The sequence below is a fragment of the Scylla paramamosain genome, chromosome 4 (assembly GCF_035594125.1).
Source record: "Scylla paramamosain isolate STU-SP2022 chromosome 4, ASM3559412v1, whole genome shotgun sequence".
NCBI classification, from domain to species: Eukaryota; Metazoa; Arthropoda; class Malacostraca; order Decapoda; family Portunidae; genus Scylla; species Scylla paramamosain.
The window spans coordinates 11,350,604-11,422,692 of NC_087154.1; the positions used below are offsets into that span (position 1 = coordinate 11,350,604).

The 72,089-nt window shown below is 39.6% G+C and overlaps 3 protein-coding genes across 4 annotated transcripts in view; all 3 read left to right on the top strand.

Moving 5' to 3' along the window:
* The window catches only part of LOC135099740 (proteasome subunit beta type-3-like), a 12,636-nt gene extending 11,258 nt beyond the window's left edge, over positions 1-1,378 (top strand). For both annotated transcript variants that reach the window (XM_064002234.1, XM_064002233.1), the window contains exon 6: positions 1,146-1,378. In XM_064002234.1, coding sequence (XP_063858304.1) covers positions 1,146-1,194 — 49 coding nt within the window. In that variant the 3' untranslated portion in view covers positions 1,195-1,378. The remainder of the gene's footprint in view (positions 1-1,145) is intronic.
* Positions 1,379-24,618: 23,240 nt separating this feature from the next.
* LOC135099742 (phosphatidylinositol-glycan biosynthesis class F protein-like) lies at positions 24,619-56,809 on the top strand. Its single transcript, XM_064002236.1, has 5 exons — positions 24,619-24,923; positions 33,718-33,809; positions 44,886-44,990; positions 52,084-52,180; positions 53,110-56,809. The coding sequence occupies exons 1-5, from the start codon at positions 24,675-24,677 to the stop codon at positions 53,224-53,226; spliced, it is 660 nt and encodes a 219-aa protein (XP_063858306.1). The 5' UTR covers positions 24,619-24,674; the 3' UTR covers positions 53,227-56,809.
* LOC135099741 (uncharacterized) lies at positions 54,008-56,809 on the top strand. The gene has a single exon (XM_064002235.1). The coding sequence runs from the start codon at positions 54,008-54,010 to the stop codon at positions 55,202-55,204; it is 1,197 nt and encodes a 398-aa protein (XP_063858305.1). The 3' UTR covers positions 55,205-56,809.
* Positions 56,810-72,089: the final 15,280 nt, after the last annotated feature.

Here is a 72,089-nt window from a genome sequence, read left to right on the forward strand (position 1 = left end):
TGCCAGGATTGTAAGTTAGGGAGGAAGTATAGCACATAGTGATAAGAGAGTTGAGATGAGTCAGTTACTGTTTGTGGAAAGTTGGATACTACTTACAAATATTAGAAAAAAACTGATATCAAGTCTTTGTTTGTAAGGGTGTGTTAGTGCAAAAAATTGAAAGTGAATAGAGTTGAGCAAAGTAAAGAGTCCACTAAGGACAGTGCCTGACAATCTAGTGATGATTTGACTACCCTTCACACATTGGGCATGGGTGTGGATAGCTCAGCTCAAGTGATAGGTTGTCAAGTGTCAAGTGATAGCTGGTGTCAAAACTGTTGGCTTTGGTTCTGAGACATCAAGGTGTCTTATCCTAGGTAGCTGTGAAATAAGTTATTGCTAATCTGGCCACATTATAAATCCCCATTATTTGATTGTGCTGTAGTCACAGTACCTTAATTATGTTTCTCTGCTGTTTTGTGAGGCTGTTGGCTGCTGCTCTTAGAAAGCCTGTCATGGCCATTCCTTAAGGATTGGGATTGATTTTTTCAAGCATAGGCCTCAGATATAGATAGAATGGAAAATTGAATGCCAGTCATCCTCCTTTACAAGCTTTCAAGTTATCTGAAACTAAATCAGTAATTTACAAACTCTCAGTATAATTAGAAATAGGCCTTTCCAAGCAAAAGTAGACCCTTTTTCTCTCTCTCTCTCTCTCTCTCTCTCTCTCTCTCTCTCTCTCTCTCTCTCTCTCTCTCTCTCTCTCTCTCTCTCTCTCTCTCTCTCTCTCTCTCTCTCTCTCTCTCTCTCTCTCTCTCTCTCTCTCTCTCTCTCTCTCTCTCTCTCTCTCTCTGCACTTCCTGAGACAAGTTGTAACTATTCATACAATTGTTATGATTATGCTTTACACTTATAAGGAGAGAAATTTTATCCAACCACAGTCAGGAGATTGCCATTCCTTTATTCTTATATGTGTGAGTGTATGTGTGTGTTTGTGAAAGTTGAGCCACAGTATATAGCTTCATAGCAAGATCTGGAGAGAGAGAGAGAGAGACTTAACAGTTATATTTCCCATTATTGAGGCACAGGCTTCTTTTTAATAGCTAAAAAATTGTATTGGTGAAACTTCATTATTGTTATGCTAATTCCTTTTTATTAATTTTCAGAGAGCAAGATAAGGTGACTACACGAACACTCAAGTGTCGACAGGACTAGTTACTCGTAGTTGTCATGGGGAAGCACTGTTGCTTTATGCTTTTCATGCCAGTTTTGTAACTGCATGTGTTATGTAATATGTCATTTTTTTTGTTAACAGATTTCATTCAAAATTTCCCCTGACAAGTTGGAAGTACTTTTGTGCGTGATTTTCATTAAGATCAATAAAATATCTTTATTATTAGATTTTTTTTAGTCTCATGAAATGCATGAGGATGTGTGTGTGTGTGTGTGTGTGTGTGTGTGTGTGTGTGTGTGTGTGTGTGTAATAATAAAGTAATAATAATAATAATAAACAGTTTATTCTTTAGGCAGTTAACAAACTGAAAATGTACAGAGGGGGTGGGGAAATACTTTACATTTATCCTAAAGCTAAGTCTAATCTAGAAGGGAAATACTATTGATTGATGGCTCACACCATGGTGGGAATTGCGCCTTTAGGGGTGTTATCTTGGTGGCACGGACCAGGCGAGGCGCGTCAGGCAGCAGCATGTGTCTGAGATGTGGATGATGTAGCAGTCCCCTTGCAAACTTTTCCAGAGCTTCTCAGTGCCTGGTGGATAGTCTGGACAGACTCAGGGTGGTCAGGGCTTCATCATAGGTGGTGTAGGCAGGGCCAAGGATGACCCTGCATGCCCTTTTCTACACACTCTCCAGCTGTAGCTGTTAAGTGTGTGTGAGGGAGGAGGACCACGCTGGGGAGGCATACATGAGTTTGGGGAGGATGAAGGTGAGGTACACCCCCCTTAATTCGTCTGTTGGCATCCCCAGCGACCTGAGTCTGCACAGCATGTACAGCCTGTAGGTAGTGGATCTTATAGTGCTGGCAACATGCTGCTTCCAGGTCAACTGGTTGTCCACTGTGACTCCGAGAAGCTTGGCACATCGGACCACCTGGAGGGGGTGAGGGCCCACTGTGAGCTGGGGAGAGGGCACTGGTACAGAGGAGGTACAGAAATGCATCACCACAGTTTTGCTGTGGTTGATGGTCATCCTGCTCTCCTCCGTCCACGTCTGCAGTCGCTCCAGAATTGCTTGCAGTGGCGAGTAGTCCAGGTTCTTGTTGGAAACTGGGACGCCCACGGTGCAGTCGTCCACATACTTCCAGCAATGGGGGGTGTCAGTAAGGGCATCGTTGATGAGGAGGAGGAAGCAGAGTGGACCCATCTTGGTCCCCTGGGGGACCCCACATGTCAGTTGTTGGAAATTAGAGACAGAGCCCTAATAGCAAACAGCCTGACGCCTCCCTGTGAGGAAGTAGGCTAGCCACGCTACCAGGTTAGGAGGGAGACCCAGACTTATTGCCTTGCCTTAAAGTCCACAAAAGCAACAGCTAGAGAGGTGTTTCGCTTGTCCAGGTGGCTGTGGATGAATTCAAGGAAGCTGGTCAGGTAATGGGAGGTGGAGGTGGCTTTAATATTTCCAAACTGTCTCACATCCACAGTATTAGAAATTTTGGTGTAGGCCCAGTCATACACAAAATCTTCACAAATAAGGCTAGGGATGGGGGTGATAGAGACTGGCCTGAGGTCATTGAGTGACTGTGGACTGGAAGTTTTGGGGATGGGGGTGACATAAGATGTCTTCCAGTCCACGGGCCAAGAGTGTTGGGAGAGAGAGGCATTTATTATAGAGCATAGCAGTGTTGCTAGCTCTACAGCAAACTCCTTGTAAATTTTTATAGGAAGGTCAGTGGGTGTGGTGGATCTTGGCTTGAATGAGTATTCTCTTAAAAACATCCATTGCCTGGACAATGGGGGGAGGGGAGGGAGCAGGAAGATAGGCAGGAAGCAGAGGGGTGTGGAGGGGAGGAAAGGTCTGACAGATAGCGGCAAAGTGATCGTTCATCTGAGCCGCGAGATTAGCAGGAAGGTGTGAGGTGCAAGGGAGGGATGAAGTGTACTGTTGTAGGCCACACAAAGCTTTGATCTTAGCATACCACTGTCTGTTGTTGGCCAGCTTGAGGTGGTGTATCTTGTCCGGGTAATAGCTTGCCTTGGCAACCTTAATCTCCCTGATCACTCTGTTTCTTAGTTTCCTGTATAGGACCAGGCAGGAGTGGAACGCCCAGGTCCGCTGAGGCATGAGTCTTTTAATGCAGGGCGTCATCCAGCGGGCATCAGACGGGTGCATTGTGCATTGTGGAAGGCTTCTGTGGTGGTGGCGACATACGAGTAATTGTGCCATTTTGAGTGGACGTCCTCCACATCCAGCACCTCGGTCCACGGGTGTTGTGTCACCCACTGCCCAAACTCCCTCATGGCTGAGTCAGGCATGGGGCGGTGGGTCCTGGTGACAGCTGACCGGGGGATTGAGGTGGTGGGTGTAGGTGTCCACAATATGGAGAGGTGGGTGCTCCGTCCCATGGGAGGCAGTGGCTTGGGGGGCGAGTATAAGGTCGAGGATGGCTTGCTGGTGGGTGGGGAAGTCCACGACCTGGGTGAGGTGCAGCTGGTGTGTGTGTGTGTGTGTGTGTGTGTGTTTGTAATGATAGTAATAATAATATTCTGTTTATTTGTTGGCAGCCTTATCAGCTGAAAATCCATGTTACATATCAACTTACATATTACATATCTTAAGTATACATTAACCCTATGGAAGTATCTTGCATAAAGATACTATGGCTGCCACTTGGTGCCAACCAACCTGGAAGACCAGGCCTGGGATGATCACATCATCCTGTGTATTTTTATGGAAGCTTGTTTCTCCTCCCAAAGCAGTGAGTGACAGCTCCTGATTTACACCAGGAACTTAATCATTGCTAGGTGAACAAAGGCTACACTGCACAGAAGTCTGCCCAAAGACTTCTGACCTGCCTCTGGAATCAAACTCAGGACATCCTGATTGTGAATCAGGCGTGCTAACCACTGTGCCACCAGGTGTGCACAGTGAGGGAAGCAGTATCTCAGTTAACCCTTTTGCAAGAAAGCCAGACTGATATACAATAGATAGATTACATAATCAGCTTTTATCATGGACATCAAATACAGTAGGATCACTAATGATGTGAGAACTATACTATTTATTGCACATTATGGAGGGATTAATTTTTTTTTGTTGGACAATGAGTTGTAGAAGTTAAGCTTTATAAAATCAACAAATATCTGCAAGAATAACATTTGGGTATACATATGATGAAATCAAATACTGTAGTTCATTGTTTTTGATTGTAAGATGTATTTGAAATGGAAGTTAGAGATTCATTCACAGTGTACTGTGCTGGCTGCCACTAGAGCCACTCTTTTGGACCATGGGAACATATCTTAACTGTATATAGTGTGTAACACAAATTTCTGGAGATATTGCTAGAGGTAAAAGTACAGATTATTCTAGGTACTCGTATTAAATGTCCTATGCACGTATACATTTTGAGACTCTGTTAAGCCATGGTATGAACTTCAAGTCTGGCCAGGTGATAGATACAGCAGCTGGGCAGGGCAGGTAACCATAACAGAGAAACACAATGTCCACATACTCCACATTAGTGTAAATGTATTGCATTGCTGGCAATTTTTTCTCTGAATTATGTAATACAATCTAAATCTATTCAATGTCACTGTCTCAGCAGAAAACTGCAAGTGACTGACTAGCAATTAGTTGATTTGCTCCTAGCCCTGCTTCTCCCCTCTCCTTGCCTGGGCAGGCATGGTGGCAGTATTCAAGAAGTTCTTTGTTTTTTTGTTTATTTACCGTGCAGAGATTACTCAACGTGAAGTTGACAAGACAACACCGTGTATTAGAAAAATAGAAATACAGAGAAGGGGGCTCCTGATCCTCATCCTCTGTGTCTTCCAGTCTCATTTTATGGTGCACCAGGAAACAATAAGGTGAAAACATTTTTCTAAATCAGTCTTTAGAGTGTGGCAGCCCATCATCCCTTACCAAAAGAGGAGGTTGCCAATGAATAAAAATAAAATGAAAGTTTATAAAAAAGATAATTAATTCTTAAAGGTAAGACAATGCAATGGTGCAGTTAGCAGCTCAATGCTGACTAGGTGATGTATCATTATCACCAGGCAATATAGTTTGTGAACAAAACATCAGAATTGTTTAATATTCACTGATTTTTTTTCTCTTGCCTTAAGTAAATCAAGTATATATGAATTTTTTTACTATTTATTTACATATATTAGAAATGGAATATTTAACAGTGCTGAATTATTTGTAATAGGCAAAGGTTTACATGATACAGAGGTAACATCATATTAGAGGTAGATTTGGGTTGTTATTCAATAAGACAATCTCAAACCTTAATTTTTGGAGAAAAAAAATCTTGGATCTTGAGTAGAAAAGTTTATCAGTTTATCTTACTGCAATCACCATATGCTAAGCCGATCTGGATCTCTTCCCCCCCCTCTCTCTCTCTCTCTCTCTCTCTCTCTCTCTCTCTCTCTCTCTCTCTCTCTCTCTCTCTCTCTCTCTCTCTCTCTCTCTCTCTCTCTCTCTCTCTCTCTCTCTCTCATTATAGTTCATGAAAATATGAAAACTAATGATACAAAGGTATTAAGCCCTTAGAAAAATTACAGAAACAGATAATATACAATTTACATAAATATGAAAAAAGGGGGTGGGGAGGCAAGGCAAAAACTCTATGCATGCACCAATCAGCTGGCCTGCCAAAAGGGAGAGGAAATGAGAAATTACTTAGCACATGATAACCATTGTTGCTGTACATAACATGCACATGACAAGATTACCTCTTTCATTTTAAGGGGATTAATGCACTGCATGAAGGATGAGGATTTAAAAGTTTCAATGTCTTGCTCTTACATACTGAGAAACACCTTATCAGTAATGTAATATTGTAGATCTTGTCCAGTTTACAAGCCTAGGGTAAATTTCAAAGACGAAGAAGAGGGAAGAACACTAAAAACTTCCATCAGATGTTTTACATCAAGACAGAAGTCATTTCTATTTCTTCATATGTACTATCCATTTTGTTACTCTCTTTATGGATGTCATCTCATATATGGAAAAGACTACAATGCTTTCAGAAGTACCATGTTTCAGATATATCTCTCTGGTCCTGGTAAAAGTTTCTTTTTCTAACCAATAAGCTAATGTTGCAGTCTTTCCAAAAGTTTATACCAGTTACTTATAGAGTGAAAATTCCCTTGCATTATGGTTCATATTTTGTATCAATAATTATGTGGTAACTTCACCTATTATAGTAAGGTCTGTCATAGCTGTGGTGTGATCAGTGTAGGAGTTAGCCATATAGACAGTTCAGAGACAGTGCATGCTGTATGTTTGCCTAACCTGTTATAGAGTGATGAAAAGGAACAGAGAAAAAGGCAACATGAGACCCTTCTGTATATTTGTCTTTACAATGAGAAAAGATGTTGAGGAAGAGGAGCTGCCCCACTATAAAAGAGATGCCAGGTTGGTATATAGACACAACTACTGAGCTGTACACTGTAAAAATGTGCCTAGTGACAAAAGTATGAGAATTTTCATTTTACTGTTAATTTATTTTCTTTTTGCATTTACTTACAGAAGCAGACACCTGTCTGTATTGCTCCTTTACTAATGAAGTTACATTCATGGCAACATACCTAGTAACTTTAGCTATGTGACACATTTTGTTCTGATCACTTAATTTTGAATATCTTATGGCTCCCTTGTGCCATCAGATATTGGAGCTGCATGCCTGTTAACCACTGAAATATCCAACAGCCAGTGATATGTATCAATACAGACAGCAGCTTGTGCCTGGCCAGCAGGTTTCTCAGTTGTGGGAAACAAATATTCATGTCTGACAGCTTCACAGCCTCAATCAATATGCTTGTTCCTGCCTCTTGCTTTATGCTAATAATTTTAGTGACTTGTACAGTCTGCGTCAGTGTCAGACCAGGCTGCATGACATTGTCTACTCTACCAGCCAGATGGTTGTGTGTATGTCTGAGCTTGGTTTCTTATCACTTGGCTTCTCACAATGTGTTTTATTCAACTACCTGTCAGCAACCCATGCCTCAACCAGCATCAATGAGGAATTAATTATTACTCTTCAGCTGTCTCTGTAAAAAGACAATCCTTAGTCAGACCTAATTATCCATAAATGTTTATTTTTGTAGAAGAATACTTGTATATTAACAAACAACTGAATCATTTTGTTGAATGTTGTATATTAGGGAATGTGAAAAGTGAACAGTGGATAGGAAAAAGATATGGAAAGGATGAGGATTATCAGTTTATGTAAATGGGGATAAGAGCCACTCAACTCCACCATTAGCACAACAAATTTCCAACTTGGTTATAATTTTCCAGGAGTAAATTTATGTGGCAGGGCAGAGGACACCTACATTCACCTGTCAACTTGGCTTTCTCTAAATAAAGTAAAGTATTTGGAGTTAGGACAAGGTCACAAAGATGAGTTGGCATCTGCAGGCACACCAGCCACTTTTAATTAATTTAATGTATATGTGGTATTATCATATGGTGGAATTTTATGGCCAAAATGGAATTTAAACAAACAGCAGTCATTAATAATTATAAAGAGTGGAACCAAGATGTTCTGTGTTATGAACTTGAATGTTGGCAAAGGTAAATCAACTACATCTGACAAGGAATTCCACAACTTCTGGAATAATTATCATTTTAGTGACAATGAGTAATACTATCATTATTTAACTCCAGTAGATCAGTTGTCTTTGATGCAGGAAGTTCATGCAGTATTCTTCACATCTTTATAAGGTCTGCATGCAACAACCTTGCTTTGAGTATAAATGTAACATAGCCAGCATGATTGCATAATTGGCATTCTCTATCCCAGCCACAGCTTTTGTCCACCATCTAGTGACTTTTAACCCTAAAAGGACACTTTGTGTAATCATGAACCACTTCAAATGTATACTTTGTAAGGGATGAAATTCCCTCATAGCAGCATGTTAGTCCAGTGGCACATTCTTGTACCATATCCAAAACCATTGCTCACATGATACTCGTATGTGGGAAATGCACTCATGCTTGCTGGCAAATGACAGTCTTTTGATGATCACCAGAGAAAGAGGATCAGGTGTCTGATCCTCTGTTTTCAATTAATATTTTGGAAGACTCATAGGTAAACCAGTGCTCTACGAAAATTATGATATATGTTGTGTCCAATGTAATGTGTTTAGAAGTTTAGAATGTTATTTTGACTTTTGATTATATTATTGATTTTCTAAGACAGTGTATATATATATATATATATATATATATATATATATATATATATATATATATATATATATATATATATATATATATATATATATATATATATATATATACATACATACATACATACATACATATATATATATATATATATATATATATATATATATATATATATATATATATATATATATATATATATATATATATATATATATATATATATATATATATATATATATATATATATATATATATATATATATATATATGTTGTTACAAGCACAGGTAGAAGTTGGGTGATTAGGGATGTGTTGTACCCTTTTTTGTAGCATAAGGTAGTGAAATAAGTATGAAATAGAACTTACAATCATTATTAAACTGAATATCCGCTACCTGAAGTGGGCATAGCACGTGCAGCTTATCTAGGACATAGTGATCCCACTTGGGTAAGTATGTACAGTTAACATAACATATACAGTAAAATCCTTCTCATCCGGCATTCAAGTATTTGGCAGCTTCAAGTATCTGGCACATTTTTCCCTGAGCCTTAAAATCAATAAAAAATCGATGTGTACTCATAAAATCAATTAAAATTCCTGTTCGAGGCATACTTTGTTCCCCTTGCCACCAGAGCGCACTGCTTCGCGCCACCCGCGGCCCACTGCACTGTGTTTACTCAGTGACTCAGTCCCACATGTGCACTGTTTATCGCCTGACGCCTTCATCATGCCTAAAGTTGTAGAAAAGAGGAAGCGTGTTGTGCTTACACTTAAGCAGCTGATCAGATCAGCTGCTGTTTAAGATCAGCTGATCTTTGTTATGGTAAGATGCGTGAGTGTAGGGTGGTGATTGTGGACATAATTTCACTTCTATTCAAGTATCCGGCAATATTCAAGTATCCGGCATGTCGGCAGTCCCGTTGATGCCGGATAAGAGGGATTTTACTGTACAAGCTAATGAGCAATGAAGGAAACCAAAGGTGATGAAACATATACAAGTTAATAAGCAACAAAGTGAATGTAACATGTACCAAATAATGAGCAATAGGGGAAAACAAATATATACCCAAAATACAACACAAATATAAGTGGCTCAGGCGTGTATGTAATGAAGAGTGTGAGTGTTCATGTTTGTCACATCTTCTTCTGACTCACGACAATGTAACTGAATCCAGGCAGCAGGAGGGAGGATGGCTCCAACTGCAAGAAACAAGTGAGACTGACGAGGTGTGGAGGTGGAAGTCAGTCATCAGCTTAGTTAGCTTGATCAAGACATGAGTCAAGATGTGTTTCTAAAGCTTCGTCTTTATGATACCACCATGGTGTGGTTGAGGTGGTATTCAAAGCTTGTGGCTAGTTGGAGAGATTAGTAGTTGGCGAGGCAGGTATGAGGGCTGTAATAATATATATATATATATATATATATATATATATATATATATATATATATATATATATATATATATATATATATATATATATATATATATATATATATGTATATATATTGTTACTGTATGTAAAGCGTATGTACCACACGTCATTATTCCTCGGCATTTATAAGTGAAATGTTCAATAGTTTTCTATTTGCATGAAAACGTGTAATATGTGTAAGTACAGACGTACCTCGGTACTCGACCATAATCCGTTCTGAGGTGGTGGTCGAGCACCGATTTGTTCGAACACCGAAACCAACTTTCCCATAAGAAATAATGGAAAGTATTTTAATCCGTTCTTACCATTAAGAAAAATACCTAAAATATTATAAGAACGTGTATCTAAACAACAATAAAACGTAAATGTGCACAAGCAGTACATGATAAAGATAAATAAAGCATTATAAACCATTTTGTATAATTTACTTACGTTTTGATGGCATACAGGAATGGATGTGGAGAGGACGGGAGGAAGGGTTACTCCTTGGAAGGGGAATCCCCTTCCATGATGACGCTAGGTAACGCGCCTTCAGGGGTTTTCTCCCTTCTCTCTCTCTTCCGTGGAGGTGAATCTGGCTGGGCAGTAACCTTCCTCTTTTCTTTAAGAAGGAACCTGTCCATTGTCAGTTGCTTCTGCCTTTTCTGCACTATTTTTCGGAAGTGCGCCATAACAGTGTCATTGAAAATTATCACAGCACGGTTACTGACTGCTGTATCAGGATGGTATTTTTCAACAAACGCCTGCAACTCACCCCGAGAAGGGCCGAGAAGGGCCGAGGAGCGCGTTCGGGTCGACTCGGCTAGTCGAGTACCGAAAATCTGTTCGAGGTCCGATGCATTTTCTACTCGAATTTTTTGGTCGAGCACCAATTTGGTCGAGTATACAGGCGGTCGAGTACCGAGGTATGACTGTATCAGTATTTAATGCTATATTAAGCACCGAAGCCGATGCTCACTTGTTAGTAGTGTGGGGTTAACCTGCTAGTCGCCTGCGGGCATCACTCACGGCCAAGTCGCGCTCAGACAAAGACGGGCAGGATGGTGTTCAAGGTAAATACTTTAATTTTGTAGTAAAAACTGATTGTCATAGTGCCAAGTCAATTGCATGTATTGTCAATGAATATTGTAATATGTTGAAAGTGTTTAATATCCGTGTATAATATTATTTTGTAAGAAATTGAGACCGAGAACTTGTTCGCAGTTCTTACGGTCATGCCTACCTCATCAATAAACGTCAGAGAGAGAAATGCCTTTCCTCGACCCTACGATGATGGGTGTGATCAGTAAAACAGATCACCTGAGAGCCAATTGATGCCCAGCCGGTGCGGCTACAGTAAGAACTCGGCCTACAAGCAAGAAATTGGCTCCATGTGAAACCGCAGCAAGAGTGAGTCACAGGACGAGGGGACGCTGACATAAGCCTAAAGGTTGACCTCTGAGGCCCCGGGGTCAGCTCTACCCTTGACGACAACCACTCCCTTCTACCCACTGTGCCTCGCCACCATTTTGTAGAACCCATGGTCACAGGCAAGAAAGTATAATAGTATGTATGTGCACTGAATTGAGTAGCCTAAGTGAAAATTACCCACAATTAGCTAGTATTAAGAGTGGTAATTTTAAATTGCTCTTTCAGTGTCTCAGTATTGACACAATTAAGTTGTTAGATATGTCTGATACTGAGGAAATTAATGCCGTAGATGGCCTTAGGGAAGGTGAGGGTGAGCAAGTGGACAGGGATCAAACTTGTATTGAAGAAGTTAGTGTCAGGGAGCGAGTGCCAACCGATAAAGGAAGAGAATATCAAGTCAGTGTAACCAAAGGAAGAGCAGAGTCCTGTAAGCGTAAATGGAGCAGTGTTACCAGCAAAATTAAGAAAGGATTAAAAATTGTAATTAGCCCCTTTGAATTAGAGCCCATGTCAAGAGAAGTAATAGAGGCATTTCATCAGTATTATGTGGAATACACAAAGCTGGTGGAACTAGAGCCAGAAAGGTCAGAGGAGCTAAATGAAGAGCTGGAACACAAACAACGAGTTCACCATGAAATATTAGAAAGTATAGAATGTAAAAGAAAGGAGTTAAAGAATGACAGAGGATCAATTTGTTCTAGCAAACGGTCTAGGCATTCTAGAGTCTCATCTACTTCATCACGTTCATCAGCACAAAGAAAGCAAGAAGCAGCAGCAAAGGTAGCCAGACTTAGAAAGGAAATGGAATATCATGATAATTTAGAAGAGGCAGAAGTTAGGTTAGCTAAGACAAAAGCAGAGGCAGAAGTTATGTTAGCTAAGACAAAAACAGATGCAGAAGTTATGTTATCAAGAGACCAGGCAATGTTTGCAAAGAAAAAGAAAGAGAGAGATTTAGCAGTTGCTAGTGCAGAACTTAATGCTCTTGGATTACTTGAAGAAGAAGTAAAAATGCTTCCAGGTAATGATGAAAGTGTAGAGAAGCAAAGTTATCTTCAACAATACATAGAGTCACAAAATGAAATGAAAGCACAAGCAATTGCAAATTAACAAAGTGACAATGCCATGCCTCACAAATATGTTACATTCCATGACCCACAGAAACATTCTTCTTGCAATAGAGATAATGAATTGATGACAAATGAAGTAGATGGACAAATATTTAGTGAACCTCAGGTAATAAATCTCAACCCTACAGCTCAAAGTCTTGTACCAAGCCCTCGTAGACACACTCATAATGTCAACATGCCTAATAATGTGAATAATGTGAGACAGAATCATCAATCCTTTTCCCATCCTGGGGGAACCTTTGCAATCAACATACCTGATCCCAAGTGGAGCCTCCCTCCAATAGAGCCTAATACTTTTGATGGAGAACCCATGGAATTTCCAAGTTGGTTGAAAAACTTTGAAACTTATGTAGAGTCTAAAACTTCTATTGGTAAAGAGAGACTTGCCTACTTAGAGAGGTATACAACTGGTGAGGCAAAGGATGCCATTAAAATGTTAATGCACTTTAACTCTGATGCTGACTATGTGCAAGCAAAGAAAATTCTTAGTGATAGATTTGGAAACAAAAACATCATAGCTGATGCTTACACGAATAAGTTAATGAATTGGCTACCAATCTCTCCGCATAATGGTCCAGCATTAACAGCATTCTCAGATTTTTTGAAGTGCTGTTTAGCTGCAATGAAACACACTTCTTATTTGTCATTTCTGAATGACCCGAGAGAGCAGAGAAAGGTGCTAGCAAAACTCCCTGAACATGTTGTTCATGACTGGAGAAAGCAAGCGATGATATATCTTGATACTAACAGTAATAACACTTCTAGTAGCAATGAAGAGCACCACCCACCCTTTGAAATGTTATGTGAATTTGTCCAGAAAGAAGCAAAAGGAGCAAGCAATCCATTTCTTTCCTGGAATTCAGTAAGTAGGGAAGTAAATGATTGGATCAAAACTCAAACATGGGCAACCAACTGGAAACCAAGGGAATCAAACATCATGACAAAGAATAGAGGGAGTAGAACTTTCATGGCTAAATTGAGGAAAAACCAATGTGGTCATTCCAAAGTAAAGTAAATGTACAAGCCAACAAACAGTATCCCAAGGACCAGGAAAGGAAAGGACGATTCTGTCACTACTGTACAAAGGATCATGATTTAGATGATTGCAAGGAATTTGCCAAACTTGATGGTAATACTAGGTACAAATTTGCTAAAGAAAAACGGTTATGTACAGGGTGTCTAAAAATGGGTCACAAAGGAAAGGATTGTAGAAGAAGGAAAGTTTGTAAAGTATGTCAGAGATACCATCCCACAGTTCTTCACAATGATGATGTGACAAGAACTGAGAGCCAAAAGGTGCCAGCACAAGCAACTCAGCCTAAAGATGATAAACCCACAGTAGTAGCAAATAAGGTCAAAGTTACAGAATCAGTGACACATGACATGCACACCATGATAGTTCCTGTATGGTTACATCATATTAGTAATGAAGAGAATAAATTTTTAGTGTATGCCCTGCTGGATGAGCAGTCTGATGCTTCATTCATCAAGGAAAGCACTCTGAATAAATTGGGAGTTAGTGGACCATCAGTGTCACTCAATATCCACACAATAAGTGGAAAACAAATCACTGATTCTATCAAAATTCATGGACTTAAAGTAAGAGGTTATAATGAAGAAGTGGAAATATCAATCCCTTCAGCATATTCAACAGAAAACATTTCAGCTGGACGGAGTCAGATACCAAGGCCCGAGACTGCTTGTGACTGGCCCCACTTAAAGGCAATCTCTGACAAACTAATGAAATATGACCCAAACGTTGACATAGGACTCCTCATTGGTCTTGATTGTGCAGAAACCATTATGGCAGAAGAGCAAATAGCAGGTGATAGCAAGAAGCATCCCTATGCTCGTAGGACAGAGCTAGGTTGGGGGATCATTGGTAAAATCTCATCCCATTCAAGTCCATTGGAGGATACAGTGGTAGTCTACAGAACAGTGACACAAGAAGTAGAAATCAATGAAGAAGAGAGGGTTAATTTCTTAGTGGTTCCTACTAAAACCAAAGAGATGATTAATCCTTCTCAAGTGAGAGATATGTTTGAACTTGACTTCAGTGATAGAAAGTCAGCTGACACTCCATTATCATATGAAGATAAAAGATTTATGAGTAAGATGAAAGAAGGAGTACATCAGCTGAAGGATGGTCATTATGAGTTGCCCCTTTCCTTCTAAAGATGATAACATCAAGCTTCCAAACAACAAACTATTATCAGAGCAGAGCCTCAAGAAGTTAAGAGCTAAACTTGAGAAGGATAATCAACACAAAGGTGATTACAAAGTGTTCATGGATGATATGATTACAAAAGGTTATGCAGAGGTTGTACCGACAAAGGATTTAGTTAGGAATGATGGTAAGGTCTGGTACATTCCACATCATGGAGTCTATCATCCGAGAAAGCCAAAGAAGTTGAGAGTTGTCTTTGACTGTAGTGCAAACTACAGGAACCAGTCATTAAACAGTCACCTGTTACAAGGCCCAGACCTTACCAACAAACTTATTGGAGTGTTGTGTAGGTTTAGGCAAGAAAGCATTGCACTTGTATGTGATATAGAAGCAATGTACCATCAAGTGAAGGTCAACCCAGAACACAGAGACATGTTAAGATTCCTTTGGTGGGAAAATGGTGACCTTAATAATGAGATAGCTGAATACAGGATGACAGCTCACCTGTTTGGAGCTACATCATCTCCAAGTGTAGCTAACTTTGCACTTAAGAAAGCTGCAGATGACTACGGGTGTGGATCTGATGCAGCCAAGTTTGTAAGAAACAACTTTTATGTTGATGATGGTTTGAAGTCAGTAGCTACAATGGATGAAGCTGTCACCCTTATTCAGCAAAGCAAAGAATTATGTTACAAGGGAAGTTTTAACCTTCATAAGTTCTTGTCAAACAACAAAGATGTATTAGCTGCAATTTCTCCTCATGAGAGAGCAGATGGAATTAAAAGTTTGGATTTTAGTAAGAATGAAGACACACTGCCTATAGAAAGAACTTTGGGAGTTGAGTGGTGCATAGAATCTGACACATTTCAATTTAGAATAAAGCTGAAAGACAAGCCACTCACCAGGAGAGGCATTCTGTCAACAGTGAGCTCTATATATGATCCATTAGGTCTAGTGTCACCTCTCATACTGACTGGAAAGCAAATTTTACAAGAATTATGTAAGAATGCAGTTGATTGGGATGATGAAGTGCCAGATTATGTCAAACCTAAATGGTTAAAATGGAAGGATGAGCTGCACAAACTAGATCAGTTAAAGGTACCTAGATGCTACAAACCTGATGACTTTGGGGAAGTAGAAAAGGTTGAACTCCATCACTTTTCAGATGCCTGTCAAGAGGGATATGGCCAGTGCTCATATATTAGATTAATTAGCAAGACTGGCCAAATTCATTGTGCATTAGTAATGGCAAAGTCACGTGTCACACCTCTAAAAACCATAACAATTCCCAGACTAGAACTAGCAGCAGCAGTGGTGTCAGTTAGAATCCATAAACTCTTGAAGGGAGAACTTGAGTATAATAATGTGGAAGAAGTATTTTGGACAGACAGCAAAGTAGTCCTTGGTTACATTGCAAATGAAGCAAAGAGATTCCATGTATATGTTGCAAATAGAGTAGAAACAATAAGAGATCACACTTCACCAGATCAGTGGAAATTTGTAGAGACGCAGTATAACCCAGCAGATCATGCATCTAGAGGCATGACAGCAGATGAATTGTGTAATAGCAAGATCTGGTGGAATGGCCCAGAATTCCTTTGGCAACATAGCAAAATGGATAGCCATTCCCAGTACAAGGTCATAAATGAGAATGATCCAGAAGTGAAGAAAGTTGTATGCCATGCTGTAGGTACACAACAGCCCACAGATATACTAGAAAGACTTGAGTATTTTTCTGATTGGTTTAAAGCAAAGAGGGCAGTTGCTGTATGCCTCAAGCTTCTGAACAGCTTCAGAGGAAAAGGTGATGGCACTACTAAAGTAAAGGGAAACACATATAAGCCAGTAAATGTAGCAGAAGTGTCAGAAGCTGAAAATGTAATTATAAAACAACTGCAAGCAAAGGCATTCCAGAAGGAGATAGATGTACTGGAATCATCTGCTAACCATAATTCTTTAATTAAAGGAGACAATGGCAAGGGAACAAAAGTGATAGACAAGACCAGTTCCCTCTATAAGTTAGATCCCTACATTGACAAAAATGGTATCATGAGAGTAGGAGGAAGATTGAGGCTTTCTAATTTGACAGATGAATCCAAACATCCAGTCATCCTCCCCAAAACATCTCACATAACCCAGCTGATAATATGCCACCATCACAAAAGGACAAATCATCAAGGCAGGGGCATAACTTTAAATGAAATCAGGTCATGTAGATACTGGATAGTTGGAGGATCATCCCTAGTATCAAGGCACATTTCAAAGTGCATTATCTGTCGTAAAGTTAGAAGTACAACACAGGGACAGAAGATGGCAGACCTGCCTATTGACACACTAGAACCATCACCTCCTTTTACATACTCAGCAGTAGATTTCTTTGGCCCTTTCTATGTCAAAGAGGGGCGTAAAGAGCTTAAAAGATATGGAGTGCTCTTTACTTGCATGGCATGTAGAGCTGTGCACATAGAGACAGCCAACAGCATGGATACAAGTTCCTTCCTAAGTGCATACCGTCGCTTTGTAGGACGAAGAGGGCCCGTAAGACAGTTGAGATGTGACCAAGGAACTAACTTTGTAGGAGCCAAATCAGAGTATGAGAAATGCTTAAAAGAATTAAATAACAATAAAGTCAGACAAGAACTCATGAAAGATCAGTGTGACTGGATTGTTTTTAACATGAATGTACCCAATTCCAGTCACATGGGAGGTGTTTGGGAGAGGCAGATACGCACAGTGAGAAATGTACTCTCTGTGTTGCTTGATCAGCATGGTACCCAGTTAGATGACCAAGATCTGAGAACCTTCCTAGTTGAAGCAGAAAATATAGTTAATGGTCGTCCCCTAACTGTGGACCATCTTAACTCCCCAGAAAGTCTTACACCGTTGACACCCAGTAATTTGTTAACTGTGAAAACAAAGGTAGTACTGCCTCCTCCAAGCATTTTCATTAAGAAGGACCTGTACTGCATAAAAAGATGGCGCAGAGCACAATACCTGGCCAACCAGTTCTGGTCCAGGTGGAAAAAGGAGTATGTGCAATTCCTACAACTTAGAAATAAGTGGACAACACCAAAGAGGAATCTCAGTGTAAATGACATAGTTATCATCAAAGATCAGAATTTAGCAAGGAACCAGTGGAAACTGGGAAGAATAACAGAAGTATCTCCTGATCATGATGGCCTAGTAAGAAAGGTTAACGTCCTGGTGTCAGACTGTAATCTCGACAACCAGGGAAGATGCACAAAGGCAAACAGGACCATCATAGAGAGGCCAATACATAGTCTAGTATTGCTGTTAGAAGGTAATGCATAATAATAGACCGGAGCATCCCCGCCAAGGAGCCAGTGTAACAAAACATATTATGTGCTAATCCTAGTTTTAAGGTACATACTAATCTTAATTTAAGGTAAATTGTTACACAATTTAGGGGAGCCATGTTACTGTATGTAAAGCGTATGTACCTCACGTGATTATTCCTCGGCATATATAAGTGAAATGTTCAATAGTTTTCTATTTGCATGAAAACGTGTAATATGTGTGAGTATCAGTATTTAATGCTATATTAAGCACCGAAGCCGATGCTCACTTGTTAGTAGTGTGGGGTTAACCTGCTAGTCGCCTGCGGGCATCACTCACGGCCAAGTCGCGCTCAGACAAAGACGGGCAGGATGGTGACCGAGGTAAATACTTTAATTTTGTAGTAAAAACTGATTGTCATAGTGCCAAGTCAATTGCATGTATTGTTAATGAATATTGTAATATGTTGAAAGTGTTTAATATCAGTGTATAATGTTATTTTGTAAGAAATTGAGACCGAGAACTTGTTTGCAGTTCTTACGGTCATGCCTACCTCATCAATAAACGTCAGAAAGAGAACTGCCTTTCCTCGACCCTACGATGATGGGTGTGATCAGTAAAACAGATCACCTGAGAGCCAATTGATGCCCAGCTGGTGCGGCTACATATATATATATATATATATATATATATATATATATATATATATATATATATATATATATATATATATATATATATATATATATATATATTGATGCGGTGGGGAGATGACATTGGTAGCACTGTGCTGCCAGGTAGTGAAATTAGGCATTTGCAATGATGCATGAGCTGCAACCTGAGGCAGTCTAGAGATACTGGAAGTGGCATGGAAGGTGATTGTTCAGGAAAGCAGCAGTGTGCTGGCCAATCACGGAGGGACTGATCTTATATAAGGAACTGTAGTGGCCCCCCGGAGAGAGTGCCCATTTCCCACCTATGACACACTGAGATGCCAGATAGAAGGGAAGCTGAGAGAGAGCGCCCATTTTCCATCTACACAACACCTGTGACGACAGTCTGCAATATGCTCCCCTTGTGTAATGCTATGACATTAGTCACCTGCTGCTGCCACTATGTGACTCTGCGCCCAGGGGCATGCTGTGAGGTTTGTGTGCCCTAGGAGTCTGAGACAGTGAGTACCTGACATTGAGGTGTGTGTGTGACACTTGTATGGTCTGTTACGGTATGGACCACTGAAGGAGACAGCTGTGTGATGTTGTTGGTGAGCTGTGACTCTGTAGTGTGCTGTGCAGTGCCACTGTACTGTGAGGTGAAGCATCTATATTGCTACCCAGCAATAAATATAGATGCTTTACTGAGTGAGGCCCAGTGGTGTGAGCCTTACTTGTATTTGGGCGTGTTAGTGTGCCTCGTGTCCTGTGGTACTGCTCTGTGTGGACAATAAAGACAAGAGTGCCAGTGAGACAGTATTTTGCTGCCCTTCCCTGTCTAGGTAGTCTGTTGAGTCCAGACAGGTGTTGTGTGTGAGTGTCTTGCTCCCTCTATCCAAATGAACTCAACAACAACAGCAGTTGTGGATCCCTGTTGTGTGTGCTGACCACCCTGGGCTGTTGTGAGTGGTATGTCCATATATTACATTAGGTTGCATCTGATGTAATATACTGCCTACAAAATATAAATGTATAATACTTTGATTTTAATCTAAATTAATTTCAAATGCACAATTTCACTTTTCCTACTGTACATGCACTCAGACACACACACACACACACACATGTGTGTGTGTGTGTGTGTGTATGTGTGTGTGTGTGTGTGTGTGTGTGTGTGTAGCGTATATGTAGCACTCCTACAGGTGAGCACACGAACATGCTGTATGTATGCACATATGAGTACAGAGGCAGAGGTGGTGACATGGGAGGCAGGGTGTGAGGCACCCTGTGGCACTGAGGGACAAAGAGAGGATATCAAGACTGCAATGTGACAAGATGTACAAACAGTTTGCTTGTGACTGACTGACTGTGCGAGAGGGTGTAGAATGCATTCTTTTTTTTTTTTTTAATAGGTACTGGGAAATAATGGGGTACATGGACGGGTACATGACATGGCTAGTATGTATAAGAGGATATAATTGGAAAAGTTGTACATTTTACGAAAAAAGATTGTGCATCATGTAACATGTATATGACATGGTCAATGTATACAGTATAAGAATCATGTACAGTAGGAAAAGTTAAATTATGCATTAGAAATTAATTTGGATTAAAATCAAAGTATTATACATTCGCATTTTGCAGGCAGTATATTACATCAAGCGCAACTTAATGTAATATATGGATATATCAGCCTGTTCAGAAAGTTGAATATGAAAAGGCAGTTTTCAATGCATGAACTCACTTAAATGTTAGTATCATCTAATAGTCTGGTGGCATGGCCATGGAACCTTGCACTGAGAGAGGGCAATCATTTTATTGTATTTTTTGATAGAACTTGGTTTCTAATTCAATTTCTGGGTAGGTGTGAGCTTCACACCTGCTTGCCATTTTCAGAAAACAAGATGGCCGCCAAAAACGGCCATATATTACCTAGATATTACTAGACATATATTTACTTATGAATATATGTTGGCTTACTCATTGTTGGAATCACAATGCACAATTATTATCCTATCAGTCTTCCTCCATATCTCCATCATCTTTCTAGTTAAATGGGTTGTGGCACACACAACTAGCCACACCTCAAACGCAGAAGATGGTGCATGGTAGTTGATGGGTCATGCAACTTCACTTGCCCCCTTGACATGCATTCTCCAAATCACAGCCACTCGTACTAGCTTCAGGATGTTCTCAGGTGCATAAACTGTTCCCTGGCTCATGTTCCATGGAATAAGACACTTGTTGACATGGTCAGTTTCCTAGCCAAAATGTACAGGATCCATTACTGGGGGTTCTCTGCCCAGAGCCTCTCACCAAGTTGCCACTTGAGAGGTGAGCTCGTAAAACATTCTCATGGAATGCTTCTGTGGTTGGTTGTAGACTGCATAGTTTTGGGGCAGAAGAAATCTTACCAGTCTTCTGAGTCCACACATGCTGCCTACACTCTGTCATAAATGAGCATTTTTTGACACCATAACATGCTACCATGAACTCCTTTGCTTGCTCTGTCACATGTGTCACCTTAGCCACCACATCCACAAGTAGATCCAACCTGTATCCTTTAGATGCAACAGTTAAAGCAGTGGCTTTGCCAATACCATATGATGCAGCTATAGGGTCACATCCTGAGATTGCATGAACAGCAAGTAGATCTGGCACAATGGCATTGTGCTTGATATACGTGACCTTAATGTCTCTGCAACAATGCCCATAAACTGGTGACTGCATGTAGATGGTGGACTGGAGAGAAGAGGTTCCATAAAAGAACAACAGCAACACAAACACGTTGGTGTCACCTGCAAATGCAAGCACACATGCATCCAGACTGGTCTCAATAGCCACAACTTGTTGAGCAATGATGCCGTCAGCTTCTTCAAACTTTGAGGCAAGGTCCATACGCAATGATTTTTGTCCTTTGTGCACTTGTGTGGGGATGGATTCCTTGCCTGTGATAGTGAGGACATGGGAGTCTGTGACCACCTTGAGGAATGTGTCATCAGTCAGGATCTCCTGGCAGAAAAGCTTGTTGAGTTGGACCTTGTTTATGTAGTTCTTCAGAATTGCATCCCGAGATGGAAGTGGAGTCTGCAGGGTGAGCTTACAGACTCGTGCTGTCGTTCTTGATTTCCTTGTGCTGCTCTTAATAGAGTAGTCATGATATCTATCAAAGCAGTGATAAATATCAGACTCCCTCAGTCTTTTAGAGAGTCAGAACTTGAAGGTAGTAATGAAAGTTTTTACAGTGCCTTGGACTGGCAATAGAAGGGTCCAGAGCAGAGCAGATATGTCCACCACAATTGCAATTGGGTTCAAGGCATTCCTCTGAGATATCTTGACTTGAAGGTTTTTCTTTAGTGTGGTTTTACCTGTGGCAATGTGCATGGTGCCATCTGGATCAAACATTGATGGTGGGTATGCAGTCAGCTCAGTTGCAAACACACTTTGAAGGTACAAATCCCACTGCCTGACTAGTAGACCAATCACTTGATTGTAGATCGCCTCTGGGTCCATGACATCATGTCCATCAACTTTCAGGCGTTTTTTCTTCTCTTCAAATGTGATAACGCTTTTCAAGATAGTTGTGTGAAATCCCTCAGGCCATGAGGTCTCAAACTCTGTCATCATAGTCATTCCTAAGTCTACCAATTTGTCGATGTTGACTTCAGGGTTGGCCACCTTGTCACTGACAACATTCATAAGTAACCCACCTCTGTGTGATTCTGGATTGAGAGGATTGATGAATGAGGCAAGAGCCTGTCAGATAGCCTGCTGATCATCTCCATCATATCTAATACGGCTTGGAAATTCTTTGTTTCTCTTTCATCTCCTCATCATCATGGTCTTCCATCCTCTTGAGATTTCCTGTCAGGGTCATGACAGCATCCGTGTTGTAGACCCATGTGGTCATTGTTTAGGGGTTTTCTGTGTTGCCAATAATGCCCCCTGGACTATGACCTTTCCCCATCCATGTAGTCTCAATGAACATGTCCGACCACTCACCATTCCAGAGACCTGCTGTGTGATGTAGACTTTGCTGTTCTTTACAAAACTTTGTGAGGATGTCTGGCTGAACCCTTGTCATTGACCACTCATAGTAGAGTCTGCAGTGGCTGTAGTTGTACTTGTGGGCAGCGAACATGTATGACAACATCATCTCAGTGGCCTTTAGAGAGCCAGTCACTCGTGTGATACTTGACAGTATAGCATGATGATGAGGACCGGACTGGATGACAACCTCGACCCACACCTTTGTGGTGTGACTCTGTAAGGAGCGCTTCTTGAGCTCTTCTTCTAAGTATTCCATGCTGGTGATGGTTCCAGTCTCGAGGACTGGCCGAAGAATTTCTTTTACTAGAAGGTGAAGGGTTCGCATGTTCTGAGGGAACTTCTTCCCGGACAACAATTTGTTAACTGAACCAAAGGTTGTACTTAAGACTTCTTTTAGGCCACAACCTGCTGTCAGTGTTCCAATGCATGTCACAACAAATAAATAAAAAAACTACAATAAATGAATAATTCTCATCAACAAAACGTGCTTTACTAAGCATGCATCAACATTTTATCATAGAAAAATTCAGAAAATTTTATTTTTTGTGTAATTTTGCCCACCATTTTGGTGCATTTTCATTGGGATGGCTCAAAACCATTAAATCAATGTCAGAATTGGATTCCTTGCACCCGAAAACTACAAAGACTACAAAAACCTTGTATTTGTGTGCTCAGAACAGAAATTATGAAGGTTTTTTTTTTAAATCAAGCGTTTTCGGGGGCCATCATGTTTTCTGAAAATGGCAAACGGGTGTGAAGTTCACACCCACCCAGAAATTGAATTAGAAACCAAGTTCAATAGAAAATACAATAAAACGATTGTCCTCTCCTAATGCAGGGTTTAGGCTGAAAATGGGGTCCTGTGACCGGACTATTAACAGTTTTATAGAGGATGAGGGGTGTCATCTTTAGAGTAAATTGCATAATGGTGTAATAGAATTTGTTCATGAAAAGTGTGAAAAGTAGATAAAAATGACACTACGTAGATAACTAACTGCTTGTTGTTGTTTTTCTAGCAGGAAGTAATTCATGAAATCAGTGAATTAATTGGATTATTGACAGATTACGGTAAATTTTTCATCGTTGGTATCAGTGACAAATTATGTGAGGTAAAATGAATTCGCTGGCTGAGGAACGAAGATCTAGAGCTGACATGGAAAAAGATCTGGGCATAATGGTGGATGAACAATTGAATTTTGAAAATCATATAAATGAAAAGATTAACAAAACAAGTAGATTAATGGGGCTTATCAGATCTTTCATCTATTTAAACCAAGAAAATTTTAAGAAACTTTATATTGCATTAGTGAGACCTCATCTTGAATTTGGTAACATAATCTGGAGCCCGATTAGAAAAAAAAAATATACACACACACACACACACACACACACACACATATATATATATATATATATATATATATATATATATATATATATATATATATATATATATATATATATATATATATATATATATATATATATATATATATATATATATATATATATATATATATATATATATATATATAACCTCTTTGGAAAAATGTACAGAGAAGCGCGACAAAGATTATTCTGGCACTCAAGAACCTATGTTATGAAGAGAGACAAAGTGCTGCAGCTGCCTACACTAGTATAAAGGAGACTGATGGGTGATATGATAGAGGTATATAAACTAACAACTGGAAAGTATGAAACGGGGATAGTTTCAGTGCTGCAGCTCGATGAGGGTGTAGGCCTAGCTACAAGAGGACACAAATATAAGTTAATGAAAAACAGATGTCATACAAGGCTAAGGCAAAACTTCTTTGTGGAAAGAATAGTCAACATATGGAATAACCTCCCATCAATTATTGTAGAAGCTCCGAGTGTATTTGCATGTGAAAGAAGATTGGATCATTATTGGGGACATCAAGAGGTGAAATTTAATTATGAAGCTGCGCTGTCACTCGCCGCACGCCAACTACATAAAAAAATACAAGATCTGGACATATAGGCTTAACAGCCTGCGCCCAGTAAACCTAAGTAAACCTAAGTAAGTAACAAAATTATGTTTTCTTTCTTACTTTTTTTTTTTTTTTAATAATAGATATATTTCAAATCGATTGGTAAACGACGTGACTAAATATTTTAGATTCGTGGCCTATGTTTACATTGGTTGCGTAGCTGGCCGGCCATGTTCGAGCAGACTGGGCCACATGCCACTAACCTGCTGGTGCTGAAGAATATTTTGTGCCTTGTCTTTGGCGTCGGGGTGTTGTGGACCATTGTGCTGTCAGGGTACGAGCTAGCCTCCTCCTTGTACTCCCTCAGAGCCTACAGCCTGTTGGTGGTGCTGCTGGAGGGAGTATGCCGCTACTTGACACCCGCCTCTTCCTCTGAGATAAGCGCCATAGCCAAAGCCAAGACCAAAAAGCATTCCAAAGTGAGTCATGATAGCGGTTTTATTTCTTTTGAAAAACCTGTATAACAAGGGGACATGCAATCTGATTATCTAGCAGTATCCACACTCGCAATATTTGAAAAATTTCAAGTAGAAATATTTACTGCGGTTGACACCGGGTTGGCTACCCTATTTTAGTACATTATACTAGGCTGTTGGAGGAAATACTAGTAGCTATATAAGGGCAACACAGATCTGAAGGTACGCCAGTACCTTCAGATCAAGCAGGGGAAAATAGTGACGGAGTTGTGTACTATTTTCAGACAGAAAAATCAATGAGGATTAATGCTAGTTCTTTCACAAGTGAGTTATGAATAAAAAAAAAGCTATAATAAAATTAGAGTAAGCACAAATTTAAGAGAGAAGATAGTGTAGTCTAATTGAAAAATTGGTAAGGAAGTGGGCCCAGAAATTGATGCAAAGGTTTACTCACCTGGTTTGGTATCCCCCTTGTCATGGCAATTAGTCAATAGGAGGTAGGGCTTAATGCAAGGTAATGGGGAATATCACAAACTTGCTGGCATGCCAACTCCTAGGATGTTTAATAACAATTAGAATGACAATTAGATTGAATTGAGTTATGTGCCATATGCAGGACTTTGGAGAATATTGTATTTAGTCAACATAATTGTATAAAAGTGGACCCAAACCAGTATGTAAGGTCAACTTGAAGGACTTGACTGACCCTAGAGCAACCACATCATTGGGAAGGGAATTCCAAACATTAACACATCTATGGGAGAAAAACTGTCTACTAATTTTTGTTGAGCAAAAAGAATGAACAATCTTGAATCTGTGTCCATGGATTCCTCTTGGTGGCAGTAAGATAAATATGTTATTCGGTTGGAGACTGCATTTTCCAAGTTGGCTCTGAGAAATCTTTGTTTTATCGAGTACAGGTCAAGAGCTTTTAACCCGCGCGCTGCCGGCCACTTCTATCCTAAACCAACCCGTGCTGCCAGCCAATTTTGCATATTTTTGTTTATGCTTTCAAAAAATCCCAAACCATGTAAAAATAATGAAAACACGAGAAAAAGTTGTCTTAGAAAGTAAAAAAACAAAAAAAAATCACCCAAGAAGTTGTCTGATGTTGGTGCGCATATGGAATCTCTTCCTCACTATCATTGCTTTCACTCAGCTGTACATAGTCTTTGTCATGTACAGAATCATCATCAGACATGTCTGATAACATTTCATCACTACTAGAAGAAAGTAAAGCAGAGATAATCTCGTCATTACACAACCCACGGCGGCGCGCCATGACTGCTTCCTCCGGTGGTTGTACAAGCTCTCACGAGTCTGACGCGATTGCCGGGCCGCGAGCCGCCTGGGGGCCACTCAAGGAGCATACCAACAAACTAACACATTCAGTGCGTAGGGTGGAGCTTGGAGTATACTTAGTGTGTTTTTTATAAAGTTATTTAGACAAATAAGCATACTAGAATTTTTTTTAGATTGCCGCCGTGAATATACGGCGGTGGCAGTGAGCGCGGGTAAGCTAGATGCCGTAAATTTACGGCGGTGGCACTGCGCAGGTTAAACATTGCAAGTAAGGGACATCAGCCAGTCCATCAATCCTCTTGGCTCATTTTCTTTGAACAGATACTAGTAAGCACAGGTCCCCAATATAACCAGTGTTCCACACAGGAGAAGCAAATTCAAGAAGAGGGTGTAGGTGAGACAATAGAAGGGATTTCTTAAACTTCTCAGATCTACACAACATTGTTTTTAGAAAGTTGAAGGAAAGGGCAGCTGCTTTGTTAACTGTCTGTTTGATATGAATATGAAACTTAAGAGAAGTATCAACAACAACACCCAAATCTTTATGACTCACAATTGTAATAGGTTCTCCATTGATGTTATAAACACTTAGATGCCCCACATCACTCCAAATGGTGAAACCTGAGGACAATACATTTTTCAGCATTAAGCTTCAAACCCCATGAAGCAGCAATTGCACAGATTCAGTCAATGTCATTTTGGCAAGATGTTAAGTCCCTAACAAAACTTAAAGAATTTCATCAAATGTTACTTTAAAATATATTTTTAAGTCATCAGCAAATAATTTACATTTGTTTATGATTGACAAAGGAAGATTGTTTACATAAATGAGAAATAACATTGGACCCAAAACAGAACCTTGAGGAACTCTGCTAAGTACAGGTCTAGTAGTATTGTTCTGTCCTCTCACAGTAACCCACATTGTACAGTTGGTTAGAAAATCGGTTATCCAACAAAGTACTCTGCCACTGATGCCAAGAAGCCTAATTTTAGTGATAAGTATTGTATGACACAGTATCAAATGCTTTAGTAAAATTAAAAGAACAACAACTTTAGAATCATCCAACCATGAAGTCATGCTGTTGTAAGTGAGCAGTAACTGATCATCCACAGTATGTCCCTATCTAAATCCAGATTGGTCAGTTGACAGCAGATTATTAGTATTAAGATAGAGATGTTCACAGATGACATGTTTTAAGACAGAGGTAAGACTAACTGGCCTGTAATTCAAGAGAATATAATGTGACCCCTTTTTGAATATAGGGACAACAGAAGAGCTTTTCCAAGCAGCAGGAAGGGCACCTTTAATTAAAGATTGTTTAAATAGAATATAGAATGATTCAGCAAGAGACAGACAAGAATGCAGGAATAGTGGATAGATGTTATCAGGACCCATACTTGAATCCACCTTGAGATCAGAGAGATCTCAATCTGATCAATGGGATCAGAGAAAAGCTTAACAACGTCAGACAAGGATAGAGGAACGTCATTAAAGGATCCAGGAAATACTTGATGAGGTGCAGGCATTGCTGGATCAGTGTCAACATAAACAGAGAACTCATCAGCCAGAAGTTTGGGCATACTTGTACAATCAGTTGTCACTGTACCATAACTTTGGCTTAGAGGACTAATTGAAGGGGAACCCACTTTCTTTTGCCAAATATAAGAGTGAGAACTTTAGGAGACTTTCATTATATCAGTCAAAGACAACTAACAGTTAATTGAGTAGTAATAATGAATGTTTTGTATTCCTGATTAACCATATCAGATGCACCAAGGGTCTCTTCAGTTATTGCTGTTCTTCTGCCATAAGAGAAACAAAGATCTTTGTAGTGTTGCGAAGCTCTAGGTCTTGCTTGTTTCAGACCAGCTGGAGGTTGTGAAGGGAAATGAGAATCTGAGAAACTAGATAATCCAGCAGAAAGAGGTATATATCTGTTAATTAAAGGTGATAAAATTTCAAGTAACTTTACAAACATTTCATGAACTGATGTATTATGTAATTCATAAGCCCAATCAAATGCCTGGAGGTGTCATTCGACCTCCTTGTAATTACCCTTGAACCTTCTAACTCCTTCCATATTTATTGTCTCAGATGTGATTTCAGAATTATAATCAAATAAAACACCACAGTGACAATTAGGAAAAGGATGAAGCAGTTCTACGTTACCAATTCTATCGTCTTCCAGTGCAAGTACAAGATAAATAATGTTGCCTGAGGAGTAAAAAGTCAGTAGTTTAACCCAATGAATGAGACCCAAAATATTGAATGTATCAAGAAACATTTGAGGAAGAGGTGGATATTGAAAAGACATACAGTTAGTCACCGACCAATTTACCCCTGGGAGTTTAAAGTCTTCAGTAATAACCACCTCCTTATCTCTGTAGAATTCTATTAAGAATTTTGCCAATTTTACATTTTCCTGAAAGCAAGCACTTGGGAGGGCAATAAACCAACACAGGATAAACCAAATACTTAATCAAATAAAAAAAACAACAATATTTTGGCAATTGCAATCAACAGTCTTGAAAGAAAAGGAATTTTTAACATAAAAAAACTCCATGCTTAGGGACCACACTCACAGTATCAGTTCTAACTAGCTGGTACCCAGTGATAGACATAAAAAAATAAAATACTGAAGATGTTAACCATGTCTCCACTATACCGAACATCTAAAGATTTAATAACATGAAACATAACCCAATTTGTTAGATAAACATTTAACATTACAAAACCCAAATTTTAAAGACTTAAACATTGATACCTCACCGAACTGTACACCACACAACAGCTTGTGTAGTTTAACAATACCTAATCCAACTGTACACCACACAATAGCTTGTCTAGTTTGACAGATTGGCAAGGGCCTGGGCACCAACAGGCTGAGCAGGGGGCTGAGTCAGAACAGTGTGTGACTCACCACTCCCTATCTGTCCACTGGAATGCTCCTGACATTCAGCCAACTCTTTCCTTAGTTGAAAAGTTAAGTCAGTGCAGGCTAATGGATGATAGCCTTGCTCTGACACAAAAGAGTTAGGAATGCTTGAGAGAAGCCAGGATTCGGTAATTGCCATAATGTCTATATCACAGTCATGCATGAGATCATTTACTTCATTAACCTTATTGATTACACTAATTACATTGCACAGACCCATTCGAAGCATAAGGAAGTTTTTGCTAGGTGGTTACTAGCTGATTAGTCTCTTTCTTGAGTTTAAAAAATTAGGAGTGTCCCTGTGACCTGGGGTCCTTGCACATGCACTTTGGGTAGCAGTGGTTTCAGAGTGAGAGTCAGGCCCAGCCCCAGTTTGGGGAATATGATTGCTACCAGTGTGCCTGGCAGGCCCTGCCCCTGAGTCAGGGGTGGTCTCATCACCATGAGCTGAGACCTGCTAGTCTTGGGGTGTACTGTTATTAAGCACCTGTCGGTGACGAGCCAAGACCCATTGCTGGGCATAGGTTAGGTCTCCGCTGATGAAAATCCCATTAGACTGGGAGCCTTTCAGGTTCTTGGCCTCATCAAGCAGTGATTTCAAGACTTTACTGTTGGGGATTTTCAACCTGTATAGTTTTTTGTTCCTGTTAATGTATATGAGGTCAGTGAAATTTGCATGGTTTCCCAACAGATGACGGGTAACTGAGGTGAAGTGCTGCTTAAACAGAATGTTGGATGATAAGAGATGCTACTCTCTTCTGTCTTTTGTTCATCTCACGAATTTCTTCCCTGATCAGATGCCTGGTATTTTCATCAGGTATGCTGTCTGGGGCAGCAGTGGTGAGGTTTGGGTGGGGTGCAGACGGCCAGGAGTGAGTGGGTGATATGGTCAGCCTTGCTACCATAGTTGACAAAGTATGCACTGTTTTGCATAACTTCTTTATAGTTTGCAGTAGCTGTTTGAAAGCTGGATTATCAGAGCCTGATGCCGAAATAGTAGAATAACATTCTGTGCAAATATAGGCAATGGCTTCATCACCAAACTGTCTGATCCTCCTGACCAGCTCATCAGGAAGACCCAAACACATGGCAGATGGGCAGAACCATTTGGTGCAATGATCACACCCAATACAGACATCACCTACTGTTTGGTTACAAGTTGCACAGTGATCCTCAGTGCTGGGGTTAGCAGGATTAGCAGTAGTGTGCCTGTCAGGGTGGGAAGGTAAGGTAGGAGAAGGGTTATAAGAACATAAGAACATAAGAACATAAGAAATAAGGGAAGCTGCAAGAAGCGACCAGGCTTACACGTGGCAGTCCCTGTATGAAACACACCTATCTATTTCCATCTGTTATTCCCATCCATAAACTTGTCTAATCTTCTCTTAAAGCTCTCTAGTGTCCTAGCACTAACTACATGATTACTGAGTCCGTTCCACTCATCTACCACTCTATTTGAGAATCAATTTTTTCCTATCTCCTTCCTAAACCTAAATTTTTTAAGCTTGAACCCATTATTTCTTGTTCTACCCTGGTTGCTGATCCTAAGAATTTTGCTTACATCTCCCTTGATATAACCCTTATACCACTTAAAGACTTCTATCAGGTCCCCTCTTAACCTACGTCTCTCTAAAGAATGTAAATTTAACAGCTTCAACCTCGCCTCGTAAGGAATACTCCTCATCCCCTGTACCCTTTTAGTCATTCTCCTCTGTACTGATTCTAATAGACCTATATCTTTCCTGTAATGTGGGGACCAGAACTGCACAGCGTAGTCTAGATGAGGTCTGACCAGCGCCAAGTATAACTTTAATATTACTTCCGGCCTTCTACTTTTAACATTCCTAAAAATGAATCCTAGTACCCTATTTGCCTTGTTTCTGGCTTCTATGCATTGTTTCCCTAGACAGAGTTCAGAGCCAACTATAACTCCTAAATCTTTCTTGTACCCTGTACCTACCAGAGTTTGGTTGTTTAATGTGTACAATGTATTATGTAATACAATATATAATGTTATTGTTTCATGCTTGATCATGGCCACCACTGCAGCTGCGACCTCTATTTCCTCTACCTCCACTAGCCATAGTAGTATTTTACTTGTGTTAGTTCTTAGGAATAACCAACCAGATGTTGAGGAGTCAAACTGTAGTCTAGGACCAGCAAAAAAGTGATGGCAGTTGGCAGGCAGGGCAGGAAAAGAGAGGAGCTCAGACCAATACAACCACCTTGTCCGCCATAGCCACAAGAGAATTGTTAAAAAAAAAGTTGCACAGCTCTATTTCCCATTCTCTCTCTCTCTCTCTCTCTCTCTCTCTCTCTCTCTCTCTCTCTCTCTCTCTCTCTCTCTCTCTCTCTCTCTCTCTCTCTCTCTCTCTCTCTCTCTCTCTCTCTCTCTCTCTCTCTCTCTCTCTCTCTCTCTCTCTCTAGGCGAGAGATACAATCACTTTTATGTCACATACACATGCACTAGGCCCATCTAGCAACATAGAAGTGATCATATCTCTTGCTTGGAGAGAGAGAGAGAGAGAGAGAGAGAGAGAGAGAGAGAGAGAGAGAGAGAGAATCCTAACTCATCCAACATTGTAAGACTGCAAGGAAAACATGCAACTAGCAACTCAGCTGCAGGGCATGGACCCTGCCAGAGCCCAGCACCACACGAGCCACATGTCTTGAGTGCCAAATTTAGTTTGTTAACACTTAACAGTTCCATGTTATAAGACCATCTGAGATTAGAAGTGTGTAGCTGTTAATTGTACAACTTAAATGGATAAAGTAAACTTATATAGAGAGGAAAAAATAGCATTTGTCGTAAGGTTATAATACATCCCAAACCCGAGATAATGTGCTTAACTTTCAGCTTGTTTTGCCACATTTCTTGCTCTCTGTTTGATGATGGTGGCTAAAAATGTTCCTAATATTAGTTGGTTTGATAACACACAAGTAACGCATAGATTTTTTTCTGGCATACCAAGTTTTTAGTGTACAATTAAGTTAGCTGGTGATCGTGGCAGTTTTTCCAGTTTCCCAATTGGACTGAGTGTGTCCTATAGTATAAGCCAGATACTGGTAAATTTGACCGATCCACAGGCTGTTTATTGAATTATAATACTACACAGTTATTGGTATTCATAGATAATCCCCAAGAGGATGCCACTTTATGTAGATGGTAAATATCTGTTTGACAAATAGCCTTGTCTTGCACAAGAACATTTGGAGAGCTTCTCTTAACTGTGATGTATGTTTTAAGGTCATCAGGAAAAATTTTTGTACTTGACCTAATGTGAGTGAGAAAATTAATGTATAAAAGAAAAAGTAATGGACCAAGAACAGAGCCTTGTGGCACTCCACTCACTACATCACAAGGGTAACTCAGTTTATGATCAAGTACAACATTCATCACTTTGTTGGTCAAAAAATCTCTGATCCAAACCTAAAGGTTTTATGTGCAACTGGGGTTGCTTAGTTTGTCAAATAGGATACTGTAGCATACTGTGTCAAAGACCTTGGAAAAGTAAAAAGAATGAGGTTGACATTGCCTCCTTGATCCAGTGCATAGTGGGAGATATCATTATGTTAGCAATAGTTGGTCCTCAGTAGATCTCCCTGGGTGAAAGCTGAACTGATTATTACACAAGTCATTACTGGTGGTGAAATCATAAGTGATTTTGCACAAAATATATTATATCAGGAAAACAGGAGGCAATAAAATGTTATTTGTTGGAATAACAAATGTTGATAACTTCACAACACAACCTTAAGATTATAAAAATAGTTTAGTCTAACAGTGCTGTAGTAGTAATATTCCCACTCTGGGTACATTGTGGGTTTACAGAGGCTGCTTTATTGGATATTGCCATGCAAGTTTAGAGATCACACCATCCTTTGGCTTTATTAAGTAGTCACCAAGCATACCATAAAACTGAAATGTAATAATGTTCTCAGCTACATTGACAGTGTACTTAACATGATACTGTTAACATAACATACAGTTTATCCAAATTATTTGTTATGTCAACACATAATCATGTAATCAGTGTTACCTTAGACAATGAACTCTTAACATAAGAATATTTATAAACACATAGTGCATACCTTTTTTCCTCATTTAATTCTCCTCTAAACCCATCTCACAGTTTTAACATGTGGCTGACAGCAAAAATTGCCAGACTCATCAAGTGTATAAGCACATCAAATTGCAAAGTAAGGAGTTGAAAACAAAAGAACATCACAGTTCATTTCACAAAGACCTTCATACTTTATACAAACTCATATTTGATGCACATTATTATTTCTTTCATATAAGAATATAAAATACAAAAATACAAATACAGATATATTGTCAATGCAGTAACAGGTAACTAAAAAATAACACTAAGATGGAAAACATCATGTGAGTGATTGGTGAGTAAAACAATGAACACAGCACATAAAACTTTTCTGCTAAAAATGTCCTGTCTGACTATTCCTACTAATTTTACAACCATGTCATTTTATTTTATAACCATATCATGCCCTGATTTTATAACCATGCCTATGTAACATTTGACTATTATTTGCAGATATTTGAGACCTTCTTGGTGGTGCTGCTGAGTGTCTGTTCCGTGATTGGTACCCATGTGGTGGTTGTGCTGTTTGGTGCATATGTAATTGAGTAAGTTGAGTGTATTTTCTGTGCTGTACTTTTTCAAACTTTCTTGTGTCTCTCTCTCTCTCTCTCTCTCTCTCTCTCTCTCTCTCTCTCTCTCTCTCTCTCTCTCTCTCTCTCTCTCTCTCTCTCTCTCTCTCTCTCTCTCTCTCTCTCTCTCTCTCTCTCTCTCTCTCTCTCTCTCTCTCTCTCTCTCCATGTGGTGACCAAACTACCACTGCATATTTGAGTCTTGGACATATCATTGTGATAATTATTTTTCTTATCATTTTCTCATCCAGATATTCCAAGGCCATTCTTATATTTGTTAATAGGTTGAGAGTTTCATATGTTACCTTATTGATATGCTTATCCAGTGACAGTTCTGAAAATATCACTCCCCAGGCCTTTTTCCTCTGTTGTCTTGTTAATTGTGTCATTTCCCATCTTATAGTTATATCTACACCTATTACTCTTTCCAAGTTCCATCTTTTTACACTTTACAGAGTTAAATTCAATTTGCTATATGTTGCTCCACTCTCATGCCTTATCTAAGTCTCTTTGCAGTTCCTTGCAGTCTTTAATATTCTTTGCTCTTCTCAATAGTTTAATGTCATCTACAAAGAAACTCACATGGCTGGCTACATTTTCTTTTCCAACTTCCAATTTCCTTGTCAAATGCCTTCCTTAAGTCTAGGTAAATGCAATCTGCCCACCAATCTCTCTCTCATATTATATTAATTGCTCTCAGATGATAACACAGGAAGTTTGTAAAACAAAATCTTCCCTTTCTGAATCTAAATTGCCATTTTGAAAGGATCTCATTTCTTCCAAAAATTTGGTCATTTTTTAATTTTTTTTTTTATTATTTCTTTCCATACTTTTGCCATCACACTTGTCAGTGAGATTGGTCTGTAACTGAGTGGGTCTTGTGTGTCTCCTCCCTTGAATATAGACATGATGTTTGCCCTCTTCCAATTCTGTAGAACTATTTCTTCAGTAATGGAAGCACATATGATGGTATGTCATTTATCTGTAAACTGTTTACTGCATTCTCTTACGATCCATCCTGGCACTCTATCCAGTCCTGCTGCTTTCCTCACATCTAGATTCTTGATCTCCTCAACTTCCTGTACTGTTAACTGAATTTCCATTGTTATTCTATTTTCCTGTGTGTCTGGTGGTCTGATAAATTGTTTTTCCCTTGTAAAAACTTAAATCCCCTATCCATCATTTCTGCCATCTTTATCAGGTTCTGATACACAGCTCTATCCACCCTCAGTTTCTCTATGCTCCCTTTATCTTTCAGTTTGCCATTCACATGCCTATAGAAAAGTTTTTTTTTTTTTTTTTTTTTTTTTTTTTTTTTTTTTTTTTTTGCAGAAGGGACACCAGCCAGGGGCAAAAAAAAAAAAAAAAAAAAATCCACTGAGATGCCGGTCCCTTCTGAAGTGGTAGTAAAAAATTGAAGGATAAATATCTTGAAACCTCCCTCTTGAAGGAATTCAAGTCATAGGAAGGTGGAAATACAGAATCAGGCAGGCAGTTCCAGAGTTTACCAGAGAAAGGGATGAATGATTGAGAGTACTGGTTAACTCTTGCATTAGAGAGGTGGACAGAATAGGGGTGAGAGAAAAAAGAAAGTCTTGTGCAGCAAGGCTAGAGGTAGGAAGAGGAATGAAGTTAGCAAGATCAGAAGAGCAGTTAGCATAAAAATAGCAGTAGAAGATAGCTAGAGATGCAACATTGTGGCGATGAGAGAGAGGCTGAAGACAGTCAGTTAGAGGAGAGGAGTTGATGAGATGAAAAGCTTTTGATTCCGCCCTGTCTAAAAGAGTGCTATAAGCAAAACCTTCAGACATGTGAAGCATACTCCATACATGGATGGATAAGGTCCTTGTACAGAGTCAGCAGCTGGGGGAGGATGAGAAAAATTGGTGGAGACATCTCGTAATGCCAAACTTCATAGAAGCTGTTTTAGCTTGAGATGAGATGTGAAGTTTCCAGTTCAGATTATAAGAAAAGGACAGACTGAGGATGTTCAGTGTAGAAGAGAGGGACAGTTGAGTGTCATTGAAGAAGAGGGGATAGTTGTCTGGAAGGTTGTGTCGAGTTGATAGATGGAGGAATTGAGTTTTTGAGGCATTGAACAATACCAAGTTTGCTCTGCCCCAATCAGAAATTTTAGAAAGATCAAAAGTCAAGCATTCTGTGGCTTCCCTGCATGAGCTGTTTACTTCCTGAAGGGTTGGATGTCTATGAAAAGACGTGGAAAAGTGGAGGGTGGTATCATCAGCATATGAGTGTATAGAACAAGATATTTGGTTTAGATCATTGATGAATAATAGGAAGAGAGTTGGTGACAGGGCAGAACCCTGAGGAACACCACTGTTAATAGATTTAGGAGAAGAACAGTGACTGTCTACCACAGCAGCAATAGAATGGTCAGAAAGGAAACTTGAGATGAAGTTACAAAGAGAAGGATAGAAGGCGTAGGAGGATAGTTTGGAAAATCAAAGCTTTGTGCTGGACTTTATCAAAAGTTTTGATATGTCTAAGGCAGTGGTACTCAACTGGCGGACTGCGGTCCAAATCCGGACCACGGATAGCTGTTGTACGGACCCCAGTACACACACACACACACACACACACACACACACACACACACACACACACACACACACACACACACACACACACACACACACACACACACACACACACACACACACACACACACACACACACACACACACACACACACACACACAGACACACACACACACACACAGACACACACACACACACACAGACACACACACACACACACAGACACACACACACACACACAGACACACACACACACACACAGACACACACACACACACACAGACACACACACACACACACAGACACACACACACACACACACACACACACACACACACACAGACACACACACACACACACACAGACACACACACACACACACAGACACACACACACACACAGACACACACACACACACACACACACACAGACACACACACACACACACAGACACACACACACACACACAGACACACACACACACACACAGACACACACACACACACACAGACACACACACACACACACAGACACACACACACAGACACACACACACACACACACACACACACACACACACAGACACACACACACACACAGACACACACACACACACACAGACACACACACACACACACACAGACACACACACACACACACAGACACACACACACACACAGACACACACACACACACACACAGACACACACACACACACACACACACACACACACACACACAGACACACACACACACACACAGACACACACACACACACACACAGACACACACACACACACACAGACACACACACACACACACAGACACACACACACACACACAGACACACACACACACACACAGACACACACACACACACACACAGACACACACACACACACAGACACACACACACACACACAGACACACACACACACACACAGACACACACACACACACACAGACACACACACACACACACAGACACACACACACACACACAGACACACACACACACACACAGACACACACACACACACACAGACACACACACACACACACAGACACACACACACACACACAGACACACACACACACACACACAGACACACACACACACACAGACACACACACACACACACAGACACACACACACACACACAGACACACACACACACACACACAGACACACACACACACACAGACACACACACACACACACACACACACACACACACACACAGACACACACACACACACACACAGACACACACACACACACACAGACACACACACACACACACAGACACACACACACACACACAGACACACACACACACACAGACACACACACACACACACACAGACACACACACACACACACAGACACACACACACACACACACAGACACACACACACACACAGACACACACACACACACACAGACACACACACACACACACAGACACACACACACACACACAGACACACACACACACACACAGACACACACACACACACACAGACACACACACACACACACAGACACACACACACACACAGACACACACACACACACACACAGACACACACACACACACACACAGACACACACACACACACACAGACACACACACACACACAGACACACACACACACACACAGACACACACACACACACACAGACACACACACACACACACAGACACACACACACACACACAGACACACACACACACACACAGACACACACACACACACAGACACACACACACACACACAGACACACACACACACACACAGACACACACACACACACACAGACACACACACACACACACAGACACACACACACACACACAGACACACACACACACACACAGACACACACACACACACACAGACACACACACACACACAGACACACACACACACACACACAGACACACACACACACACACAGACACACACACACACACACAGACACACAGACACACACACACACACACAGACACACACACAGACACACAGACACACACACAGACACACAGACACACACACAGACACACACACAGACACACAGACACACACACAGACACACAGACACACACACAGACACACAGACACACACACAGACACACACACAGACACACAGACACACACACAGACACACAGACACACACACAGACACACAGACACACACACAGACACACACACAGACACACAGACACACACACACAGACACACACACAGACACACACACAGACACACAGACACACACACAGACACACACACAGACACACAGACACACACACAGACACACAGACACACACACAGACACACAGACACACACACAGACACACAGACACACACACAGACACACAGACACACACACAGACACACAGACACACACACAGACACACAGACACACACACAGACACACAGACACACACACAGACACACAGACACACACACAGACACACAGACACACACACAGACACACAGACACACACACAGACACACAGACACACACACAGACACACAGACACACACACAGACACACAGACACACACACAGACACACACACAGACACACAGACACACACACAGACACACACACAGACACACAGACACACACACAGACACACAGACACACACACAGACACACAGACACACACACAGACACACAGACACACACACAGACACACAGACACACACACAGACACACAGACACACACACAGACACACAGACACACACACAGACACACAGACACACACACAGACACACAGACACACACACAGACACACAGACACACACACAGACACACAGACACACACACAGACACACAGACACACACACACACACACAGACACACACACACACACACACACACACACACACACACACACACACACACACACACACACACACACACACACACACACACACACACACACTGTCTTGGTTTTGGGAAACACATCCACGACGAAAATAGGACACTTGCTTTGCAACTATTAAGCATTGCAACTTAATGAAGTAGTTCACGACATTTTCAAAAACTTCAGTTATACCTGAAACATCGATATTCGCCCCATTTTCTGTGACTCAACAGATAATAGAAAATCGTACTACAGGTCCAATACCTGTTTGTTTACAACAGATGACGCTGGCTGTAAGCAGCAACCTGTGCAGTGTGCACTTCATTCAAACTACGGTGAGTTTGAACATAGTATTGAATGTACATTTGCAGAACGGTGTTATGTATGTAAGCTCATCAGTATTCAAAGTAATTTGATAAAATTAACTGCTAAACTGGTATGATATCATCATGGGGGTTTGCGTGCTACGGTGGTGATGATTGTGGCATGAGAAAAGACGTGGAAACACCGTTGTTGTTAACATCTCCTATTTGTTTCCATTTTCAGGAGGATTTGCTTGGTAAAGAGAAGTTCAAGCAGCCCAAGCAAACGGTAGTTACGTGTGTTTGTGAGAGGAAAATGGCTTGCTCCAAGAAAAGAAAAGTTGACAGTGAAAATCGTTCCTTTAAAGATGAATAGACAGATAACTATGTATTCATTCTCCCTGCAAAAGTTCAAAACCAGTCTGCTTGATATGCAGTGAATCCATTGCTGTTGTGAAAAGTGGCAATGTGAAACGCCACTGTGAAACAAAACACAGTAACTTTGAAAAGAATTATCCCCAGAACACTGAGACACGCACAAGAAAAGTAAATCAGCTCAAATTATAGTACAAGAGCTTTACTAATGTTCTCATTAATTCCATGACTCTCCAAGAAAGAGCAGTTGAATGTTCACTGAAAGTAGCGTGGATTTTAGGAAGACACAAAAAACTATTTTCTGATGCAGAGACAGTCAAAGAATGTATGTTGGAGGTTACTGAAACACTGTTTGAGGGTAAACAAAAGGATGACATTAACCCTTTCCTTCCGGCGCTTAAATTATTTTTTCGTTTTGTATGACGGCTAAAAATGGTAAACCTAGAAATTGTCAGAAAATTGTTTGAATAGTAATAATTATTTTCTCTTTGTTATTCTGAATACAATTATATACTTTGTAGCTCGATGTGACCTCTCAAAGTTGAGTTTATGCCTTATAAAGGATTCCTCCTCCTGCTGTGTGATCCGTCATCCAGAAACAGCCCGGAGAGCGATGACGCCGCACGCAAACACTCTCTCTCTCTCTCTCTCTCTCTCTCTCTCTCTCTCTCTCTCTCTCTCTCTCTCTCTCTCTCTCTCTCTCTCTCTCTCTCTCTCTCTCTGACAAGTTACCTTCTACCATTTTATTATAAAATCGAAGATAATGAAAAAAATTACCATGAAAGAATGATAGGTATCATCTCTCTGTTCTGATAAAACAGGTGGATCCTGTAAATTATTTTTCGAGTCCTCACTAATGTCTTCGCTTTCTTCATCTTCTTCTAAATATTCACTGTCACTGTCTTCAAACTCAGAAGCACTGCTAAATACATATGTTGTGTCCTGCTCCATGGTGAGTTATGATCTGAGATCCTTGGCTCTTATCAGGATGTCTCTTCACACTTATCATGGTGCTTTCCACCCGGCGAGTGCTTTCCACCCGGCGGGTCGCTGGGGTTGCCAAGTGTCGCCCGGAGAAAGGGAAAATAGCTTAGTTACCACTAAATTTCCATAGCTAGTGACAACATTACATGTGGAAACATGCCAGACACTTCCACTCACACCATCTGACTCGAGAAACCGCGCTTGGACCTCAAAATTGAGGCGCGAAAATTCTTGATTACCAGTATGATCGCCGTCGCTACGGACGCATTTTTGCAATCGTATATATACGATTGCCGGAAGGAAAGGGTTAAAGATAAAATTAAGCAAATCCCACTGTCAGATTCCACAGCAATGAGAAGGACTGCAATATTAGCTGAAGATTTGACGTCATAACTTGATAATGCAATGCAAAATGCATCATGCATTTCTCTGGCTGTAGATGAGTCAACAGATGCAACTGACAGTGCCCAGCTTCTTGTCTTTGTCAGATTTTATGATGTTGCACAGAAGGGATACTGTGAGGATCTGCTTGGTGTGGCAAGCCTGGAAGCCCGAACATGTGGAGAAGATATCTATGAGGCTATGAAAATGATGCTAACAGAACGGGGGCTTGATCTGAAGTCCGTAGTTTCAATCACTACAGATGGCGCTCCATCAATGATTGGAAGAGAAAGGGGACTAGTTGGACGGTTAAAAGAGGATCATCCTGACTTAATATCATACCACTGCATAATTCACCAGCCCATCCTCTGTGCTAGTTTTGGAGGGGACTATGCTGTGATCATGGAAAAAATTATGAAGTTAGCCAACTTCTTGAGAGCATCATCATCACTACAGCATCGGCTACTGCGTAACTTTTTAAGTGAGGTTAGTACCAGCTATGATGATCTACTCCTGCACAACAATGTACAGTGGCTTAGCAAGGGCAAGGTTTTGGAAAGATTTTGGAGTATCAGAAAAGAAGTACAAGAATTCCTTAGAAGCCAACAAAGTGCCGCCAAAGCAAATAAGTTTTTAGACTTTTTGGAAGATGAAAAGGAGATGGAAAAGACAGCATTCTTAACAGACATCACTTTTCATCTCAATGCTCTCAATGTCAAACTACAAGGAAAAAACAATACAGTGTGTGATCTTATTTCATCTGTTCATGCTTTCCAGAAGAAGCTGGAACTTTTCAAAAATGACTTGCAGGGAGAACTTCATCACTTTCCCAGACTTTTGGAGCATACCAAGGGAAAGAAAGGTCATAATTATACTGAATTGGCAACTTCAAAGATCGTTTTGGTGATTTTTCACTAGGAAGTCTGCTGTTGCTTTTTATTCAGAACCCCTTCATGGTTTCAAATGTAACCTTGTTTTCACACAAAGCAAAACAGGCATTCAAATGGGTAAATGCTGCATCAGTTCAAATGGAACTAATTGATCTGCATGAAAATATGATCCTAAAAGAGGAGAGTGCTCAGTATGATCCTGTCACATTCTGGACACAGAAGGTATCACACAATTATTTTCCTAGTCTGCATAAAGTTGCAGTGCATGTTCTGACAATGTTTGGATCTACTTACAGTTGTGAATCTGCTTTTTCTACAATGAATTTAGTGAAAACCAAATACCGCTCTAGAACTGACCAATGAACACCTTCACTAATGTCTGAGATTGTCTGTCACATCCTTTGTTCCAAAGTTCAAGGACATTGCAAAGAACAAGAAATGTAACTTTTCACATTAATGAGCATTTGCAAAATTCAATCATTTTGTGACAAATGTACCTGAGTAATGTTTACAAACTTTACGTTTTCAGTTAGTGCAGTACTGGCATTATAATGAGTTTAAAAGATATTTTCTTTGGATTTCTCTTTGGCAATTAGAAAGGATTTCTTTGCAAATAGTAATAGTACTATTATTATTATTGTAGAATTGATTTTTTTCTGAAGTTGGAATTATGAATAACTTTGAAGTTTAAAGTTGTGTACTTGTAATTTGAAATAAAATGTTTTGCATTCTTATGTGTATCAGATTTATATCCCTATTTTATAAATCATCATTCGGACCTTTGACGTATAGAAAACTGTGTTCTTGGACCTTCACTAAAAGAAGTTGAGCATCCCTGGTCTAAGGCAACAGCAAAAGTTTCATCAAAATCTCTAAAAGAGGATGACCAAGACTCAGTAAGGAAAGCCAGAAGATCACCAGTAGAGCAGCCTTGACAGAACCCATGCTGGCGATCAGATAGAAGGTTGTGAAGTGATAGATGTTTAAGAGTCTTCCTGTTGAGGGATAGACTCAAATACTTTAGATAGGTAGAAAATTAAAGCAATAGGACAGTAGTTTGAGGGATTAGAACAGTCACCCTTTTTAGGAACAGGCTGAATGTAGGCAAACTTCCAGCAAGAAGGAAAGGTAGATCTTGACAGACAGAGTTGAAAGAGTTTGACTAGGCAAGGTGCAAGCACGGAAGTGCAGTTTCAGAGAACAATAGGAGGGACCCCATCAGGTCCATAAGCCTTCCGAAGGTTTAGGCCAATGAGGGCATGGAAAACATCATTGCAGAGTTTTAATAGGTAGCATGAAATAGTCATAGGGTGGAGGGGAGGGAGGAACAAGCCCTGAATCATGTAAGGTAGAGTTTTTAGCAAAGGTTTGAGCAAAGAGTTAAGCTTTAGAGATGGATGTGATAGCAGTGGTGCCATCTGGTTGAAATAAAGGAGGGAAAGAAGAAGAAGCAAAGTTATTGGAGATATTTTTGGCTAGATGCCAGAAGTCACAAGGAGAGTTAGATCTTGAAAGGTTTTGACACTTTTTGTTAATGAGGGAGTTTTTGGCTAGTTGGAGAACAGACTTGACATGGTTCCGGGCAGAAATATAAAGTGCATGAGATTCTGGTGATGGAAGGCTTAAGTTCCTTTTGTGGGTCACCTCTCTATCATGTATAGCATGAGAAGAGGGTGTGTTAAACCAAGGTTTGGAAGGTTTAAGGTCGAGTGTCCATGCCAGACACTATCACCTCTGTTATGTGCTTGGCTCACAGAGACAGGTCTCTGTCATGGAAGCAGTAGTCATTCCAAGGAAAATCAGCAAAATACCTCCTCAGGTTCCCCCAACTGGCAGAGGCAAAATGCCAGAGGCATCTCCGCTTAGGGGGATCCTGAGGAGGGATTGGAATGATGGGTTGAGATACAGATATGAAATTGTGATTGGAGGAGCCCAATGGAGAAGAGAGAGTAATAGCATAATCAGAAGGATTAGAGATTAGGAAAAAGTCAAGACAGTCAGGAATACAAGTAGAGTGTTGCACCAATTGCTCTAGGTCATGGAGGATAGCAAAGTTGAAGACTAGTTCACCAGCATGGTCAGTGAAGGGAGAGGAAAGCCAAAGCTGGTGGTGAACATTGAAGTCTCCAAGAATGGTGATCTCCACAAAAGGGAAGAGAGTTGGAATGTGCTCCACTTTGGAAGTTAAGTAGTCAAAGTATTTTGTGGGCCATGTTGCTCAATACAATAAGATCACCACTAATGCAGGGGTTTGGTTCCACTACTGGTTTGCATTAGACACAATTCACGTTAGAGTTTTAATGAAAGCAATGGTTTCGACCTGGCTGAGACAGGCTCCTCAAAAATTAAAATATTTCCAGACTACCAGAGAAAACAGTTTAATTTACGATAATTGAAAGAATGATCCAGGCCCTTTGGGCTGAGATAGCGGTGACATCTGGCAACTCTGAAAACTCCCCATAAGTTAGGTTAGGAAAAATATCTGCAAATATGTGAAACTGTGAATGCTGAACTGCAAATAGGCAGTTGGAACACTGTATATAATATATCATGATAAAGTAAGGCTGTCATATACATATTTTAGTGAATAACTTACATAGAAGTACTCTGTTAGGAAGTGTTATTGATCCATGCAGTGACTATCTATTTGTGTGTTTATTTATTCAGTTATTTATTTTCAGGAATATTGAGGCAACCTTTACTCTCAGTCTACTAGTGGCAAGTTTAGCATTCATCAGACCTCTCATCACACTTGGACGCTCTGCTGTAATAAATCTTTTGGAAAGGTATGTGGCAAAAAAATTTCTAGTTTAATTATTATTGACAATGAGCATGTTAATTAATTTTCAACACTGAGAATGATATTAGAGAAAATGTTATTTGTAACTCATGGCATCTTGTTTATGGCTCTAGGAGTGATACTCAATCTCATGTAAGCTCTGAAGGGGTGGGGAGAGAAGCAGACTAATGTGTTTGAGCTCTTCAGAAAAATATTGAGAGTCAGTATGGAAGCTAGTTTATTTATTTGGCAGAAAGCCTAAGGGTTAAAGAATTAAGTTAGGAGGGACAGGTGAACACATAAGAGTTAAGAGATGGGTGAAAACATGGGTATGTAAGAATGTAGAAGTATACTTTGAAAGATGAAACAACTCCCATGTTTGAATCTTGGACAGGGAGGGGACAAGGTGAGTTTGTGCTTTAGGCCATGTTCATCTAACAGTGAATAGGTATAAAATGTAAAACAAAGAACAGTGACCTTGCCTTTCCAGCAGGAGTGGAAGAATAGTATTTTTACTCTCATAGGTATATTTTGAGTGTGAATGTGTATGTAGTCATTGTCTACATTTAGGTTATTGAGGTCACTCATTAAAAAACCACACCAAGCTGTTGTTGACACACATAGCTAATGAAAGGGGTTGGTGGCAGCAGTGGAGGCAGCAGCAGAAACTAGCATCACTGTGGGTAGCAGTGATGGCCCACTTCCTCTCCCTGTGCTAGTGTTACCCTGTCCAGTGTCATGGACTCCTCAGAAACTTGTTGTGGCCAGTCTTGTGTTAGGGTTTTGATTCCCCTACATCACAGTAAGACTGAGGCAAACTGACTGCCTGTGTGACTAACATAACAGCTGGGTACAGGTGACAATTGATTAGTGTCAGAGAGTAAATTATAACTGAGTATGTTCACATATATTTGTAATCTGCATGATAGAGGTGCACTAGTGACTAACTTAAGAAAATAAAGGCAAAAATAAAGTGTTGTTCCATTCATTTACTAACATTTTATTGCTTTTTGTCTCCAAAATTGCAAAAAAATCTCCCTTATTTTCTTCCAATACCTTTAGATTTCTGTTATTCCCTCTGTTTGTATACCAGGATTGAAACTACTTGGGTTTAAAAAACCCAACCCATTGGGATTTTTTGGGGGAGATTTTATTTTTTGGGGGTAAGGTTTTATTGGGTTATTTTGGGTTTTATTATAATTTTTATTCATCATAATTATATATAAATCAGCTTAACTAAGCAATTAAAAGTGATCTATAGTGAAACAAAAGGTTTGAAGCGTATTTTTATGTAGGAGGGACACTGGCTAAGAGCAACAATTTTTTTTTTTTTTTTATGTAGGCCAATGGCAACAAAAATCCAATAAAAAAAAAATGTCCACTGAAATGCCAGTCCCATAAAAGGGTCCAAAGCAGTAGTCAAAAAATTGAAGAATAAGTGTCTTGAAACCTCCCTCTTGAAGGAATTCAAGTCATAGGAAGGTGGAAATACAGAAGCAGGCAGGGAGTTCCAGAGTTTACCAGAGAAAGGGATGAATGATTGAGAATACTGGTTATCTCTTGCATTAGAGAGATGGACAGAATAGGGGTGAGAGAAAGAAGAAAGTCTTGTGCAGCTAGGCCGTGGGAGGAGGGGAGGCATGCAGTTAGCAAGATCAGAAGAGCAGTTAGCATGAAAATAGCGGTAGAAGACAGGTAGAGATGCAACATTGCGGCGATGAGAGAGAGATGCTGAAGACACTCAGTTAGAGAAGAGTTGATGAAACGAAAAGCTTTTGATTCCACCCTGTCTAGAAGAGCAGTATGAGTGGAACCCCCCCAGACATGTGAAGCACACTCCATACATGGACAGATAAGGCCCTTGTACAAAGTTAGCAGCTGGGTGGGTGAGAAAAACTGGCAGAGACGTCTCAGAACACCTAACTTCATAGAAGCTGTTTTAGCTAGAGATGAGATGTGAAGTTTCCAGTTCAGATTATAAGTAAAGGACAGACCGAGGATGTTCAGTGTAGAAGAGAGGGACAGTTGAGTGTCATTGAAGAAGAGGGGATAGTTGTCTGGAAGGTTGTGTTAAGTTGATAGATGGAGGAATTGAGTTTTTGAGGCAATGAACAATACCAAGTTTGCTCTGCTCAATCAGAAATTTTAGAAAGATCAGAAGTCAAGCGTTCTGCGACTTCCCTGCGTGAAATGTTTACTTCCTGAAGGGTTGGACATATATGAAAAGACGTGGAAAAGTGTAGGGTGGTATCATCAGCGTAGGAGTGGATAGGACAAGAAGTTTGGTTTAGAAGATCATTAATGAATAATAAGAAGAGAGTGGGTGACAGGATAGAACCTTGAGGAACACCACTGTTAATAGGTTTAGGAGAAGAACAGTGACCGTCTACCACAGCAGCAATAGAATGGTCAGAAAGGAAACTTGAGATGAAGTTACAGAGAGAAGGATAGAAGCCGTAGGAGGGTAGTTTGGAAATCAAAGCTTTGTGCCAGACTCTATGTGCCAGAAGATCACCAGTAGAGTGGCCTTGATGGAACCCATACTGGTGATCAGATAGAAGGTTGTGAAGTGATAGATGTTTAAGAATCTTCTGGTTGAGGATAGATTCAAAAACTTTAGATATGCAGGAAATTATAGCAATAGGACGGTAGTTTGAGGGATTAGAACAGTCACCCTTTTTAGGAACAGGCTGAATGTAGGCAAACTTCCAGCAAGAAGGAAAGGTAGATGTTGACAGACAGAGCTGAAAGATTTTGACTAGGCAAGGTGCAAGCATGGTGGCACAGTTTTGGAGAACAATAGGAGGGACCCCATCAGGTCCATAAGCCTTCTGAGGGTTTAGGCCAGTGAGGGCATGGAAAACATCATTGCAAAGAATTTTAATAGGTGGCATGAAGTAGTCAGAGGGTGGAGGAGAGGGAGGAACAAGCCCAGAATCATCCAAGGTAGAGTTTTTAGCAAAGGTTTGAGGGAAGAGTTCAGCTTTAGAAATAGATGTGATAGCAGTGGTGCCATCTGGTTGAAATAAAGGTGGGAAAGAAGAAGAAGCAAAGCTATTGGAGATATTTTTGGCTTGATGCCAGAATTTATGAGGAGAGTTAGATCTTGAAAGGTTTTGACACTTTCTGTTAATGAAGGAGTTTTTGGCTAGTTGGAGAACAGACTTAGCATGGTTCCGAGCAGAAATATAAAGTGCATGAGATTCTGGTGATGGAAGGCTTAAGTACTTTTTGTGGGCCACCTCTCTATCATGTATAGCACGAGAACAAGCTGTGTTAAACCAAGGTTTGGAAGGTTTAGGTCGAGAAAAAGTGAGACATGCCAGACACTATCAGCACACAAAGACGGGTCTCTGACATGAAAACAGTAGTCATTCCAAGGAAAATCAGTAAAATACCTCCTCAGGTTCCCCCAACTAGCAGAGGCAAAATGCAAGAGGCACCTTCGCTTAGGGGGATCCTGAGGAGGGACTGGAGCGATAGGACAAGATACAGAGATGAGATTGTGATCGGAGGAGTTCAATGGAGAAGAAAGGGTGACACCATAAGCAGAAGGATTAGAGGTCAGGGAAAGGTGAAGAATGTTGGGCGTATCTCCAAGACGGTCAGGAATACGAGTAGGGTGTTGCTCCAATTGCTCTAGGTCGTGGAGGATAGCAAAGTTGAAGGCTAGTTCACCAGGATGGTCAGTGAAGGGAGAGGAAAGCCAAAGCTGGTGGTGAACATTGAAGTCTCCAAGAATGGAGATCTCTGCAAAAGGGAAGAGGGTCAGGATATACTCAAAGAATTTCTTATAGTCAGAGGAGTTAGGTGAGAGGTATACAGCACAGATAAATTTTGTTTGAGAGTGACTCTGTAGTCATAGCCAGATGGTGGAAAACTCTGAAGATTCAAGAGCATGGGCACGAGAGTAGGTTAAGTCATTGTGCACATAAACGCAACATCCAGCTTTGGATTGAAAATGAGGATAGAGAAAGTAGGAGGGAACAGAAAAGGGGCTACTGTCAGTTGCCTCAGACACCTGAGTTTCAGTGAGGAAAAGAAGATGAGCTTTTGAAGAGGAGAGGTGGTGTTCTACAGATTGAAAATTAGATCTTAGACTGCGAATGTTGCAGAAGTTAATGAAGAAAAAGTTGAGGGGGGTGTCAAGACACTTAGGGTCGTCGACAGAAAGGCAGTCAGACCTGGGGACATTTATGGTCCCCTCCCCAGTTGGGGACTCCAAGGCTGGTGCAGGAGTCGCCATGATAATTTTGAAATTTTTGAGTGAAGGGTGTGTGTGTTATTAGGTGCTTGTAGTTTTGTGTGGAGGAAGAGAGTTGTCTTTAGAGGGCAGGTTGTGACTGCCCCCTCGTGTTGTGAGACACAAAGGGAAATGTTCAGTGAGGTCACAGCTGGGTTTAATGGTAAGTTCACAGCACCCCCTGAACAGTGCTTTAGACCTCATTGGGAGTAATTATCATTTCGGCAGGTGTCTACTGCCTCATCCTCATATAATTAAAAAAAAAAAAAAAGAGGCTCACTGAGTGCCAGTCCCCAAACAGAGTCAAAAGTGGTCGTCAAAAATTAAAGGATAAGTGTCTTGAAACCTCCTTCTTGAAAGAGTTCAAGAAGAAGTAGGAAATCCAGAAGCAGGAAGGGAGTTCCAGAGTTTACCAGAGAAAGATGAATGATTGAGAATACTGGTTAACTCTTTCATTAGAAAGGTGGACAGAATAGGGGTGAAAGACAGAAGAAAGGCTAGTACAGCAAGGCTATGTGAGGAGGGGAGGCATGCAGTTAGCATGAAAATAGCAGTAGGAGATAGCAAGAGATGCAACACTGAAGCAATGAGAGAGAGGCTGAACAATCAGTTAGAGGAGGGGAGTTGATAAAAAGAAAAGCTTTTGATTTCACCCTGTCTAAAAGAGTGGTATGAGTGGAATCCCCTCATACATGTGAAGCATACTCCATACATGGACAGATAAGGTCCCTGCATAGAGTTAGTAGCTGGGGGGGTGAGAAAAACTGGTGGAGACGACTCAGAACTCCTAACTTCTTAGAAGCCGTTTTCACTAGAGATGAGATGTGAAGTTTCCAGTTTAGATTATAAGTAAAGGACAGACTGAGGATGTTTAATATAGAATAGGGGAACAGTTGAGTGTCTTTGAAGAAGAGGGGATAGTTGTCTGGAAGATTATGTTGAGTTGACAGATAGAGGAATTGAATTTTTGAGGCACTGAACAATACCAAGTTTACTCTGCCCCAATCAGAAATTTTAGAGATCAGAAGTCAAGCATTCTGTGGCTTCCCAGTGAGAACTACTTACTTCCTGAAGGATTGGATGTCTACGAAAAGATGTGCAAAAGTGCAGGGTGGTATCATCAGCTTAGGAGTGGATAGGACAAGAAGTTTGGTTTAGATCGTTGATGAATAATAGGAAGAGAATTGGTGACAGGACAGAACCCTGAGGAACATCACTGTTAATGGATCTAGAAGAAGTAGATGGATCTACTGCAGAAGCAATAGAATGGTCAGAAAGGAAACAAGATGAAGTTACAGAGAGGAGGATAGAAGCTGTAGGAGGGTTGTTCAGAAATTAGAGCTTGTGTCAGACTTTATTAAAAGCTTTGATATATCTAAGTCAACAGCAAAAGTTTCACCAAAATTCCTAAAAGAGGATGACCAAGACTCAGTAAGGAAAGCCAGATTACCAGTACAGTGGCCTTGACAGAACCAGTACTAGCAATCTGATAGAAGGTTGTGAAGTGATAGATGTTTAAGGATCTTCCCGTTGAGGATAGATTCAAAACTCTAGAGAGGCAGGAAATTAAGGCAATAGGACGATAGTTTGAGGGATTATAATGGTCACCCTTTTTAGAAAGAGGCTGAATTTAGACACACTTCCAGCAAGAAGGAAAGGTAGATGTTGATGGACAGAGTTGAAATAGTTTGATTTGGCAAGGTACAATCATGGAGACACAGTTTCAGAAAACAATAGGTCCATAAGTCTTCTGGGGGTTAAGGCCAGCAAAGGCATGGAAAACATCACTGCAAAGGATCTTAATGGGTAGCATGAAGTAGTTAGAGGGTGAAGGAGTGGGGAGCAAGCCATGAATCATTCAAACATAGGTTTGAGCCAAGAGTTCAGCTTGAGAAATAGCTGAGGTGGCAGTGGTGCCATCAGATTGAAATAAAGGAGGGAAAGCTGAAGAAAAGCCATTGGAGATGTTTTTTGCTAGGTGCCAAATTCATGAGGGGATTTAGTTCTTGAAAGATTTTGACACTTTCTATTAGTGAAGAACAGACACTTATTTAGGTCATGCTGGTACAGGTTGGTCCAGTTGCACAAAGCATGTTTAACTTGTACTGTGCAAGACATGAATGTGTCAGGCATGACTACTTTTACATTTTTTATGTATATGTACATATATAGACCTTATTTATCAATATGATACAGAACTAAATTTTTATATGTAAAATAAAAAAACAAAAACAAAACCCACTTGTACAGTACATTTTTTTTATAAAAAAAATATATGTATTTATATTCGTTTATTTATTTATTTTATTTTATTTCATTTTATTTTATTTTATTTTATTTTATTTTATTTTATTTTACTGATTTATTTATCTTTTTTTTTTTTTAGTATTTTTTATTTTTTTTAATGCCAACCCTGGTGTGTACATTGCCATTGAAACACACGTATCTCAAGTCACATGACCCAAGGTGCGATGTTACACAACTAAGAAAATTAAGTGACTTTGAACACACAAATATTGCCCTCACTGTGGCACTATTGCAATCATGCAACTATTATCACCTTGTGAATTGTCCCTTAGATTGAGCATTACTTGAGTAAGGCTGCTGATGATCAGTGTGACCGGTGAAGTGCCATAACTTGCTGTCTGTTCATGCTCTTATCAAAATTGAACATTACATGTGAGATGATTCTGTTAATGTGGTTATGAGGCATAAGCTACATCTCAGAGAGGAGTGAATCATCCATATTCACACCATATACACCAACAACTTGACCAATAGTGCTGTATCAGATTTACAGTAAATCTAGATATCCAATATTGAATTAGGAAGAATGACCATTTTCCCCTTGTTTCAGGCAAAACATTGAGAGTGAAGTGAAAAGCTTTGCTGTGCTGGTAGCAACCTGGGCAGGAGCTTTTCCCATTCCCCTTGATTGGGACCGCCCTTGGCAGGTAAAAATAGAGCTTTGTCTTAAGTAGTGATAGAATATATCAGTATCCATAATTTTGAGATTGATAAATGTTCTTGCATTTCTGCAATCCACCTACTAATTACTCTCCTCTTTGATATGCTTTCATATAATATAATAATTCATTCTGATCCTTTCACTCCACTTCACTAAACTATCTCAGTCTAGGAGAGTGAAAGTGCAATCATGCATCATGTAAAATATAATTTATATTAGTATATTTTGGAAGATAGAAAATATAAGCGAGGACATCAGGAAAATGAGAGTATTGGAACAAATGATGACGGAATGTTGACTGAGAAAGATGTCTTAAGTAAGAGATGGATTAGGCATTTTTGAAGGATTACTGAATGTGGGGGAGGGTAAGGGGTCTGACAATATCGTAATAGTAGGAATGGAGCTAAGAACACAAGAACATAACATTAGGGAAGTTGCAAGGAGCCAGCAGCTTCTGTATGAATCATACCTACTTTTATCCATCTATGATACCTATCCATTAATTTATCTACTTCTTTCAAAGCTCCACAATAACTTAGCACTAACAACCTCTGATCTCTGATCTTCCTGATCTCTGATTTTGTTCATCTGAAAATGTTCAGTCTTCTAATCCACCTCTCATCTAGATTTAGTTCTGCATCATACACAATCCTTTTGGCTTGATTTCTCTTTACCTTTACATTTTTATAAGGCACTTTATCCTTCCTCTCCAGCCACATATCTTCTTTTCAACTACAACCATACAGCCATACTTAGCTCTTCACTCCGTGACTCACCTCCCTTCTTCACCCCATCATAAATATAAACAGGATAATTTTTGGGTTAATCTGACTTATGAGTGTATTCACACAGTATTATTTGCCAACTTGAGTAAAGATGCAGTTTGAGTAACTTTCATTGTATCTCTATTTTCAGGTGTGGCCTCTTACTTGTAGTATTGGAGCAATTCTTGGTGAGCTTGGAGCCTCAGTGTATTTCCTGAGTGTGCTTTGGAGCAAGGGAGGAACACAGTGGAAGAATAAGGCGAGGTAAAGTGGAAAACATTTTTCCAAACACTTCACTGGAGATCTCACTGGAAGAATAATAGTTCCTTTTAGACTCCTAAAGTGGAGGACCTTAAATGAACAGTGTGAGCAAAGAGTGCCAGGAACTGAAAGATCTGTATGACAGGTGTTTCAACCAGTGGTATGGTGAGAAGTTTCTCAGTGGGCAGACGGATGACACCAGTTGTGAACCAGTCTATAAGCAATATCAGCAGTGTGTAAAGGATGCTCTTAAAAAGTTGAAGATTGAAATCCCTAAAATAGAAGATCCTTCAGCAGATGATAAGCCAAAGGAGTGAAGAATATCAGTGATAGATATTTGAGGCATATGAAGTGGCATTGAGATTTCTTTATAGTGTCTTTTTATGGTCTGCCTTTTCATCCCTTAAAATCTTCATAACGAGAAAAGCCCTTGCAGGCATTTACAGTTTTGGGAATCCCTTATAGGTGTTAATATATTTACAATGTTTAAGAAGATCCGCAGTTCCATAAGCCACTACTACCGGCAGTATGAACTCAACACAGCTATATATATGCTGGAGCCAAGAGAGAAAATGGCTATGAATATATTCTTCTTCTCCATTGTTGGCCTCATTACATATTCTTCATTCTTCTACTTGCCTCATTACACTTCTACAATGCTGGCTTTCTTTGGTCTCATTGATATGGGCAACTGAGTAGGAATATACCTCTAGATGCATGACCATGTTATTCTAATTAGCAATTTTTTTGTGAATGTAATTCTTAATTCTCTCATATGTTGATCCATCATGGCTTCAGAGCAAAAGCAAGTAAGGATATTGACAAAGAGTGAACAGAGACAAACTATCAAGGGAATTCACAAGCCTAAGAAGAACATTATTAAGAATTATCTTGAAAGCCCATTTGCTCTTGAATGGCCAGAACTCACCACTGGTGATGAGGAAGCAATCACTGCTTTGATACAGAAGAGCTGTGCAGGGCTGAGGAAATTGGAATGCAAACCTCCATGGAAACAGGTAGCTAAATATAAGGGAGCCGAAAGAAAATCATTTCTAAAGGAATGTCATATGAAGTTTCTAGAGAATTTAGATCCTGATGGTAAAAAACAGAATGACAAGAGGAAGGAAGCACTGTCTCATTTGATATTTGGCTACAATGCAGTGATGAGGGCCCTGGAAAAAGATGGTGTTGCTGGAATCTTGGTGAAAAAAAATGTTGATCCTGTTTTTGTTACAAAGTCTTTCCTGCCTGGGTGTGCCAGGAAATGCATTCCACTGGTCCCTTTGAATGATCTGGATATGATACTGAAAGATAAGGAAACACTGAGTCTTTCCCATGCATGCATGGCTCTTGGATTGAAAACATCTGTCAAGGAAGAGTCAAATTTATTTTTCCCATTGTATATCAAGATGTGTGAAGCTCTTAATGTGGAAGAGGAAGATATGAATGAAGATGTTTGTGAAAATGAGCTAGAAAGTTCTGCTGCTAATAATCTAGAAAATAAGAATTCAAAATGTTCTTATAAACTATCAGAAACTAAAATAAGATCTTACCACCTAAAACGAAATGGTAAGGGCACACGAGCATTTACTCCACATGCACAAGAGCTTGAAGTTAGGGACTCAGATTTGAATATGGATTTTGCAGGGTTCAAGTCCTTCGATGCTCAGAACAACAGATTCAGACAAGATGATGCAGAATCAAGAAAAACAGTTGAGACCAAATTAAAGAATTTCAATAGAGCAGCTGCAGTTAGTGAAAACTTTGACTTTAGCAGTGTGATTCTTATTGATGCTTCTGGAGATGAGAACCACTCAATTGAAAGTGACAAGGTGAAGGATAAAGCCTCTGATGTAGAGAAACTTCTAAACAAAGCTTCTCACAAAACAAAGCAAAAAGCCAAAAAAATAGGCAATGTTCCTTATGTTTCTGCCAAAACCAAACGACTGAAAGGAAACCCTAATAGGAAAAGTAAGCGTAAATAATTCTGAGTTATGCCACACAAATGATGCTGTGGTGTGCAAGGCTATTTTGATGGGCTGCACTTTGGATCAGAAAGATGGGTGCAACATATATTTAGATTTATTTGATTCTTTTTTCACTCGAATATTTTGTTAGCTTATGTTGTAGTTATATGATTCTTACACTACTGTTTGAGTGCACAAGACAAATTATAATTAAATTAAATAAGTATCATGTTGATGTGCAGTTGCTAATGACATTCCAGTTTCTATCTTTGAGTATTTCACCATAGTATGTACAGTGGAACCTAAGTTACCGATCGCTTCCCTTTTCAAACTAGTTTTTGAATAAAATTTTGAATTCATAACTGCTTTGATTGCCATACCATAGTTTGGTTTTCAAACAAAGTTACTTGATTTAAAATAATAAAAGACATTGCAAAAAATGCCATTTGTTACTAATTTATAGTTTATAAATATTTCCTTCATTTTTATGTATTTGGAGGAGAGAGACAGTGGGTAAAACAGTAATTCAATCTTTGAAATAAGGAAAATGTGACCCCGTTGAAGGGCCTTGATATAAGCAGTTTTCGGCACTCAGGAGTAATCCCAAGCCACCTGTGGCTCTCTTGATGACCCACAATGCCATCACTATTGCACACTGTATTTTCCCAGCAGCTTTTCTCAGCAGCAAGATGTCTAGGCATTATGATCACCTTCAGTTTGGCAGTAAGTGTTTTGCTCTTCTCTGTGTCACTCTGTAAGGTGACAAAGAGAATACCTACACGATCTAAACAATATCTTCTGATGAGTTCTGTGTCACTAAGCTCATTCCTTTTTGCTGATAAGTAATTTCTGAGCTGGAGGTTTTGTGGAGCAGCCGTCTTGGCTGTGGGAGCACCTGTCATAAGGAGACTGGTGTCCGGGAATGGATTAAACCATTTTACATTGATTCCTATGGGGAAAATAGTTTTGGTTTCCAAACGTTTTGGATTTCGAACAGCATTCAGGAACAAATTAAGTTCGAGAACTGAGGTTCCACTGTACTTGTATTACCATCACAATGGTGTTTAATATGAGTCTCATGCATATTTATCCTTTATGCAATATGGAGCTGTTATCATAATGTAATTGAAATTGCTAATATGTTTATTAAGAGATTCTAAATTGTCTTCATTCTGAAAAAAAAATCCAAAACTTCAAAACCATAGAGCTGTGTATTTCAGTTTTTATGACTGCATGATCACACTCTGAGCAAATCAGAGCTTAGCTAAAGAAAATGTAATGAATGAACAAAATATTTGTAAGCACTTCATTTGACACTTAACACTCTTCAGTTGCATTTTAAGTAATAAAAGAAAGTGTATGTAGATTAACATAAGCATGATTTTGTAAAAATTAAATTGTAGCCAATGGCATGAGACTTTAGAATGACTGATCATGTTGCATTATGTATAAGACATCAGACAATGAATGTGACATTATGCATTGTTTAAGAATTGTTCCCTTCCAGTGAATAATTGGGACGTATTGCATGAAATTTGGTTTTATGGATTTATTATTTTTTTGTGTAATGTTATGAACTATTTGTTGACATTTACAATCACTTACCAGTAAAAAATGCACTCAGGTAAGAATTTTTCTTATCCTAAGCAAACTTGAAAGGGGGAGTGAGGGGATATCTGTATTGTGAGAACTTTTAATCAGTAAGTGCTGTATCAGTCCTGATTCAGCCTGTTCTCACACACAGTAATGCAAGATGGGAAAATCCTCTCAACATGGGTGGCTGTGCAGGTGTGAGAACTGGTCACTGGTTAGTGTTTGGGAAAAGTTTTGCTTGAAGAACTGGTGTTCAAATAATAATGTTTGATAGATTATATGAAATAAAAATTTATTAGTGCAAAAAACTATTTTATAAATAAAAAATTTCAAGGCAAAGCATTTATTTCATACATTTTTTTCAGTTTAGCCTATGACTAGTGCACCCTTTGCAACATCGCTGCAGTAGAAGTAGATTCCTTGAATTTTACAAATATAAAGCAATGTGTGTTACCTATATGAGTATGAAGTGTGAAGATAAAAACTGTGGGGCAATATCTGTTGTTGTTTTCTTTTTTTTTCATAAGACTTCTTATATCTCCATTTAATTTTCTTACTAGTTATTTCATCATTCCCAGATTGTTGTTGTGTAACTGATAGTCTATCCTTTACCTTTTTGGCACATGTGTTCAGCTTATGCCAATTTTTTATTGTAGTACACATGTATGTAGCTTCAGTCTGCTCCTAATTCTATAATACTGCCTTCTTACTATCGTGTTATGCCAAAATCATTCTTTGAGGACTTTGCAATACTTCCCTGAAACCACAAAGGTTTCCCATCCTTACATTAAAAGTGATAGAATGCAATGATTACGTATGTCATTTTTTTAGTTATAGCAGTAGATTACTTCTTGTAACAAGTTTCACTTCTTCCTTTTATCTCTTATTTTGTGTAATAGTTACTTGATTTTCTTTTATTTAAAAAAAGAATGATATTAGATCATGAATGTGTAAAATAAAGATAACTAACAAAGAATGATCACAATATTATGAGGAGTTTTTTTGGCCTAGGTGAAATTGTTTATACCATTTGTGGAATTAATTCGGTGGATGAAAATAGTAGTTTGTGATAGTAACTCACTGTGTTATCAGATTCTACATAAGGCATAAAAGAAAGGTGATAAACAGTTTGTCATCCTAAGATGTTAACAAGACAACAGCGACTCAGTAAAATCAGCATTAAGGACAAGCACATTAACAGTTTTGCATAAAGCTGGTGATGTCTTTTGTCAAAAGCTTGAGATAAAAAGGTGTGTAGCATCCTTCCTTTTTGCCTAATCTAAAATCTGATAGCAATGTGGTATCTCTTTTTGGTGTTTGTTCTCTTTTAGTTGGCATGTATTCTCTTACATACAGATGCCACTAGTTTTTTGACTGCACTACCAGGATAGGGGGAAATGAACAGAAACTCAAGTTCTCCAGTTCTTATGCTATGAATATGTACAAAAGTTATGCACACTGCTCAAGCCACAGAGGCTGGGGAGAGCAGTGATGAGACATGGCTTGAAACACAGTATAGGTAAAATCTGTGCCGTGTCCTGAAGCAGGACTGCATGATAGTGCAAGTGTAACTGTGGGCAGTGAAAAGTTTGGGTGGTGAGTGAAACATTAGATATATGGAGGAAGATCTTGAGTGGAGAATGCGGCTGGAGAGGTGAGCTTGTGTTTTGGTTTGAAAACTGGTGGAGATGACAGATTACCTGACATGGCTGTTTCTTATATGTCCCAGGATTGAAGACAGAAGCAAGGAGATGCTGACTGTGTTGACAGCTGTTGTTGCAAACCAATGAACACAACAATCATCAACCTTGATAAAAACAAATTGATTTTTAAACAATAGTGAATAAGTAAAAATGAATGAAGGAATACAGTCTGAAGGAAAGTTGTCATGAGAATTTAGATGGAAAAGGACCAGAGGGAGAGAGAGAGAGAGAGAGAGACCACACTTGAAGAACATGTGGTGACTACTTCATTGTCATCTTGTTCAGAACTTCCTCTATCCCATACTCTTATTTCCATTTACAGTATCATAATAATTAAGTGAAGAAAGCAGCAAAGAATAAAAAGCAGTTTATCACTTCAGCTTGTATTACTTTGATTATTCTTAACCAAGTTTTAATTTGATGTAAAAAATTTACCATCTGCTTTTAATTCTTTTATTCGATGAACAATTTTTTTTTTTTTTTTTTATGTAGGATGGACACTGGCCTAGGGCAACAAAAATCCAATAAAAAAAAATGCCCACTGAAATGCCAGTCCCATAAAAGGGTCAAAGCAGTAGTCAAAAATTGATGGATAAGTGTCTTGCAACCTCCCTCTTGAAGGAATTCAAGTCATAGGAAGGTGGAAATACAGAAGCAGGCAGGGAGTTCCAGAGTTTACCAGAGAAAGGAATGAATGATTGAGAATACTGGTTAACTCTTGCATTAGAGAGGTGGACAGAATAGGGGTGAGAGAAAGAAGAAAGTCTTGTGCAGCGAGGCCGCGGGAGGAGGGGAGGCATGCAGTTAGCAAGATCAGAAGAGCAGTTAGCATGAAAATAGTGGTAGAAAACAGCTAGAGATGCAACATTGCGGTGGTGAGAGAGAGGCTGAAGACAGTCAGTTAGAGGAAAGGAGTTGATTAGATGAAAAGCTTTTGATTCCACCCTGTCTAGAAGAGCAGTATGAGTGGAACCCCCCCAGACATGTAAAGCATACTCCATACATGGACGGATAAGGCCCTTGTACAGAGTTAGCAGCTGGGGAGGTGAGAAAAATTGGTGGAGACGTCTCAGAACGCCTAACTTCATAGAAGCTGTTTTAGCTAGAGATGAGATGTGGTTTCCATTTCAGATTACAAGTAAAGGACAGACTGAGGATGTTCACTGTAGAAGAGGAGGACAGTTGAGTGTCATTGAAGAAGAGGGGATAGTTGTCTGGAAGTTTGTGTCAGGTTGATAGATGGAGGAATTGAGTTTTTGAGGCATTGAACAATACCAAGTTTGCTCTGCCCCAATCAGAAATTTTAGAAAGATCAGAAGTCAAGCGTTCTGTGGCTTCCCTGTGTGAAACGTTTACCTCCTGAAGGGTTGGATGTCTATGAAAAGACATGGAAAAGTGTAGGGTGGTATCATCAGCGTATGAGTGGATAGAACAAGATATTTGGTTTAGATCACTGATGAATAATAGGAAGAGAGTTGGTGACAGGACAGAACCCTGAGGAATACCACTGTTAATAGATTTAGGAGAAGAACAGTGACTGTCTACCACAGCAGCAATAGAATGGTCAGAAAGGAAACTTGAGATGAAGTTACAGAGAGAAAGATAGAAGGCGTAGGAGGATAGTTTGGAAAATCAAAGCTTTTGTGCCGGACTTTACCAAAAGGTTCACACTCCAAGTTTTACTTCTCTTTCCTTATCTTTGTTTTGTACACTACTTGTTTCCAGCTTTGGCTTTCCTCTCCCTTCACTGACCATCCTGGTGAACTAGCCTACAACTTTGCTATCCTCCATGACCTAGAGCAATTGGTGCAACACCCTACTCGTATTCCTGACCGTCTTGGAGATACGCCCAACATTCTTGACCTTTTCCTGACCTCTAATCCTTCTGCTTATGTTGTCACCCTTTCTTCTCCGATGGGCTCCTCCGATCACAATCTCATATCTTTATCTTGTCCTATTGCTCCAATCCCTCCTCAGGATTCCCCTAAGTGAAGGTGCCTCTGGCGTTTTGCCGCTGCTAGTTGGGGGGGGACCTGAGGAGGTATTTTGCTGATTTTCCTTGGAATGACTACTGCTTCCGTGTCAGAGACCCGTCTTTGTGTGCTGAGCGCATAACAGAGGTGATAGTGTCTGGCATGGAGGCGTACATTCCTCACTCTTTTTCTCGTCCTAATCCTTCTAAACCTCGGTTTAACACAGCTTGTTCTCGTGCTATACATGATAGAGAGGTGGCCCACAAAAGGTACTTAAGCCTTCCATCACTAGAATCTCATGCACTTTATATTTCTGCTTGGAACCATGCCAAGTCTGTTCTCCAACTAGCCAAAAACTCCTTCATTAACAGAAAATGTCAAAACCTTTCAAGATGTAGCTCCCCTCATGATTTCTGGCATCTAGCCAAAAATATCTCCAATAACTTTGCTTCTTCTTTTTTCCCTCCTCTATTTCAACCAGATGGCACCACTGCTATCACATCTATTTCTAAAGCTGAACTCTTCACTCAAACCTTTGCTAAAAACTCTACCTTGGATGATTCTGGGCTTGTTCCTCCCTCTCCTCCACCCTCTGACTACTTCATGCCACGTATTAAAATTCTTCGCAATGATGTTTTCCATGCCCTCGCTGGCCTAAACCCTTGGAAGGCTTATGGACCTGATGGGGCCCCTCCTATTGTTCTCCAAAACTGTGCCTCCATGCTTGCACCTTGCCTAGTTAAACTCTTTCAGCTCTGTCTGTCAACATCTACCTTTCCTTCTTGCTGGAAGTTTGCCTACATTCAACCTGTTCCTAAAAAGGGTGACCGTTCTAATCCCTCAAACTACCGTCCTATTGCTTTAATTTCCTGCCTATCTAAAGTTTTTGAATCTATCCTCAACAGGAAGATTCTTAAACATCTATCACTTCACAAACTTCTATCTGATTGCCAGTATGGGTTCCGTCAAGGCCGCTCTACTGGTGATCTTCTGGCTTTCCTTACTGAGTCTTGTTCATCCTCTTTTAGAGATTTTGGTGAAACTTTTGCTGTTGCCTTGGACATATCAAAAGCTTTTGATAGAGTCTGGCACAAAGCTTTGATTTCCAAACTACCCTCCTACAGTTTCTATCCTTCTCTCTGTAACTTCATCTCAAGTTTCCTTTCTGACCGTTCTATTGCTGCTGTGGTAGACGGTCACTGTTCTTCTCCTAAATATATTAACAGTGGTGTTCCTCAGGGTTCTGTCCTGTAGCCCACTCTCTTCCTATTATTCATTAATGATCTTCTAAACCAAACTTCTTGTCCTATCCACTCCTACGCTGATGATACCACTCTGCACTTTTCCACGTCTTTTCATAGACGTCCAACCCTTCAGGAGGTAAACATATCACGCAGGGAAGCCACAGAACGCTTGACTTCTGATCTTTCTAAAATTTCTGATTAGGGCAGAGCAAACTTGGTGTTGTTGAATGCCTCAAAAACTCAATTCCTCCATCTATCAACTCGACACAACCTTCCAGACAACTATCCCCTCTTCTTCAATGACACTCAACTGTCCCCCTCTTCTACACTGAACATCCTCGGTCTGGCCTTTCCTTATAATCTGAACTGGAAACTTCACATCTCATCTCTAGCTAAAACAGCTTCTATGATGTTAGGTGTTCTGAGACATCTCCGCCAGTTTTTCTCATCCCCCCAGCTGCAAACTCTGTACAAGGGCCTTATCTGTCCATGTATGGCGTATGCTTCACATGTGTGGGGGGTTCCACTCATACTGCTCTTCTAGACAGGGTGGAATCAAAAGCTTTTCGTCTCATCAACCCCTCTCCTCTAACTGACTGTCTTCAGCCTCTCTCTCAATGCCGCAATGTTGCATCTCTAGCTGTCTTCTACCGCTATTTTCATGCTAACTGCTCTTCTGATCTTGCTAACTGTATGCCTCCCCTCCTTCCGCGGCCTCGCTGCACAAGACTTTCTTCTTTCTCTCACCCCTATTCTGTCCACCTTTCTAGCGCAAGAGTTAACCAGTATTCTCAATGATTCATCCCTTTCTCTGGTTATATATATATATATATATATATATATATATATATATATATATATATATATATATATATATATATATATATATATATATATATATATATATATATATATATATTTGCGTTCTGAGTCGTCTCCGCCAGTTTTTTCTCAGCTGCTAACTGTACAAGGAGCTTATCTGCCCATGTATGAAGTATGCTTCACATGTATGAGGGGTTCCACTCATACCGCTATTTTAGACAGGATTGAATAAAAAACTTTTCGCCTTATCAGCTTCTTTCCTTTAACTGACTGTCTTCAGCCTCTTTTCCATTGCAGCCATGTTGCACCTCTTGCTATCTTCTACGGCAATTTTCATGCTAATTGCTCTTCTGATCTTGCATGTCTTCCCCCCTGCGCCCTTGCTGCACGACTTTCTTTCTCTCATCCTTGTTCTGTCCATCTCTCTAATGCAAGAGTTAACCATTATTCTCTATTATTAATCCCATTCTCTGGTAAACTTTGGAACTCCCTTCCTTCTTTTGTATTTCCTCCATTCTATGACTTGAACTCTTTCAAGAGGAAGGTTTCAAGACACATTTCGATGATTCTTTTGACATTTCTTTTGGGACTGGCACCTCAGTGGGATTTCTTTTTTCTGTTTTGTTTCCTTTGGCCAGTGATTATCATCTAATATATATATATATATATATATATATATATATATATATATATATATATATATATATATATATATATATATATATATATATATATATATATATATATATATATATATATATATATATATATATATATATATATATATATATATATATATATATTAGAATTTTTAGTAATCTGCTCAATAAATACATGCTTATTATTTTTTTTCTTTATTATTTTCCATAGTGGTTCCAATTGGACACACGTTTCCAAAACCGTCAGTGAAAAATAACGATACATGTCTAGGGTTAATGAAACGCGTCGTTGTCTATGAAACCCGTCCATAGATGTTTACCTAGTATATTAAAACGAAAAGAAAAAAAAAATCCCTGGACCAGTCATTCTTTTAAAATCGATTGCATAAGTGAATGATTTAACTAAAGAGTAATTAAATGAATGAATTATAATTTACCGAGTTCAACCGACCCCAAGGAAATAACCGACCCGCTGTTCCAGCTTTCCCTCTCTCTCTCTCTCTCTCTCTCTCTCTCTCTCTCTCTTACCTATAAAATTAAATTAAATGATGATTTAGTGTAATTTTATACATAGGTCTCTCTCTCTCTCTCTCTCTCTCTCTCGTCATGCGCAGCTAACGTAATTAAAACTACCTAAATCTAATGTCGCTTGCATTGGTCGCATGGAAGACGCGAAGTTGAGAGATTGTTTTTCTGACCGTGTGAAAACTGATGATGAATCATATCCTATTGGACCTCTTGTGATGGGACCGTATCGAACTAGTCGACTGTTAAGTGTCGAATCGTCGAGGCGTAGCAGATCAACCGAGACGTGCCGTGGTGAGGTAATATTTCAGTGAGTGGTATTATTCTGCGTAAACTGTAAATGCCTCTAAGTATGCATATCAAAATATTCTAGGATTATTAAAGTGTATACAAACAATTGACTATGTATTACAGTCTATATGTGAAGAATGATTCAAGTATTCATGTGTCCTGTTGGTTGTGGGAATGAAGATCGTAAACATAACACACACACACACACACACACACACACACACACACATTTTATTTATTGCATATAATGATACTTTCAGTGATTTTTACTAAAACACTTTCCAACAGTATTCCTATTATTTTCAATTTTATATTGATAGTTATCCTCACTTGACACTGGAAAATGCCAGAAAGGCAACTGATCAAACTGATGGAGCAGTTTCTTGGCTAGTCTGGCAATTCAGCAAATTCTGGCTGCATTTCATTCCTGGCTGCACAATTCCAGCTACAAGCAGCTGCAAATTGCCCCATGTAAATCCCTCTTAAGGATGAAAAATGGCATATTTTTAAAACGAAATTTCTAGTCCTCCCTCCTGTCCTGGACACTCCCTTAAGGTCACTAACCTAACCTAACCTAAACTAGCCAGGGGGCTTTGCCCTCCCTGGACTTAACCTAACATTATCTAACCTAACTGAACCTAACATTACCTAACCCATTGGTTCTCAACTGAGGGGGGGTTATCCCTTTTTAGGGGTGCAGACACTCTCCTGAGGGGAATGTGAGCACAGGACGGGAGGGGGAAAAAAGATCACAGACTCACTGGCTATTAGTACAATGTAGATGCAGCTGTTATGCTTAACAAATGTTTGTCTATCTGTTTATCTATCTATCTATCTATATATATATCTCTCTGATTCTGTCTATCTGTCTATGATGGCATAGTTGGGGAGGGGGGCTCCCAATTGCACTAAACCAGCTTTGGGGAGGCCCAGCTTGCAGAATGTTGAGAACCCCTGACCTAACATAACCTTAACTAGCCTGGGGTGGTTTACATCCCCCCTGGACTCTCCTCATAGATGCTAATCAAACCTAATATAACACTAGTACACCACACTAACAAGAATGATTTAGAAGTACTCACAAAATTAAAATGTACAGATCCCTGGGTTTCCTACTGTAGCACAGGAAAAGTCGAGTAGACCCAAGTCGCAATCTGTACACCTGTCTGATGCCATAATGAAGGTAGAACTGACATGGCAGTTCACTTGCTGCCTTTCGTATCCTAGCAGAGGACTACACGTGGACTAAATTGAAACTACACAGGCCATTTGAAATAGTAGCACTACATGTAGTACAAATGTGTCACACATAAAGCCTTATTTGATTACATATTAATATGACAATTAATTTGCTTTCAGTGCAACAGAAATATCAGTCAGAAATAGAATGGTGAATAAAGCACCTGCCATGGGACTAGTTACGGTGGTGACGTAATGTGGTCACAGTACCTGCATACCAACATACTAACACACGCAGTACTGAGTGAGCCAGTGTAGGGTTGAGAGGAAGGACAAGAGCAAGGAAATCAAAATAGATTTTCAAAATTCATTTGCAAGTTGTTTGTTATTTGCTCCACATGATGTAACCATTAGAAATGCTCCAAATCATGTGATCTACAACTTGAGTTTGATAGTATGTGCTATGGGTGTATTGTGTTAAACTGCACTACAACCAGAATAAGAAGGTGGCTCAAATGGGGGTGGGACCTTTAAAATCTGTAGGCCTGATTGTTAATTATCCAGCTGATATGACTAATATTTTTGTTGAAGCTTTCTCATCTGTACATAGACATGATATACCAGCTAATCCTTTTCCCCGCCATGTCTACAGAGGAACATTAGGTGATCCTGAAATTATACAAAAATTTGTAGTTAGGGCTGTTGCATAATTGAATTCCTTTTCAGTTATGGGACCAGATGAAGTGCATCTGTATATTCTAAAGACATGTATTGAGTATCTATCTTATCCATTGAAGCTTATTTATCATATTTAACAGGTTGTTTTCCTGCCCTGTGGAAGAAATCATTAGTTTTATCAATGTTCAAGAAGGGCTCATGAGCACACCCACTTTTGTATAGACCAATGCCCTTAACTTCAGTTGTATGTAAGAGACCTTAGAATAATTGTTAAATTATTGTATGAGTCCTTTCAAGATAACTGTGTTTTCACAGGAACAGTATGGTTTCCAACCTGGAAGATTGACAGAAGACCAGTTGTTGATAACTTACAAAGGTATTACTTTGGCATTAGATAATGGAAAGTCTGTTGGCCTTATTTTATTTGACTCTTCTAAGGCTTATGATTTTAACCATGATATTTTTTTGGACAAATTGGCACACCTGGAGATCACAAGCAAAGTTTTACTTAGGATTAAAGACTTTCTTACAGATCAGGTAATAAATGTAGTAGTGGCACACCCTAAGAGTGCAGATAAGTGGATGTGCAGTGGAGTACCTCAGGGTCTGTTTTGGGACTCCTACTTTTCTTAGTATATATTAATTCTCTCAGTTCCAACTTTACAGATTCTATTAAGATATTTGCTGATGACCATAAGTTATTTATTGCTATTAAAGCAGGTACAAAAGAGGATGTACTGAGTGCAGTGTGGTCCTGTCAGAGGACTATCAGAGGTTTGGGGACTCTCACTAAATCCCTCAAAATGTACAGCTTTAGGATTTACTAGAAATAATGCTTTTTTTTTGGCTGGGGTGGGCTAGGATGCCTCTCCCATTTAAAACTTCTGTTATGGACCTGGGTGTTTGTATTGATGATAAACTAAAATTTTATCAACAGGTATCCAATACAATACATAAAACAGGAGTAGCAAACAGTATTCTTAAATCTACATGATTTTTCTTTCATGGTTCCTCTTTTCACAACTCATATATATCTGTTATTGGAATATGCATCTTCTGTATGGAGTTTGTGGTATGTAGAGGATATCAAGCAGTTAGAATCAGTTCAGAGGAGATGGGCAAAATAAATAAGTGGGATGGAGGGTTTAGACTACTTTCAGAGACCAAAGACTCTTAACTTGTACTTAGTCAAGGACAGATTATTCAGACATGACATTATTAAATATTGGCAGATTTTTCATGGTCACCTGTCAGTTTCTTTGGATGATTTATTTCCTCATCCTTTGTTGATTTGCACAAGGGGCTACAACTATAAAATTGCTCACATCAGAACACAGCTCGAGGTTGGGAAAAGATTTTTTTAGTATGAGACATGTGGACCTGAGGAATACACTGCTTTCTGGACTTGTTTATTGTGTAAATGTGGTTACATTTAAGTAGGAACTTGCAAATTACTTTTTGAATATGTATGAACATCTCACTATCATCAATGAAAACATATTGCTGCTCATGGTGCATTATTTAGTCGGTTCTGATTTTTTTTCTGATTGTAAATATTTACTTGAGCTGGTGCATATTATGGTAGGGTTTCCTGTTTCCCATCTTTTGATGTGTGGGGGTGGGAAGCCCAACATGTAAGAGAACCAGGTAAGAATGATTGTAAGTCAGTGTTGCCAGATGGCCTCTGTAAAATTTCTGAAGATTTGTTGCCAAAATTTCAGATTTAAAAAAAAATTCTGACAATTGAGTTTTTCATTGTTAGTATATATTACAAGAATTAAATGTTCTTCTTGTAATTAGAAGTTATGCAGTGCAATATTTTTCAAGTATGCAACTTTTAAAGGGACATTAAAAGCAGCATTTATATATATTGTTTGCAAATGTATTTGCATTTTGTATTTTTATACTTATACCAGAGGATGTACAAGAAATACACACACACACACACACACACACACACACACACACACACACACACACACACACACACACACACACACACACACACACACACACACACACACACACACACACAAGCAAGAAGATTCTGCAAAGATTCTGCAAAGTTGTGGGCATGAAAGTGAGGAAATGATGGCACAAAGATGTCACGCAAGATCACCAAGATTGTGCATACTAATGTAGATGGTTTGGTATCGAGCCTATTTGAACTTAAAGACTACTTAAAGAACAATAAACCAGATGTGGCATGTTTAACAGAAACCAAACTAAAAGAGGAAATAAAATTGGGATTTGCAAAGGAAGGATATAGCACACAGAGGAGAGACAGAAAAGGAAAGGGATGGGGAGGAGTGATGATATTGGTAAAAGAGGATATTGTTGTTGAGGAAGTGGAATAAGGTGGTGGAATGGCAGAAACTTTGAGTGTTGTGATAGAAATCAAAGGAAGTGAAAAAAGGAAAGTTATTGTGACATACATACCACCAAAAACTAATGCAGGGGAGACCAATAAATTCAAAAGTATGCAACTAGAAATAAAAAAATAGTATAGAGGAAATGATAAGGAAAAGTAATAAAAAGTGCTCTTATTTTAGTAGGTGACTTGAACACTAAGAGAATTAATTGGGAGTAGATGGAAGTGAAAGAAAATGTAGGGTCATGGAGCAAAGGACTTATGCATACCATGATGGTAAATGCAGTGAGACAATGGGTGAATGAGCCTACAAGATGCAGAGGAGAAGAACCATCACAGTTAGTTTTTACAAAAACCTCAGAAAATAGACCAAGTGTACATTGTCTGAGTCCACTGGGAAGAAATGATCATATGACAATAGAAATAGTACCACAGGAGGAAAAGGTGTTGCACAGGAATGAACAATACAGAAATGGGAGACAGAACTAAACTAAGGCAAACTTTGCAGAACTTAATAATAAATTTTATGGAAAAATCAGCTGGAAAGAGCTATTTGAAGGTAAAATAGTGTAAGGAAATATGAGACATTTTTGAATGAGTATAGAGAGGGAGTGTAATAGTTTGTGCCAAGTTATAAAGTGAAAGTCAGGAAACATGAATGGTATAATGCCAGGTGTGTAGAAGCAAAAAAAGAAAAAGGACAGGGCATGGAAGAAAATGATGAGACAACAGAACAGAAATGCTAGAGAAGAATACAGAATGGCAAGGAATGAAGAAAGTATAATAAGAAGAGAAGAAGAAAGAAACTTTAAAAGTGACATAGTAAGGAAATGCAAGGAAGAACCCAAACTCTTCTACAGATACATACACAAGAAATTGAAACATAAGGATGGCATAAACAAGTCAAAAAGGGAAGGAAGAATTTATGAAACTACTTAGGAGATGAGTGAGCTAATGAGTGAGAGTTTTCAATCTGTGTTTACAAAGGAAACTGAATTTGTGGCAACAGAAGTGGTATCACAGAATGAGGGAATACAGTAGGTACAAGTAAAGAGACAAGAAATCAAGAAACTGCTGGAAGAGCTGGATGTTAGAAAAGCTATGGGACCAGATCAAGTAAATAAATGGATATAAAAAGAATGCAGAGAACAAGTGGAAAAATCCATATGGGATATAATTAACAGCTTGCTGAAAGAAGGAAAAGTACCAAGGGAATAGAAAAGTGCTAACAGTGCCAATACACAAAGGGAAAAATAAAATGGAACCACTAAATTATAGACTGGTGTCAATAACAAGTATTGTAAGCAAGCTTTGTGAATTAGTAATTAACTAATGGGTGGAATATCTAGAAGATGAAAAGATTATTACAGAAAAGCAATTTGGATTCAGGAAAGGGAGATCCTGTGTCATAAATCTACTGAGCTTCTATATGAGAGTAATAGATAGATTGCAAGAGAGGGAAGGATGGGTTGATGTGGTATACCTGGATCTCAAAAAAGCATTCAATAAAGTTCCCCACAAAAGCCTTATGTGAAAGTTAGAGAATGGAGGAGGACTAAAGGGAGCAACATTGAGATGGATGGAGGATTATTTACAAGGGAGGGAACAAGGATGGAGGATTATTTACAAGGGAGGGAGAGACACTAATTCAAGTTGGTGTGGTACCACAAGGATCTATGTTGGCACCTATTATGTTTCAGATATATGTAAATGTTATGACAGATGATTTAAATAGTTATATAAACCTGTTTGCTGATGATGCAAAAATAATTAAAATAACAATGGATGAAAAAGACAGCAAGGAGTTACAAAAGGATATTGACAAGATACATGCATGGAACCAAAGATAGAAACTAGAATTTAATGCCAGAAAATGGCATATGTTGGAAATAGGAAAAAGTGAAAAGAGACCATCATGGAATTACAAAATGGGAGGAGAAATAGTAATGAAAAGTAATGAAGAAAAAGATTTGAGTAATAATTCAGGGCATGCTATCACCTGAAAGACACATAAACGGGATATTCGGCTCTACATACAGCTTGTTGACAAACATTAAGATAACATTAGATAAAGAAATGATGAAGAGAATTATAACAAGCAAGATATATCCTAAATTGGCAAAAAGATACATGGAAACTGGAAAGAATACTGAGGATAGTGACAAAGATGGTACCAGAACTGAAAGACTTAAGCTGTGAAGAAAAACTTGAAGAGATGGCCAAGCTATTAAGAAAGAAATGAAAAGATAGCCAAGCTATGAAGAAAGACTTGAAGAGATGGGATTACCAACACTGTAAGGGAGAAGAGAAAGAGGAGGCCTGATAACAATCTACAAATTAGCAAACAATATAGAAAGATTAGACAGAAATGACTTGGTGCCACAGATGGAGGAGGGAGAAAGACAGACAAGGGGGCATTGGAAGAAAATAAAGGAGTGGATGTTCAAATGACATCAAGAAATACAGCTTCCTGTATAGAACTATTGAAATGCTTTAATTTCTTTAATTTCTTTTGTGTTGTCTTTTTGGGAACTTTTGAACTTCATTATGGTTCCCAGGCTTAAGTCAGACTCTTCTGATGGCAGTGCTTCATAGATAAGGAAAGCCATCTCCATGAAAGTGAAATTAGATATGATAAAATGCTCAGAAAAGGGCAAAACTCTGATGAACATTGGCTGGTTGCTTGGCCTAAGTTGCATGACTGTCTCGACCAACATAGGTGATAAAAGTGTATATACTAGGACTGTGTCTAATGCAGATTTACCTTACGTGAATTTACCTAACATGACCAGATAAAAAATTCCAAGTCATACATAACACGTTTTTTGCGATGTGCAATGCGATCATCATTCAAATGGCCTGCCATGACTGACACCATGATATCACACCATGCTGGCCCTTGTTCCCTCTCACTCCCACCCTGCCACCCATGCCATTCACACCACCCATGCTGCCAACCTAACCTTGCACAGTTTTCTTTGTCTTACATGCCTTGTTAGAGGGACAATGCCATGTTTGAACCTCCCAGTCAATGACCATCATTGCAAGAGCATTGAGCCTGGAGCTAAAGGAGAAAGTGTTGGATCTCCTACAACAGGGAAGGAAGATTGTGGACATTGCTTCTCAGTTTAAGGTGAATGAGTTGACAATCAGGACAATGAGAAGCAATAAACAGAAGGTGTGGGACAGCCTGAAGGTGGCCAGTGGAGCAAAGGGTGAGGAGGACAGGCAGGCTGCCATACATTCTGCCTCAAACAAGGAATTGGAGAGGCAGGTGGTGGATGCTGTTAGTATTGCCCTGAGAATTCCTGGATTTGACTGTGTCATTGCTCAGGAAATCATGGACTTAATAACAGCTCAACAGCAAGAGGTGTCTGTGGAGGAATTGGTGGAGGAAGCAGAGAAGGAAGATGGAGAGATGGAATACAGGGAGCAGCCAAAACAGCTGACCACCACAAATGTGAGGGAGTTGATGGAGCTGTGTGAGCTCCTGAAAGATAAAGTTATGGAGCTGGACCCTGAGATTGCCAGGGCATATGGTGCTCAGGAACACATCAAAGCAGTGTTGGAGTCTTATAGTGAATTCTATGGGAATCACTCAAATAAGAGGCAGCAGACACAGATCACTGCTTACTTTAAGGCGCCCATAGCAGACAGTCCCTCACTCTTCAATGAAGAGGAGGAACTTGAACAAATCTTGGCTGCTCACGAAGATGAAGATGAGGTTTCCAACTTTGATTTTGGAGGGTTTGGGAGTGAGGGTGAAGACTGAAGACTCAGAATAAAGTGTTTTGTTTTCTTTGTGTGTTTCTTTTTCAATTTTCCTGTAAAAAGTGCTTTGTGTTACGTGTTTTTTTCAATACAA

What these genes read in the sequence shown, in the direction of transcription:
- LOC135099742 (XM_064002236.1), top strand. Translation starts at nt 24,675, where the DNA reads ATGTTCGAGCAGACTGGGCCACATGCCACTAACCTGCTGGTGCTGAAG. An exon ending in TTTGGTGCATATGTAATTGA is followed by an intron (nt 33,810 to 44,885) that starts GTAAGTTGAGTG and finishes ATTTATTTTCAG; the next exon opens with GAATATTGAGGCAACCTTTA. An exon ending in ATTGGGACCGCCCTTGGCAG is followed by an intron (nt 52,181 to 53,109) that starts GTAAAAATAGAG and finishes CTCTATTTTCAG; the next exon opens with GTGTGGCCTCTTACTTGTAG.
- LOC135099741 (XM_064002235.1), top strand. Translation starts at nt 54,008, where the DNA reads ATGGCTTCAGAGCAAAAGCAAGTAAGGATATTGACAAAGAGTGAACAG.